General features: G+C 41.0%; 4 protein-coding genes across 4 annotated transcripts in view; 2 read left to right on the top strand and 2 right to left on the bottom strand.

Moving 5' to 3' along the window:
* The window catches only part of gnb2 (guanine nucleotide binding protein (G protein), beta polypeptide 2), a 9,001-nt gene extending 4,933 nt beyond the window's left edge, over nt 1-4,068 (bottom strand). Inside the window, exons 1-5 of the mRNA XM_033611406.2 lie at nt 3,663-4,068; nt 1,601-1,680; nt 1,457-1,495; nt 879-985; nt 176-239 (exon numbers count right to left, since the gene is read on the bottom strand). Coding sequence (XP_033467297.1) covers nt 176-239; nt 879-985; nt 1,457-1,495; nt 1,601-1,657 — 267 coding nt within the window. The 5' untranslated portion in view covers nt 1,658-1,680; nt 3,663-4,068. The remainder of the gene's footprint in view (nt 1-175; nt 240-878; nt 986-1,456; nt 1,496-1,600; nt 1,681-3,662) is intronic.
* Nucleotides 4,069-11,011: 6,943 nt separating this feature from the next.
* slc12a9 (solute carrier family 12 member 9) lies at nt 11,012-24,082 on the top strand. The gene is made up of 14 exons (XM_033651063.2): nt 11,012-11,296; nt 14,843-15,076; nt 15,215-15,349; nt 15,454-15,591; nt 16,472-16,774; nt 16,911-17,018; nt 17,249-17,360; nt 17,450-17,607; nt 17,686-17,768; nt 17,859-17,983; nt 19,657-19,849; nt 19,942-20,116; nt 21,413-21,559; nt 21,638-24,082. The coding sequence occupies exons 2-14, from the start codon at nt 14,872-14,874 to the stop codon at nt 22,477-22,479; spliced, it is 2,724 nt and encodes a 907-aa protein (XP_033506954.1). The 5' UTR covers nt 11,012-11,296; nt 14,843-14,871; the 3' UTR covers nt 22,480-24,082.
* On the bottom strand, nt 24,070-36,744 carry hsd20b2 (hydroxysteroid (20-beta) dehydrogenase 2). The gene is made up of 12 exons (XM_033651077.2): nt 36,682-36,744; nt 30,783-30,966; nt 29,236-29,282; nt 28,981-29,056; nt 28,760-28,870; nt 28,119-28,186; nt 27,950-27,994; nt 27,769-27,803; nt 27,593-27,674; nt 27,407-27,472; nt 24,649-24,798; nt 24,070-24,558 (listed from the first exon to the last, which is right to left on the bottom strand). The coding sequence occupies exons 2-12, from the start codon at nt 30,931-30,933 to the stop codon at nt 24,415-24,417; spliced, it is 975 nt and encodes a 324-aa protein (XP_033506968.1). The 5' UTR covers nt 30,934-30,966; nt 36,682-36,744; the 3' UTR covers nt 24,070-24,414.
* A 4,674-nt stretch (nt 36,745-41,418) lies between these two features.
* On the top strand, nt 41,419-56,776 carry gucy2d (guanylate cyclase 2D, retinal). Its single transcript, XM_033611198.2, has 19 exons — nt 41,419-42,066; nt 44,091-45,103; nt 45,225-45,526; nt 45,674-46,046; nt 46,157-46,241; nt 46,347-46,455; nt 46,586-46,705; nt 46,825-46,905; nt 47,044-47,220; nt 47,309-47,465; nt 47,550-47,699; nt 48,261-48,409; nt 48,525-48,688; nt 49,863-50,055; nt 50,516-50,690; nt 51,248-51,346; nt 53,866-53,960; nt 54,074-54,156; nt 54,288-56,776. The coding sequence occupies exons 2-19, from the start codon at nt 44,257-44,259 to the stop codon at nt 54,370-54,372; spliced, it is 3,444 nt and encodes a 1,147-aa protein (XP_033467089.2). The 5' UTR covers nt 41,419-42,066; nt 44,091-44,256; the 3' UTR covers nt 54,373-56,776.
* Nucleotides 56,777-57,149: the final 373 nt, after the last annotated feature.

Raw genomic sequence — 57,149 nt, 5'->3', positions numbered from 1 at the left:
TAATGTCACTGTAAATGTTACAATAAGTCATGGCAGTGGTTTCAGAGGAAGCTGTTATGAGTCAACCACACTCCTACAGGAGAAAGACTTTACTCCACTTTCACTTCCAGTTCGGACGCAGGCCAAGTGTGACTATTTTTCCAGCTGATGAGAAGAATTACTCAGCTGACCTTACCTTGTTAGTGGTGTAGCTGTCCCAGATGATCAGTTTTCCATCTTGAGAGGCACTAACCAGAAGCCTGCGGAATCAAACATTCAAACATTTCACACCTTTATCTATAGATGGACGTTAAGTTAGTGTTCATCAATTAATTCTGTCCACTCCAATTAGAAACAAACATCCAAGTCTTTCACACTAACTGGTCCACTACTACTAACAGGCAAAATGTTAAAAACTTTGCTTCAACCAAATATTTCAGAATTTTGAGTCTGTAGTTCTGAACCTAAACTGCTTCAAACATGTATGAAAGAGACGCATTTGAATGTTTTGGCTCTGGGTTTTTGAAAACTCAGAAATGCTCTCAGTTTTGTGAGGCTGTTTTAGGCACAGCACTGCTTTTAGCTAAATGCTAACATCAGCATGCTACCACAATGACAATGCTAACATGCTGAGGTGAAATAGGCTTACCATGTTCACCATCTTAGTGTAGCCTGTTAGCATGCTAACACCTGCTAATTAGCACTAGGGAGGGAAAATACAGCCGGGGAACATAGCTGACCCACCACTTTGGGAAGTTGATTACATATTATATTTGCTTGTTTTTTTCCATATTGAAATGTAATTTATTCAACTTGTAATGGTTAATTTAAGGGATGCACAGCACCAATATGCTTTAATCACAATCATATTTGGAACGTTTGCAACAGTATAGACTCACTTTGAGTCTGTGCCCCAGTGCATGGCGTAGATCTTAGCGAGGTGTCCCCGGAGGGTGCGTCTCGTCCTCATCTGAATCCTCCCCACAGGATCCAGACCAGCAGTTATCTAGGTTAGTGAGGAGAGGTTAATTAAAACATTAGTTCTGATCAAATTCAGTGTTTTCTTGTTATTAATATGTGTGTGTAATGGGCAGGTTTCACTCTACGACACTGAAGACAAAGCAGCTCAGAAATAGCCAATATTTCATAAATTTAGATGTAAAAATTAATTTGGAAATGATGACATCAGAGTAATGTATAAGGTGCAGTACAGGAAAATGGTAAACCTCCATGTTTATACTGGATTCAAGAAAAAAAAACATGATAATGAATAATCTATTTTTTCCAAACTCTGTTACAAAATAAGAAGTATAAGATAAGTAAGATAATAAGATTTAATTAAAAAAAGATTTTTGCTTTTTTTTTATGTGAACCAAAAACTCCAAATCGACGGTCACCAAACCAGAACCCCAAAAACATTTATAAATATTTATTATGGCTCTGTATCTTACCACCTGGGACATTCACTGGCACTTACCTGTGTCAGGGTTGAATCTCCACATGCTTTCCTAGCATCCTGACAGACATGGAATCATAAGATTAAAAAACAAGCCATTACACAACATGTAAATATATCAGCCTTATCATGATGAAAACTGAACTAAAAAAACACCTGACTCACTCTTATCTGGTTCCTAAGTTGCTCGGCCTCCTGACGAAGCTGCTCCAGCTCACTCATTTTGGATTTGTCTGAGCCGTCACCTGTTGGAAAGTTGAAATATCAGACTCTGATTTATAAAGTATCATCTCAACGTCCACCATCTCTGCTACTGGCAATATTAACTGCAAAGACCTTACATTAATACTCTTTTGTAATTGGGGATAGCCACGATAGCTACTAACGAAAACAAAAGTGCCATCCTCATCCTGTTTGGGTTGCGCAATGGTTGACGCACTTCCTTTGCGCCGTAAATTGAGCCTTAGTTTTCCCAAGAGATCGTACCCAGGTGGCAGAGTTACACAGTGACAGTGAGGCTTGTAGGGAACCAATCTAAAAGTCGATTATGTAAGGCATCGCATTATGCAGTCATTTACTTCATAATGCTAAGTTTGAGCAAAATCTTGTCTCTTTCCACTTTAATGAAAATGACTTCCACCACGTATCAGTGAGGCCCATTGGGATTATCAGAATTTTATGCTTTTATAATCCAGTAATCCAGGAATCTGCCCTCATCAAAAATGAATCAATTAAGTAAAATAACTTACTTAAAATACAGTGTGTCCCTGATTTGGGAAAGAATTAATAAAATAAAAACCACACATTTTAATCTCTAAGGTTTACTGAACCCACATAGTGAGAAAAAACCTTGTAATCTGTTTATGGCTGTGCAACCATGCCTGGTTTAACTGAGGAGAATAATCTGTAATGACTAAGATGCTATCGAGCAGCCAGGATCGCTACCAGGCAGCAGATACAGAGCGAACACTCCCTTAAAAGCCGAGAAGACTTGTTACACTGTGCACTTACAGGTGGTGTATCAAGTCAGAACTTGTGCCAATGCTGGACAAAGTCATCTTTTTGTCATCTGAGGCACTGCGGTTCATGTATCACTCAGCTCTGGGCCAACTGGGGTCACACACACTGTACATCACATCATGCTTTCAGCAGGAAGCAGCTTTTCCTGTTCTCTGACAGTTACACATTCAAATAGCTTCCCAAACAGGGAGCTTCTATTTGCATTTGCGGAGAAATTCAAATCCACAGCAAACAAGCGCACAATGCACACTGCAAAGGAAGAGCAATTAGCTACAGTAGGTCACTGTTCCCTGGAGGGACCTGCGACCAGATGGATCACACGGCACTAATGGAAGCCAAAAAGGGTGCATCATGGGTCTCAGTCTCCTGGCACAGCTGTTCATTTAGCCAATGAGGAGGAGAGAAACTAAGGGGGGGTGATGCATCAGAGATCAGGCCTGGATGGGTCCAGCCAGATGCTCGGATGCATGTTTTTGTCGCCCTGCGAGCATCTACTGGAGAGTGAGCAGATCTGTGCAGAAGTAATACCAATGGACAGAGAGAAAGACACATATCATACAGGCTCCACCTGCACTGATGCATGGCCTAGTAGCAGATATGAGGCAAATACCTCTTCATAATGATGCAGATGAGGAAGCTGAGCGTTAGAATAAAGCATCAAGGGAGTGTACTGGCCTTTGAGAGCAGATTTTCTAACACAAGAAGACAGACATTCAAAGAGCATGATGCCAAAGTGTGACTGGCCCCACCCCTTTGAATGTGATGTGGAACTACACCAACATGGCATGGCTACATCTGCAGCTGGAGGAGAGTGCAGAGCCTACAACCATACTGCATGTTTGGCAGAGGAAATGTTAATGTCAGAGAAACTGTGCTCACTCCCAGGCCTGGACTGGGAGCTCCGCACAGGAAAGAAAGAAGCCAGATTCAGATTTTCATTTCACCATCCGCAGCATCTAAAGACTCCTAGTGTACTGAAATAGGAAGGCAGGCCCCATGAATGCAGGCTACATCACATATTGATCAGAGTGAGCAGATGAAGGCCTTGGCCACATCTTGTTTCAGATGCTGAGCTCCCACAATGCGGATGTAGCTAAATTAATTTAGTCGAAATGATGCCACGAATAGGCACATCATCACCCAGCCATCTTACACTCAATACACTGACCTACAGCGGCTGTCACAGCGTTTGGTAATGGGTGGCTACCTGTTAATTCTCCCGATGATTTTGCTGCTTTTTATTCTGCCGTGCAAAAAAACACCCTGAAAGCAACGTATCCCCCAAGGCAAAAAAAAAATCTCGTGGAGGATTGAACTATCTGACTGAAATCCACTTTAAGCTGCGTGTGTCACGATGAGGCTGTTTCCAAATCCTTCAGCGAACAGGCAAACGGAGGAGGGCTACACACATTTCCATTTCTCTGCTTTAGTGGAGCCTCCTGAAAAAGATGAAATCTGCTGCTGCTGCTGTGTTGCTGTTTCCTCCTCGATATGTTGTCCCCTTCTTTTCACGCCAGACCAGTTAACAAAAACATCTTTGTCCAATGCGTCGTAAACAAACACAATTCAGCTCGGTCCCCCGGCCCCGCATCAAGCACTGTCCATTAAATACTATTCAGTCCTTTTTTACTCCGATTCTGCTTTTCGTGACGTTATCCTCGTTTCCTTCCTCTCTTTGGTTTCCTCCTCCCTCTGCCGACACTTCATCAGGACAACCGCCTCCAAGCCAGCGATGAATTACTGAGTAAAGATCTGCCTCATATAGGAAATAATGGCATCACAAAAAAGCTTCTGGCTGCAAGAAATCAGCCCATCAGTGGATCGACTGTGCGCATTTTCTGCCTGTATATAATGATCGGCGGCCCTCTCGGTCTGTTATCCTCACGGTTCCTGTTTTTTTTTTTTTTCTGAATATCATCATTCAGAAACAGGCAGCCAGATCACGCGGTGGGTGCTTGCAGAAGGATCCTCAAATCCGGGCATGAAGTATGTTTCAACCACACCCATCTCTTAAATACTACTAAATCCCATGACCCCCCTCTGATCAAACCACTCTGCAGGTTTAAGATCCTTGTCTCATAAAAGTTTTATCTGTTCACAGGGAGTGATCTTCTAAGTTGCTCAAGTCAGAGGTCCCTACATATTTTTATTTATGATCATATGTTTTGCAGGGAGCAGCACCATAAAGTACTATGAACATACATGTTAATCCTCTCCACTTCTGAATGGAACATTTACAGTATATGTATCATGCTGTTCCAGAGATTTTTGAGGTCTAATAAAGAGTTGAACTAATGGTTGGATCAGGTGATGAAGATAGGGGAGAGCGGGGTCAGTTGGAACACTTCTGTATCTACATGAAGTAACCTTCCATTGCTCACAGACGTCCTGGACTACCCTGGAAATCCAGTGTTCTCGCAACAGCACAATTTGAATTTGCTCAGCGAGTCACTCTGTCAATCAGTAATGATGCTCATTACCCATGCCGATGGAGCCGAGCTGCACCAATCACATCGGTGTATCTGATATAGGCGGGCCAGAGGCGAGCTAAACAGATGACGACAGCACTGCAACGACGAAGTCCGGAATCAGTCAGTAAACATTGCAAGATGGCTACGGACGAACACCAGTGGTTTGAAACGGCTTTGGCCGCTACAATGAACGAGTTAGACTTGGCTTTTTCTCTAAAAGAGGAACAGAAGACGGCGCTCGAATCTTTCCTTTGCAAGAAGGACGTTTTTGCTGTTTTGCCGACCAGATACGGCAAGAGTCTAATCTACCAGTTAGCTCCGCTGGTAGCTAAGCTCTGGATACGTAGCCTCGCATCACCGAGCCTGGTTTCTATTCACTCTGAATTTTGTCTGGATTCTGGTTCCGGTCTAGAGAGCGGATGCAGAATTCATCAAATTCACCAAAGTAAAACTTTAAATTCTGGCGCACCATCAATTTGGGGTGATGAGGGGTGTAAGAAAATCGATTAACTTAATGGCTTGGGGCTTTTCTTGTAAATTATATTCTTTAAATTATAGTTTCACCGCATTTTTATTAGCTTGGTGCTTTTATTTTGACGGAAAGGCGCATCCATCGAATTCTGGATCCTGTCTCACTCGCCCTGGTTCCGGTTCCTTACCAAAACGGCCACTAATGGCCCCAGACTATAGATACATCACCCCGTGTATTGTTCTGATTGGTCGTAGTGTTATCCAATTGCGTGCAGTGATATTTACAAATACATGTTTGGTGCCGCCCCTCGAGTTGGGCCATTTTCATTACTCATAGCCAGACCCTAAATCTTTCTAGATTTGGGTCTGGATTTCCAGGCTAGTCTTGGACAGTAATGAAAATAATTTGATCCCTGAACACACACAGGTGTCTTCTAACAGCTTCTTAATTTTCCTAGGGTCCAACCCGAATGTGAGAGGCACAGTTTTGTTAAATGTACCAGAAGTTCAGTATCCCAAATACCAAATGGAAGCAGGGAGATAGGGTCAGTAGGGACATCTTGTTCTGGGCTTAGAAAAAAAAAAGTATCGGGAAAAATTAGAAAAAAAGAAAAATTGAAAAATGTTCATTTTTCTTTGAAAAGAAAAAACATTTGTGAAGTCACTGTATTTTCATACATTACTTTGTCTTTCTTAAAGTCTTCATCTGAGCTTCACCCAACAGCTCATGGGCTACATGTAGCCTATAGGTTTATGTGGGCTTTTGAGTTTGTTTTATTCTGCAAAATAAAGTCAAGAACAACAACTTAGGAGTTAAAAACAGTTAAACTGTTGAACCATGGGGCGCCCATGGTTGTACAAAGGTGCGTGTGTCCTTATGTAGTGGCTGCAGGTTGGTCTCCTACCTGTGACCCTTTACTGCATATCACCCCCTCTCTCACTCCCTCTTCACACCAAAGCTGTCCTATTCAATAATAACAAAAAGCCCCCCAAAAACTCTTAAAAAACAAAAGTTAAACTGTGCAAAATCAAAATATGTTCATGGGTTGGAATGTAGACCTCTATGAAGTCCATGCATTTTGTGCATTGCCTGATTCATCTCAGCAGTCTAAAACTCTTAGTAGATTTAGCATTCACCTGGTGACCTCACAGTGGGCCTCTTTCAATATGTAAAAATGTTGTTTTTGTTGATTTGCATCAAGGTACGAACTATAACCACTACTGTCCCAACTGTCCCAGGGAGAGCAGACACACTTTGGACTACTGTGCTACCAACACAAATCCTGACAGCTAACGCTAATATCAACAGATACAGCTGGAAATCAGCTCTCCAATGGTGTGAGTTTTATATGTGTCATCACTAAAAACAGTATGGTAGAAGAAAAATAACAAAAGAGCCAAAAATGTACTTACATGCTATAGATTTCAAAACTGTAAATAAAATGTTAAGTAGAGTCGGACGATCTCCACCCTGACATTGAAAGTGAAGAGGGTGTGGCTGAGTATGAGCATGGTGAATGGCATCGGCATAAATCGTTTTCATACAGAGATCATGCTATTGCGAAGTCCATATGAAGTTCATCTTTATGCCTCCTTTGCATTTTTACACAGAACCAAACAACAGCAGCATCATTCCGCTCCAGCTTGTGATTACACACTGCATCGCAAAATCAAAAGAGGTGTGACAGCCATGACATGGAAGACAAAAGCGTCGACCTCTAGTGTTACATATAACATCAACAACAACAAGAACAATGGCAATAGCAATCATTTACCGCCCCTATTACATGGCAGCTCATGTGGTCCTCTGCTCGGAGCTAAGGAGCTCCTGGGCCTCATTGTTTTTCCAGTTTGCAGACATTCACGGCTGCTGTTCTTCTTCTTTGAGTTAGCCGCTAATTGCTAACGGCTATTTTTTAAATCTCCCACAGAAGGTTGCAGGCATAACATGTTGTCAAAACGTCATACCCACACAGACACCATTATGGTGTTGTTACTACCTCCTGTGGCGGATTAAAGACGAGACCACTCTGTCCCCACATTCTGAGATCGTATCGTATGTACAGCAAGGTGAGGCATCATGTTGGCATGATGTTCCCGCCTTGAGCAGGCAGAGTAAAAGGGGCTGCAGTTGCCTTCTAACTTGCTAAAAAGGCGCTATCCCAATTCACCCCCTGTCCTAGCTGACCCCATTCTCCCCTATGAGGTATATAAAATAACTTGGCTTGGGATGTGATTCACAAATTCTCCCAATATTCTACTGAAATCATTCGTCACTGCAATAGTGTTGTCACAACATCTATAGTCAAAAATCGGTTTTGCTCATTTTTACTTCACTTGGACTCACACAAACACACCCATTATAATTTAGATGACAGTGTTTTTATATGTCTCACAATATTACATTTATCATGTTTTTTTAATGGAAAATAATTTTGGAACATTTAACAAAGCAAAAGTCATGCTGCGGGGCTGTCTGTTTTAATGACTCAAGTAATTACACAATTAGTTATATTATCCGGGTTTTGGTCAGTGACGTTGTTAACACTGACCTTTTAGAATGAAGCAGTGCCTTACTATTAGCAGCAGGTTGCAGATTGTTCAGGCTGATGTCATTAACATGCATGCTGCTGCCCAAACCTCGAGCCCCTTGATGCTGTGTATCATAGTTCTCTACAGGTGACAGTTTTAGAACCCACTGTTGGTGGTGTGACCATCACTGACCACTCAGAGGGAACGACACTGTGTTTATATTGACAAAGCTATCCTTAATAAGTTGCCACTTTATGAATCTTTGGTTTTAAAACTTAATAATATGGGGCACCATACTCATCCACAAGTTTTGCATTTCCTTGGAAATCACATATATGAGCATTATGCACATATGTGTGCACCTATTTATGCTCCACATAGTGGAATAAGCTTCAGGGACCGGTTGCATGGACATCACATTTGGCTTTACTTCATTCTACCTGACTTTGACCTGTCCCTTGTTTGTGGACACTTTTATGCCATCTAGTGTAGTAAGAGCACAAGACACTAATCCATGTAAAAACAAGATGGCAGCCATCCCTGCCAAGTCAGTCTGCAGCCGATTCCAACACAACAGAGGACGAGGTTTGAAACCTGATCACATTTGATGGTTAAAGCTCGTTTATTTATGATTAATAAAGTTTGAAATTCGATATGGCAACAAATTTGACCAACCTTAGCAACAGTAACAAGCTAAGACATTGTTAATTAGTAAGTACTTATTTGAAGATGTTGGGACTTTATTGTTGGTTATTTGAGGACATTCGGTCTCTATTATGACTGACAGTTTCTATACTTATTGTGTCCTACTGATTCCAAATAGCTAGGAGAAATTAAAAATGCATACCAAACAAAAGTTTGGGTCTCAGGAGGTTAGTTATGACACTTAAGGCTTAATTTATCCTGAGCTGAGGGACTTACACAATTGCACAGAATCCCTTAAAAGGTTTCCTTTGATAAGGAAAAAGTAATTTACTGCATTGGGAGAGATTTTACAGTGGTTCAAGTTTCCATGGAGATAGTTTGTTTGCTTGGATTCAGGCTTGGGACTCCTGTTATCATCTCACAAAGCAGGCTTACAGTTACATAGTGGAAAAAATGAAAACTACATTGGTCAGAAGAGGAAAAGGTTTTACTTCTGGAGGAATACAATCATAGAAAGCACAAACTACAAAGTAAACTTAATCCCCAAACTAGAAAACAAAAAACGGTTGTAGGAAGAAGTTGCAATGAAAATCAGTTCAATCAAATCTAGAGCGTAAAATCCAAAGCGTATCCACTGTGTCCTCCTGGTCACAGAACACTGTTCTCAGGGTGTTTTTTTCACCATAAACTCAGTCATGTTGCAGTTAAGATAGAGTCAGATGAGGGTTTTTTTTACCTTTACTTTGGTCTTTTGTGGCCCACGGATTCCTTAAGTATAAGATCAAGACAGGGAGAAAACATAAATACTTAAAGTCCTAGTTAGGGCTTCCTCAAAATAAAATTGGTTGCACAAAACACCCTTAAATGTTTGCTTAAGTAAAATCTTAAGGTGTTTTTGTTCTGTGCCAGATTTGTCCCTGTGAAATGCATTTGTTTTACCGTTCCTTTTGTTTCATATTTGTCTTGCAGTCATGTTTTGTATAGGAGTGTTGATTACACACTTTTTAAAATAACTTATCATGATGGAGTGTCTGCAGGGCACTGTTGCAAAAGAGAGCTTTTCTCTCATTTGGTTTCCCCTGATTAAACAAATAAAGGTTATGATTTAACAGTCCAGCAGGGTTCATGAAAAAAAGGCATATCATGCACTAGACCCTCTGTGTTTCTCTATGGGTGGCTGTTTGTGGAGAGAACATTACAATTTTGCATATTTGTGTAGTGTTGTAAGTGTTGTAATAAGACATGGACAAAGTCTTGGAACCCACTGGTTGAGGAGCATGTTAAGAAAGATTGTGGAGATGCTGCATGTCCAACAATTAACCCTTTGAAACCTGAGCAATTGACTTGGTTTCTTAAAAACCATGGGGGAAAGGCAATGAGAGAGGAAAGAAGAAATGGCCCCAAAAAATTAGCAAGAAATTAGTAAAAAGAGAAAATTAAAAATAGGATAAAAAAGGAAATAAAGTTAAAAACAAACAAGGAAATGACCTGGGAAAAAAAGAGCTTTAAAATTATAATAATTATGTAACATAATTTTAAATAAATAGCACTGATAATTATAAAGCTTTTCCCCAAATTTTTTTAAAAATAATTTTCAAAATCTATTAATGTGTTTTTTGCAATTTGTGGAACATTTCTTACAAAGTTGCTCATTGCCTTTTCCCCCATGTTTTTGAAGAAATTGCACCAATTTTCTCAGGGTTCAAAGGTTTTAACATTCAGGTTAGTCCTTCCCATAGACTTTCTTTTTTTTATTTCAAAACTTTATTTAACACATAGGAATTTTACAGAATGCAAAACCTCAACATTACACATTTATGTCATATATGAGATATGCCACGGGGGGTAAGAGTTTACAAGAAAATATTAACATGATCACAAATATTAATGGTTTCGATTGCCTTTAAGGGAAAATTTAATGGAATCAATGCACTGCTTGACCTCACTGTAGAAAGCAACAAAAGAAGGTTTTCTATGTGTAAACTTACATTTGTGAATGTGAAATCTTGCTAAAAGTATTATGAGATTAATGATAAATGTTTCATTGGGATTCCTGTTAAAGTCAAAGAGTCCAAACAGCACATCCTTCCAGTTTAAATTTCCCATAGACTTCCGCATAAGATCCCCTCTGTGTGTATGGACGTCATCTCTGTCACAACAGTGACCCCTGGTGGTGAAGACTGGTATCACAGTCCAACTTTACATTCGCGCCTCGTGCCCATACAGTACAGTATGTTTATGTTTTCTTAGTGCACAGGCAACAGCAGATAAACAATTTAAAGCACCACCTCATGCACACTTAGTGTCAGCTCATACTTCATTGGGGATGATGTCACGTCTGTTCGCAAATAAGGGGCGTGGTTATTTGAGCCTGGCAGTACCTTTGCTCATATTTGAGTTATGTCTGCCCTCCCCTCCCTCCCAGCAGTCACATGGGCGGTTTCTGCTCTCCCGTGACACTTTTGAACAAATAATACGGGGCCGAGGCGTGCCATGGCTGCTGTGTTGTTATTGGGCAGCACATTTTACACAGCATCCAACTCTCGGGACAGCTCAGTGCCGTCCACCGGCTTGTGCCGTCATATCTCACTGTCCACTGCGCATCTGACCCGGGACACATCTAGCAGACACACACGGCTGAGACAAACAGAAGAGGACAGCCTCAGTGAGCATCTGGAAGAAGCAGGAAGTGTGTGAAACTGTCTCGGAGAGCTTCAGCGAGGTAAGAGTGTGTGTCCCCGGTGTTTCAGGGAGGGTAGTGAACACCACAGGGTGTGTATAGCCGTAAATATCCTGGATGTTGCTGTGTGAATGGAGCACTTTACACCGGGTGTGTTGCTTTGTGACAGCCGGACCCGGCGAGGACACTTCCTGAATGAGAGCCTCAAAACGTCAACAAATTTACCCAAGATGCAGCTGCAGATGTGGCGTATTGCTCAACCATGATGTTTTACCTTGTTTGCCCCCCAAAAAGACGTAAAGTTTCAATGCCGCAGTTGCTCCACCCTCATGCTACGTATATGTGACGGAAACGGTGATTTATTTTGGTAACCGGCTTGTTTCTGAAGTGAGGTCCGCGGACCCTGAGAGGGCCTCTGTACATAGGTTTAAGCGGTCTGCAGAAACATCAGATGTCAGCTGAGTGCGTCACTATCAGCATCCTGCAGAAGATGAACATGGGGCTTCATGCCACCTGCAACACAATAAAGGAACCAATAGAGTAAACCTAACCGATATTGATCAGTGCATGTAGGATGCATACAGTTCTCACTGAATATTATACTTGCCTGTTTAAACCGCTGACAAGTCATCCCCCCATGATGGGGCTGTCAGATGGATTTTACTCAACACTTACAAATGTTGTGCAACTAATTAAAAAATAAGTGTTTCAACAGACTTCCATTCAGCCAGTGGTGAAAAGAAATGCCCATAGTTACAGTAGCTCAAACAAATCTGTCAATTCTGGATCAATCGTCAGTCTAAAAGTCAAATATATTCAGCCAATCTTCAGACAGGACAAACAAAAGCAGCAAAGCCACATCCTTTCTGCAAGGATCAGTCAGTTTTTGAGATTTTGCTTGAAAAATGGCTTATACTGATCTATTATCAAAACACACTCACTGTTTAACAGCTAACTGATTAAAATATACTCATTATCTCAGCCCTATAATATGTTAAAGTCCTACTGTAGGTAGACAAGAGTCAGTAACTGGGTGTGACCCTGATGATAATTAGGACTTAATGTCTCGTCATGTCCCATCATGTTTTGTTGTGTAAGACATCTGTCCTAGAATAGTCATGTGATTCCTGCAGCTGATTTAATATCTTACAGAGAGGAGTATTGTTGAGGCAACAATGGCAATAGCTTCAGTGATGAAAGCCGCCTCCTCGAGAAAGAATGGGAAAGTTACGCTGGCGTCTGAGAGACAGAAAACACCCAAGGTCACCTGTGCACACGGAGACACGCTCAGGCTGCTCAGCTGAGGTTTGCACTCTTCTTTGAGCTGCGTGTAAAATCAGACAAGTAGCTGTGAATCAGCTGACTGCAAATACCAGGGTGAGGTGTGAAGCAGCAGCTGTCATTAAGAAAAGCGAAACATAAACTTCATGTAGGCTCTCTCTGATGGGATTTCCCTGCTTGATCTCTGTATTGTTTATTTAAGGGATGTTAGGAGGGGAAGTGACTGATTGGGGAAAAAGGAACAGAACAGGTACTACATTGTAGTATCAGGTGACTTTGTGGCACCTGGGTGCTGGCAAACTTGTTTGACTTCAACTGCATGCTGGTGTTGAGCCACTGAATCTGACTTGTGAATGTTGAGGTTTATCTTGTCAAATCCCAATTTCTTATCAGCTGCTCAAAAGCCTCAAAACTCAGTTCTTAGAGGAATATGTCACCCACAAAACGCCCCATTTGTACTTCAGTTAGCCATGTTGCCTTGGATTTGTGAAGAAAACAGCTTTTCTTGCAGGCCTCCACAGAAAACTGCAAAAATATTCTCTCAGATGACTCGTGCAGTAAAATTCAGGTCTCATTGATCTAGACATATGCTCAGTACTTCCTAAACACGTGCAGTTTCACTAAAACAATACTATTTATAACTGAACAGAAAATGAAACTCATCTATACTCTCTTCAAAGCCAGACTCAAATACTAACTTTTTGTAGTGAACATGCATGTGTTTGGGAAGTACTGAGCATACAACTGGATAAATGACACTTAGATTACACTGCATGAGTTGTTTTAGAGTTTGTGAACAGTCTTTTGTTAAAGACGGTCCCCAATCAATCAGTAAATCAATATGTTGGCCTTTTTCCATGGAGGGTTGTGAGAAAAACAGTTTTCTTTGTGAATGGCACGACTAAATGTTTCATAAATGGTCATTTTGTTTTTTAAAGTAAACACTGTTTGTATGAGACTGGAAGCATTCACGAGGCAGTGCGTGACATGTCACTGTTCAGTGCACATGACGACCTTCATTAATAGGAAGTGCTAGAAAGGGTAGAAACGTCGCTGTGTGTTTGTGGCTTGTTACAACACAATGTAAAACAGAGTTAACAAAAGCTGCTATGTACATCATGACATATTACTGACATAATATTCTGCATTACTAATAAATGCTCTCACTTTGTCCCTCACCATGATTTTTTTTAACAAGACCACATATTGGGTGTAAAAACACAGATAAATGTGGACCCTGTGCAGGACATGTTACATCCTTTACCTCGAAGGCTTTCTCGCAATATTTCAGGGGGAAAAGGAGAACTAGTCATGGGACATACTTAAAGATATCTGTTTGCCTGTGGGCCTAATGATGACAAAGCTGAAAGAAAAAAGAGACCGTGATCTTCATAGTCAATTGCATTCCTCTTTACTGTACTAGCACAGTGTTGTATAACCAGGCAATTAACAATATTTTAAAGGTCCAGTGTGTAGGATTTATGAGGATATATCGGCAAAAATGGAAAAAAAAAATTCATTACTATTTTAGTTTAAGTTAAAGTTTAAGTTAGTTTAGTTTATACTCATCTGAAACTGCTGCTGCCAGAGTTGAAAGATGTGCCAAATCAATTATAGCCAACAACATTGGGCATGACAGCCCTCCGAGATGGAGTCTGGGCTTTTCCGAGGTGCGTTCATAAGCTGTTTATTTCATTGCAGATATTTATAATGATTCCCTGAAAGAACAAAGCAGACACGCCTTATTGCAAGATCCAAATCTTTGTCAAAACGTGCTGTGATTTTTCAGTGTGTAAGTTGTTAGCTCAGAGGTTGGTGTTGTTGTTTGCTGTGGCAAAGGGGATGTAGACACGGCGCACACAGATAGCAGAAGGAAGGGATAATGCTGGCCTAAATCAGCAACCCAACGGCAGGTTTATAGCCACAGCGTGCATCCAGTTTCCCCAGAATGAGCCGTTCATATCCACATACGGAGCAGGTCCTCCTCCACGTAGTCCACCATGTTGTTTCTACAGTAGCCCAGCACGGACAAACAAACACTTGCTCAAACAGGGCTACTTGCGTTTTCACAATTTCACTCTTTTATATCAGCCACTACAAGTCTACTACATGCTTAGCACCCAGGAGAAGTTACAGAGGGTTGCAATCTGCAACCTCACCGCTAAATGCTGACAAATGCTACACACTAGACCGTTAAAGATGAGCGGTTAATAAGCATGTTAGATTTCCCTTTAGCAGCTGATTAAATTCTTCAGTTACGTTTATTTCCGTTTGAAACCTGTCCTCATTTATTTCTTTTTCTCACAGGGTGAGCAGACTAATCCCTCTCACCAACCATGTCAAACGAACGCACCCCTCTGATCACCTCGGGGGTATGTGGTCTGGCTGTGACTGCAGCAGCATGCGGCACAGAACCAGACGCCACCCCTGAATCCAGCTCCGAGACCCCAAGTAAAGACCCTCGACAACTGAACACTTTTTTCGGGGTGATGGTGCCGACCATCCTCTCCATGTTCAGCATCATACTGTTCCTGAGAACAGGTGAGCGATGTGTGTATGAAGAGATCAGAGAAGCTGTTTGGGGTTGTAGTCAGTGGGTGTTTGTATGAGTCACTTACAGTATAACTGAGTCATTGTGCTGTACAGTAGAGACTAACAGTGACGCGATCTCTCTTGCAGGGTTCGTGGTTGGTCACGCAGGACTGTTACAGGGTCTTCTAATGGTGATTGTAGCCTACACCATTATATCTCTCACAATACTGTCCATCTGTGCCATTTCAACCAACGGTGCTATACAAGGAGGTGGAGCCTACTGTATCCTTACAGACTAAACCGTTAGTTTCCTTGAGTGTTGTTTGATAATGCTTAAAGTTTCGCTCATTTCAGCTGAAACATCAACCTTAACAAAATGTAAACAGACATGATAAGCAGGTCTCTGGGTCCAGAGTTTGGAGGAAGCATTGGTTTGATGTTCTTCCTGGCCAAAGTCTTTGCGTGTGGAGAGTATGTTCTTGGTCTCGTGGAGGCGATACTTGACGTATTTGGTGCGGATCCTGGTAAGTTTTTGCTTATGTTCTGTTCCAAGTTCTGTCATCATCTTATTTAGCAAAGGACTCAAGTTACATGACTTCAGTTTAAGTCAGACTTAAGACACAAATTTGGTTACTTTAAACTCGACCTGACAAAATCTAAAAAGACTTGCCACTCAACTTGGAGTCGGCAATGAACTGATTAGGTGTTGGTCAAGGTCACTGTGACCTCATCTGTCTCATTCTTTTGAATGTGATATCTCAAGAAGGCCTTGAGGGCCTTCAAGTGTGGCACAAACATCCACTTAGACTCAACAATGAACTGATTTCAGTTTGGTGGTCAAAGGACAAGGTTACTGTGACCTTGCCTCTGTGTCGTTCTCAGAAAAGCTCACAATCTCAAGGATGCCTTAAAGACATGTCCTCCAGTTTGGCACAAACGGCCACTTGGACATTGATTACAGTTTGGTAGTAGAAGATCTAAAAAGGTCAAACATGTTTTTGCCATACCTCAAGAATTCACATGCTAATTATGACAACATTTCACACAAATGTCTGAAAGGATAAAAGGATAAAGGGATGACATTATATATATCCAAAAGGTCAAAGTTCACCCTCACCATGACATCATAATGTTCTGCAAAAGCACTTGATGTATGAAGATGTGTGCAGAGATGTGTGTGAAGCACCCATGTTTTCACAGACATGGATGTAAACTCTAAGTGCAACTTGACTGATTTGTGGATTTGACTTGTTTAGAACTTTAAACTCAAAGTTTAGGACTTGGAAAATGACTAGGGACTTGACTCAGGACTTGCAAAGCAATGACTTGTTCCCACCTCTGTCATTTAGTACACACTTATTCTTGAAAAGTCTCAGTTTTCTGTTTCCTCTTTCTCTGTTATAGAGTCATCTGTGTCCCAGGGGATACGGGTGCTTCCTCAGAGTTACTGGTACACAGTGCTGTACTCCACTGTCGTCCTTCTGCTGTGTCTGCTCGTGTGTCTGGTCGGCGCCCACATCTACTGCCGTACCGCCTTCGCCATCCTGCTGGTGGTCACCGTATCCTTGCTGTCCATCTTTGTCAGTTCTGTGGCGGTCAAGCCTCGTGATTTCGTCATCACCCACAAGGGATCTGGCAACGAGACCCTCCATTACAATGCCAGCTACACGGGCTTCAATGCCACCACGCTGAGGAACAACCTGGGCCGTGAGTGTTGGCGCAAGATGTTGGTGTTTGTGAGGATATGAAAGTACATCCACAAAAAACGCTACATGGCGCTTGTAAATTTAGGGTCATCTATTACAGGTCTCACTGTTGTTCCTCTTTTGTGTCCTCGTTGCAGCTGGTTACTCTTTGGACTACAGCACCAACTCTGTCATGTCTTTTGCCACCGTGTTTGCCGTCATGTTCACCAGCTGTACTGGCATCATGGCCGGAGCCAACATGTCAGGTTAAAGCTTGTTGTCTTACTTGTATAATCACATAGCAGTGAAGAGTGTCATTACAATGTAACCCATTGTGTCATTACTACTTTTACTTCTGAATTATGTTCATGCAATCACGCAGAGCAGTATCAAACAATAGATACGTTTATACACATATTGCAATTAACGGAAATCTGCATTATACACACACATATGCACATGCTTATGTTTGCTCTCACTCCACATCTCTCTGAAGGGGAGCTGAAGACTCCGAGTATTTCCATCCCTAAAGGCACCATTGTAGCCGTCTGTTACACTTTCACGGTCTACGTCCTCCTCTTTATCTTGATCAGCGCCACCTGCGACAGGTCTGAAATGCTTCATAATAGTGTTGTAATAAGCAAATAAGCAGTTGAGGTCATGACACAAATCATAAGTAATTTGCTTCTGTTTTTAGGACTCTGTTAATTCAGGATTATGGGTTCCTCCAAAGAATAAACATCTGGTCACCGTTCATCACCATCGGGATATACTGCGGTGCTCTGTCAGCTGCGATGTGCTCTCTGATCGGAGCGTCCCGTATCCTCCATGCTCTTGCTCTGGATCAGCTCTTTGGTAAGGCTTGATGTTTTTGTTCATCACATCAGTGTCTTCCTCAAAAGTTTTCTAAGAGACTTTTGTTTCCCACCACAGGTTTGCCGTTAGCCCCAGCTGCCATCACATCAAGCTCGGGGAATCCGTGGGTGGCAGTGCTCTACACCTGGGGTCTGGCACAGGTGAGCAGAGTTTCTGCAGTGTGCACTCACATATTTTTAGAAATACAACTGGTGGCCTGAGCTGTGCTTTGTGGTGTGTTTGTGTTTCAGTGTGTAGTGTTCGCAGGCCAGCTTAATGCCATAGCAAGTTTGGTGACTGTTTTCTACTTGCTTGCCTACGCTGCGGTCGACCTGGCCTGTTTGGCTCTTGAGTGGGCGTCAGCACCAAATTTCAGGTAATAAAAGATCAATTACTATTAAAGGAAAAATAAAAAAAATCAGTAGGCATTGCAGTCATATTTTTCAACAATCTGTAATTCAGTCCAACAGTGAAGTAAAATCAGAATTCAGAATAAAGGTAAAATATTACAATTTAAAGATACACCATGCAAGATTTTTCTTAAAAAGAATGAAATGAAATAAATAAAATGTATAGACTCATACAGAAGTAATCCCTCTCAGTCATCACTTCTGACTCCCTTGGAGTATGTGGCAGTGTATTTATCTGCAGGGACCTTGCCCTCTGCCTGTGTTTGTTTTTCTTATTTTGCTGCTGTCGTGACGTTTATGGACTGCAAATGGGAAGTTTTGCAAAAAGGTAGCGACTAGGTGCAGACAAAGAAATGTCAAATGTCACACTGCTAATAGGGTTGTAAATCAGTTTAAGAGTTTACGATATGATGCATCAATTCAGACAACACTATGTTATTTGGTATTACAAAGTCTGCCACAATTTGACTTCAGGTCAGTTCAGGGGCCTGTGATTGATATGAGATGACATTAGCAAATATCCTCGTCTTGTTTTTTTGGCTGGTAGGTGCTAGCACTTTTTGAATGTTTAGGAAGGAGGTGCACTTGGTCAGACATGCCATGTGAATGTTATGTGGAAGGCGATTCCTGAATCAAGCGGGTACAACTCAGAAACCCTTTTGCTCTGAGGCGACAGTGCTAACCGGTGCTGCTCCATGCTGCTCCTAAATATCCTAAATATGACAATATGTATTGATGTTTTCACTTTGCATCAATAAAATCTGCCCCCCTATTGCCCCCGAATTATAAGATGGAGATGCGTCTCACCTCAGATTCTTCAAGTTGAGCAGTATTTTTTGTGTGCTTTGTTTTTTGTATATATTTTTTGTCAGTCAGTGTGCAGTGTACTTCAGATGATGTTTCGATCCCCAGATGTAGCTGTAGAGTGAGCGCTCCTTGCTTTCACTCTGCTCTCCAATAACGTTACAGATAGCTGCAGACCCAGAGCCAGGGTGAGTCTGAGCGAGATGGAAGTAGCTACCAGGAGGAAGAGAGGCTTTTCATAACATTTAATCTGCCCTCTGCTTAGAAGTGGTGAATTTACAGCTCACAGCAACTTAATACGATACAGCTTCTAGCTTTTTTTGATATCTAGTTTCAGAGAAAAATATTGTTGCACATTCATGACCTGTGGTTAGCATCGTTAGCATGTATTAGCATGGAGGGCTAACTTGCTTTGAGCCTGTTTGTCCTGACAAACCCTGTTCAGACTCTCAAACTATTTGAAAAAAAAATAGCTGATAATATAATATAATATAATAAGGTTTGAATGTTTGAACCTGTTGCATCATAAGGCCATAAGTGTGGCCATAGATTATGGCCCATGATGTAGGAACAAAACTAAAACTGCTCAGGGGCACTAGTAAATAAATATAAAGTGGCTTTTTTTTAGAGAGAACAGGCTCATAAAGTGAGGTTTGAAAGCCAGAAGTTTTAGCCTCAGGCCTCAACATCACAAAGGTTAACAACCCAATCAGCCTCGCTTGGATTTATTACCATCATATATTTAATGGGACAATAAAATAATATTTATTGTCTCTCTCTGCTTCTGTTTTTCATGTGACCGTCAGCCACAGTTTTTTGTCTCTGTGTTTCACAGACCGACCTTCCAGCTCTTCTCCTGGCACACCTGCCTGCTGGGCATCCTGAGCTGTTTAGTGATGATGTTCGTCATTAACCCCGTGTACTCCTCAGGCAGCATCGTCCTCCTGTTACTGCTGCTGCTTTTCCTCCACTACAGATCGCCCACCAGCAGCTGGGGCTACATCAGCCAGGCTCTCATTTTCCATCAGGTATCTTGACTCATCCAGACACACACACACACACACACACAAACAGACATGTGCCACAGTTTGTCAACAGTGCTGTTTGTCTTTTGGTTTAGGTGCGCAAGTATCTGTTGATGCTTGATGTGAGGAAGGACCACGTGAAGTTCTGGAGGCCGCAGGTGTTGTTAATGGTGGCCAACCCTCGCTCTTCCTGTCAGCTCATCCTGTTTGTCAACCAGCTGAAGAAGGGAGGACTGTATGTGTTGGGCCACGTGCAGCTGGGAGATCTGGGTAATTCTCTGCGGATGGTCTGCGATGGCCATCTGCACCTAACAGTATTAAATTACTCTTATCTTTGGATCATTGTGGAGGTTAGGTAGCCAAGTGAAAGTAACCTTCTCATGTGCCTGGAAGCCTTTCACTGATGTGTCGAATCAACATGGCATCATGTGATGCTTTTTTTAGTTCACTCAAAAAGCACATGAACAGGCTGAGCAGGAATTATAACAGAAGGTTACATATCATTAAAGCTGTGTAACAGCTCTGACCGACCTACCTGAAGTCCACTGGCACCATCATGGAAGACTACCTCGTGGGCTTTCACTTTCCATCTGCTGCTTCTCTTGCATTATTAATAATAGAATAAATTTCCTCTGTATCACTGTTGTATCACACCTGAGAGCTGTCTTTGAATTCAGCCACATGTCTAGCTCTTTGTTTATTTTGCTAAACAGATATATCCTTTCAAACTGTAAGAAAATGTGTTGCGTGTGCAGCACAAGGGTTCAGAGAGCAATGTGCTGACACTTTCTCTCATTCACTCACTCACTCACTCACTCACTCACTCACTCACAGTTTGCTTGTCTGCCCCCTGGTGACCATTAGGATACACTGCAAAGTGTATAAACAAGACATAACTTGCGTGCAGTGATGTTAACAAGCAACTGAGCTCAAGTACTGAACTTAAGTGAAAATTTGAGCTACCTTTGTTCCATCCAGTATTTTTTTCCTTCTACTTTATACTCCACTACATTTTACTGGTTAATATTTCACCTTTTACTTCACCACATTTGTTTGACAGCTGGAGTTAGTAGTTAATTTTCAGACTTTGGGCTCTGGGCTGCTTACAAAGAAGTCAAATTATACAATATTTAGTATAAAAATTTGTTAAGAATAGTCAACCACTGGATCCACTCGACAAAACTTAGTATATATAAAGTCTGCCACAACCAGCCACCACAGTTAAATGCTATTTATGTATTGATGCATCACTGTTAACAATCTAATAATGTTATAAATAATAAATCAGGCCCAGGGGACATTTGACTGCAGAACAAGTACTTTTTCTTTCAGTACATTTAACTGATAGCACATATGTTCTTCTACTTAGGTAAGATTTTAGATTCAGGACTTTCACTTGTAATGGAATCACATTATCTTGTGATTGCTTAAGTTAAAAACCTGAGTACTTCTTTCACCCCTCCTCTGAAATTCTGCTGAGATCTACATCTGTTAAATAAAGCCCTGTATTATATTACATTATTCAGTTTTATGCAGTGAATTCATTTCTGTCTTTCCTGTGTTTAGACTCCCTGCCATCAGACCCAGTCCAGCAGCAGTACAACTTCTGGTTGAGCCTAGTTGATAAACTCGATGTGAAAGCCTTTGTAGACCTGACGTTGTCTCCCTCTGTCAGACAGGGAACACAGCATCTCCTGCGCATCACAGGTCTAGGTAAGTTCTGATTTCTCTTATCCCTCTACATTCAGTAGATTATGATGTTACTTTATCTGAACTTCTGTCTCCTACAAGGTGGCATGAAGCCCAACATGCTGGTTTTGGGTTTCTATGACAGCTGCACTCCCGAGGACTTCTTCCTACAAGATTCTGCGTTCTGTAATTCTTCTGTGGGACAAGGGAGTGACGGCGAATATAATTTTGGAGTTGATTTGCCTTCATTACAGGCCCATTTCCCCCCAGTGCGACATGTTGAGAGCCCACGCTGGCTATCACCAGAGGAGTACATAGGGATCATTTCTGACGCCATTAAAATGAACAAGAACGTGTGCCTCGCCCGCTATTTCTTCCAGTTAGAGGGAGAGGATAAAGACAGCAAGGTGGATGGGTCTGAGCGGACAATAGATGTGTGGCCTCTCAACCTGCTCCAGCCAGGCAGCCGTGATTATGAGGACGTTTGCAGCCTCTTTCTGCTGCAGATGGCCTGCGTGCTCAACATGTCCAACAAGTGGCGCCATGCAAGAATGAGAATCTTTCTGAATGTGGAGACTGAGTCCAGCGACCAGGGTTGGGTGGTAAATGAAGAGACGTTCAGAGAGCTGCTGAGGAAGCTGAGGATCAGGGCGTCAATAAAGATTGTGCCGTGGGACTCTGTGGTGCAGCACCACACTCAGCCAGACGGGGAGCCCCCTGCAGGGCCGACACAAGCTCTGTCCGAGGACTTCCTGTACGCTGTGAACAGTATGTTGATGGAGCACAGCTCGCAAGCTGCTGTTCGCTTCCTGTATTTACCTCGACCCACCGCCCAGCGCAGCCTGGCGCAGCAGTACTTGGCTCAGTTGGAAGCAGTGACCAATAACTTAGGGCCAACGCTGCTGATTCACGGTGTCACCCCAGTCACATACACTGACCTGTGAGCATGTGCAGTCGTGAGTTTTGTCCATTGATACTGTAGGTGCAGCAAAGTCTCATCTGTGTAAATATAAACTCTGGTTACATGTACAAAGTTACACCGTGGATGCTAAGGACAGTGTGCAGCACCACTTATTATATGTTTACCTAATACAGCTTTTGTCTTGTTTTACTCTTGCTTACATAAGGACTACAGTCAGTGTGAGTGCATTTTTAAAATACGCCACTTGAGGACATTCAAATAGGATATTTTCCTATTGACGTATACTTGAACTGTCTTGGTGAATGAGCCAAGAAATGGGGGAATACTAACTAACTTTGTGGGTATGAGTTACTTTGATATATAACCTCTTGTTTGCATTAGCTTTCGGCACATATGAGACAGAAATTAGGAATGCGTCATAGACTCTTCAGAACAAAAACACATATTGTTTGGAACAATACGGGTTGTTTGAGACAATAGAAATGTCTAGATACAGTTTCAGGGATAATATGATGAATTTGTGATACCAATTGACCATGGTAAAAACAAATTATGATAATATGTTAAAGGGATAGTTCAGTTTTTTTAAGTGGGTATTTATGGGGTACTTGTCTGGTGGCTAAAATACATTTTGTTGCTAACTCCTATCCACTGTAGTACATCGCTTAGCATCCATGTCGGACCCCAGCCTGCTTCTTCAAACTGGGGGCATGCTGCCTGACGTCTATTGTATGTAATAAACTAACTATGGATAAGTACCCTGTACAGCCTGACTTCAAAAAGTCTGAACTATCCCTTTAATGCATAGTAATTGTTTTTTTTAACTCCTGTTTTTTCTTCTGTCTTTATCCTACGTTGCCACATCTTTGATGGACCAAATGATCCAAAGACTTTATGTCTCTGAGCTGAATTGAACTCTGACTTCTGTTTTCCATGTTCCTCTGTTGCTGTTGTACATGGATCTCTAGTCTTCACAAAGGGAACTGTTTTATACATTTGACCTCAGAATGATGAACAGCATGTGTTGCTGTTGTATGTGCTAACTTGAAACGTATGTTGGAATCGTGTGCTTCATAATGGCGACTGTCAAAAATACACACCAAAAAAAAAGGGTTATACTGATGGTTACTCTGGAGCTCCATTCTTATCCAGTCTTCATTAGGCCCGGGACTAACGATTAATTGGACCAAATCAAGATTGAAACCATAGAAAGTTGTCACTTTTTTAACACAATTAATTTACCTTAATGTAAATGTAACTGTTTTCTTGTCGTGTTTTTTTTGTAGTGCCACAACACTCACACGAAACTTTTCACAAAACACAAATGGCAAGATGCTGAAAAAAGTCATATGCACATAGAGATGGTTATAAAATAACAGTGTCTTGTAATGGGCCAAAAATGGCATGGCACTTACATAAAAATGCATTTATGAATGAATGCACAACTTTTTGGCATCTTCCATCTTGAGTTGTAGTTAATGGACTGACGCTTGTGTACTAATATCTGTTACTGCGGATGTACTAAACTGCTCATAGGAGTAAATATATGCCAAATGTACTATGTATTTGTATCTTTGTAAATGTAATGCTGCAAGATATTAACAGTATAAAACAATATTTAAAAGATTACTTTAATGCAACACAAACACACTGTGTCTGTACATCCATTCAGATAGTATAAATATTAATGAAACAATGGAGACTTAGTTATACTTAGCTGCAGATTTGCTCCTTAAAGAAAAACTTCATGCAATAATAAAGGGTGAATAAATGTACAAAATGTAACAAAATATACATGTATATTGTAGCCTATTTATTACAGTAACCTTGCTATGATATTACACACATTGTCTGGGAAGCGGACCTAGAGTGGAGATATTAAAAAGCCTCTATACAGCAGTAAAAGTCAGTTCATGTCTGTAACAACTTCAGCTTCTGTGCAGATGCAGGAACATGACTACTCCTCCTTTTCACCAAGCCTCTCCTTCTCCCTGCACACTTTTAGATCATGTTTGCTGTCATTTCTGAGGTTTCGTAGCTTTCTTATGAAGAATGATGACATACGTAACCAGTTGGGCACGAGCATTGTTATAGCAGCGTTCTGTAGGATGATGGAAGAGAGAAGGAGAGACAGTAAGACATCATAGTAGGCGAGTGTTTTTAAGTGATCACAGTCTCTTAGCCGTCTGACCTGGAGTGCATGGGACAGGCAGCCGTTGGTGTAGCAGGTGTGACCCACAGTGTTCAAGGCCTCACGGGCGAAACTGGGAGCACTCTTCACAAAGCAGTTGGTTTTTAGGTTTTGTGTCATGTTGGTGGACACCATGAATGGGGCCACACACTGTGGAAAAATTGACATATTCAACTTTACATCATAGGCCAACATATTACTGACGGACTCTCAACAAAAACACCTCTGACACTGAACAATGCTTAATCCAGTGTAGGGTATTTCCTTCAGTGAGCAGCAGGGGGCGAAGGTTCATTTCTTAAACTGCATGCTTTCCCAACCAATAAAAGCACACTGATGATTGTAGAAACCTTAAATGTATATCTTTTATACAAGGACGCTGCCTTTGTATATGGGACGCCTGCTCTACCCACTAAGCCACAAACTGCCCAAATGTATTTACTTTTTTTTTTTTTTTTTTTTTTTGATAGCCAAATTTAAGGGATTGAAGCCCAGAGTGCTGAGGCAGAAAAAAATGTGTGGTTTCAGTGATGCTGACTCACCTAGACGTTAATCTCTATTATTGTCAGATGATAGCTGAGGGGCTCCAAGATTGCTTAAAAAATTGTTATTATTCTGGATTAATTCATGACATAAAATTTAAAACCTTAGGCATTTTTACAATTTAAGATCAGTGACTGGATACAACAGTTTTAAAACTGTGTTACAATTGCACATGGCTTGAAATGCCACTATGCTTACTATGTCAAGTGCTCAGAGTGTGGAAAGCTGTTTGCCTGCAGGGTTTCCTGCCTGAAAGGAATTCCTTGGTAAAAGCTGGTCAAAGAGTTGCGGTTTGGATTTGCCCTTCAGGCAAGCTTCTAATTTGTACTAAAAGCTTAATATGTTGGCATTTCATAGTAGGAAAAGCTCAGGTGAAATTGATAACATTAACAATGGCTGAGTAGAAATTAATACACTTGTGCTTTTCCTACTATGACAAGTCAAAATGTCTGCCTTTATAAAAAGTGTATGTATTTTAAAGCCACACACTTCATGGCATGTTTGGACTCATTACCTGTCTCTCTGCAATTTTATTAGCTGTTTGAAGTAGTAACATATTTCTTGTAAAGAAGATAGCTGACAAACTTTGGTCACTGAAAGTGGTTTTCCAGGACAACATGGCTAACTGCTAGCTTGTTGAAGAAGACGCTTTTTTTGTTTCCCTTGTGTGTTACTATCCGGAGGTGATGTACTTGGTCAAGAACAGGCTTTCAGGGTCGAAAGAATTTTTCTGAGAGGATTATGAAACATGAAAGCAGTCAGACAACGCGGTAAAAGTGAGCTTCTTTGAGTTAGCAGCTAACAGTTAGCAAACAGCTAACAGTTAGCCAACAGCTAACAGTTAACAAACAGCTAACAGTTAGCCAAACAGCTAACAGTTCGCAAACAGCTAACAGTTAGCCAACAGCTAACAGTTAGCCAAACTGACAGCGCACACAAACGGGAAATTGAGCAGTTTAAAGGCACATTAAAGAGACCAGGTATGTAACCACACCGATTATCACCTGTGTTAAACTGTGTGTGACTTATCACATTATGTTCAGTTGTAACAATGTGTTAGCTTATGGTTTTAAATCTCTCCAAAGTGTTTCCACACCATTTTCCACCTGATAACACTGACCCTGGCAAAAATCGCGCGATATCAGGCCACCTGAGTCTGTTACTGAGTCTTTCTTCCTGCATAACAAGCCAGTGCAGTTTGATAAATCCAACATCTTTCCAGTCATTTTCAGTCAAGAGTCAATTTGTCTTAATTCCAGAGTGCTCTGCATTGTTTTTATTAAATTGATATATGTAGACTTGTCTTGTAGTAAGTTTAGTTTTGGTTGAGATCATATCTTTTTGAAGAAAATAAGACTTTTGAGGCTAAATAATAGATGATTGTTGTATTAACTTAGTAATAAGTACATGTGAATGACCTAAGGGACTGTTCTTGACTTAAAAGTGGAGTTGTTTTTGAAGCAGTGTTAATTTTTTTAATGGAAAATATGACAAAAACATGTTTGTCAATTACCTGTGTTTTCATGACAAAGACAAGACGTCGACAGGCTGAAAATAGATCTTTCATGATAAAAACTATGAGGAACTGTATAATTTGGTTTCACTGACGAGATGAGATGGGACCAAAATGTTAGTGAAGAGCAATATGACATTCAAAATGAGAGGAGAGGAGCACAGAATGATAAATTATTCTATGAAATGTATGAGAAAAATGTCTTAAACTGGAAGCTGAGAATGGCTGTGCGCCTGATGACGTACAGTATGAGCAGTATGACATCTCAGCACCAGTTATAGGCGCCAGGGTGTTTTGCTTGACTTCAAAACAGTCACACCAGAGCATCAGTGTTTTGATTGTAATTATGTAGTTAATAAGCAGCAAAGGTATCTGACTGGGGACAGTGAAGTTGTTGAATGGATTTGTATAGTTTGTTAACTGTTGGAAATTTTAAAATCTGACGATAATTTCTGTTTTTACAGTTCCTGGCTGTGATAGGAGGTGTAGTTTTGGTGATTTTAGAAGAAAGCATGTCTTTTAAACCCACCTGCAGGTTTTGAGGTTCAGGTAGTATTTAGAATAAATACAAAATACAGCAGTTTAAAGTTGTATGTCCCTCCCTTAAGCCAAAATAAAAACATTAATTTCTCCCTGGTGCTCAAAAGATTGTTTAACATGCCTCCACTGTTTTGCACCACCCCTAAGTGTAACATACTTTACCTGAACAGTGATTCCCTTTGACTTGTACTCAGCATGCAGACACTGAGAGAAATACGTTACAAAGATCTGAAAAAGAAGAAAGGTAAAGTCAAGAAAAACAAGCTGAGCAGTGATTGTTATGAAATTGTGTGCTCATTAGTGAATATGTCAGTGTATAAGTATAAGAATATCTAGGCAAGATGCTACCTTAGAGGAAGAATAAAGGGTCAGTAAAGGCTGTGGACGGACAGCCACTTCAGAGGAGATGTTGATGATCAGCCCTGTCCCTCTGGGAAAGAGATGGAAGACAAAAATTCACAAATTGATCCTCTATTCGCATTACATTTTATTAACCATCAACTTCTAGATTTTTGTGACAATACCTTTCAACCATGGCCGGAAGAATCAGTCTGGTCATCTGAGTGAGGAAAATACAAATCACCATTATCTTTTTTTTATCCAGCGATGGGCATTAACAAAAACCAAAGCTGTGCGTAGATACAGTGGAGAAGTGACTGCATAAACATATAGCAAATACAGTAACTAATCAAATAGATGTCCTACCTGAGGGACTGACAGCATGTTGCAGTTGATAAGCTGAGTGATTTTCTAGTCAGAATAAACACAGAAGGGAAACATTGTAAGTTATAAAGTAGAGACAAACATGACTTCTAACAGCCTGAATTAATATTTGATTGTCTTTAAAAAGGGACACGCAGGGTGCAAAAGTTACCTGTTCAGCATTTGGTATTTCCAGGAAATAGGCAAAATTATCAGAGTAGATCATTCCTACATTATTAACTGTGTGGGTGACAGAAACACAAACAACCTTGGTTATTAAGCATTTGTCCTGTCAGTCTATAACTACTGAATCTGTTTCTTTCCCTTTGACTATTTGGCCTGACAGAATGAACACAGTTTGCATCACTCATTCTGGTCCAGCAATGCAGCTCTCAGGCAGCTAAATCAAACTTCGACAGGTAAGAAAAAAAATAATGGATGAGGTGGATCAGCCACAAAAGGAATAGTTGAAATTACACTCTTATTCACTTTCTTTAGTTGGCCAGATGAGAAGATTGATATCACTCTCATGTCTGTATGATAATTATGACAGACTGGAGTGGTTTTCCAAAGGTAACAAATCAACCTCCCAGCTCCTCTAATGCTCATGGGGGTATGCAGGTCTATTTCAGAGCCAGCAGCAAATATGTGAGCTCAACTTTATTGTCATTTCCACATACAGAGTACATGGGAATGAAATTGCGCTTTTTCAGGGGGTGGGGGTGAACCCATAGGATGTGTGTGTGTGCAATATTTATGAATTTATAAAGCATCTGAGAAACTGTCTTGTGCTGTAACTGGTTGTGCTATTACCCAGAATCCCAATCTCCAGTCCTTGTAGTTCTTTGGCTATAGCAGGGTAAATACTTGGGCCGTCTGTGAAGTCCACTTTGATGGTGCGAGTCTTTCGTCCATACCTATCCTCTATTGGAGACAGAATATTTTGGATTATTAGTAGCAGATGGACATACAAATGTGTTTAGTGTAGCAGGGAAAGAGTAGTCAAACCACAAGTTTGTTCTCATTTCACTCACCTATCTCCTTGGCAGTCATTCGTAGCTTATCATCAGATCTGCTTACCAAAATAACATCTAGGCCTCTTCTTGCAAGCTAGAAAGAGACATGCAAGACAGACAGGTTTGGTGGCTCTTTCAACCAGCAACACTATGCACAGGTGAGATCTGACACACATGATCTAAAACAGCTCAACCAACTGTTGCAAGCTCCTAACTTGACATTTGGATCCAAAAATAGTAAGACATTGTTGTAGAAAGGAGTTGGAGACTCACCTCGTTGGCATAAGCTTTACCAATGCCAGATGTGGCACCAGTGACAACTGCATAAAGGAAAAAGCACAGAGATGTCAGAGGAATTAATTTTACAGTCATTTCAGAATTATTAAAACCTTTGTCCATTTGTTTCACACTGTTACGAAGTCATGGCAGAAGATGTGGGTCTGACTACCAAGACAGTACAATCCACTTTACCCTGAGATTGTGAAAAATGAAGTTTGAAAACTGAATATTACACCAGTGTTGCAATGGTATGAGCTTTTCACCAGTCAGAATGACCCTTAAAGGAATGACAACAGAAGGTGTATTGTTGGTTGAACTAACATTTTATCATGGACCTGTATTTGTAAAGCGCCTTCGAGTCATCCGACCACTCAAAACACTTTTTATATTACAAGTCACATTCACACACTGGTGGCCGAGGCTACCATACAAGGTGCCACCTGCTACTCAGTGTTTAACACACTCACACACCGATGGAAGCATCATCGAAAGCAGTTTGGGGTTCAGTATCTTGCTCAAGGATATTTGACATGCAGACTGGAGGAGCTGGGGATCGAACCTCTGAAACCACTTGTAGTTGTTACTGGAAGTACGTGTATCAGAAAACAACTTTTGTTGCATTTTTAACATATCGTAGATAAGCAAATGTACCCAGTATGATAACTGACAACTTTTACATCACGGCATACCTTGAAACCGTTATATCGCTGCAACCCTATATGACACCTGCCACAAGTAGCTACCTCCCTGTCTGTCTGAAGTATGTTGTTCTTATATCAGGCAATAAAACATAACCATTTGAACTTTTGACACAGTTACCACAATCAAGTCAGCTTAGTTACTCTTAAACCAGCTCTGTAAAAATTCAAACATATTTTCTGGACCCTGAGATCAAAGCAGCTAAATGAAAACAATTAGTTTAATTATTTACACCAGTGCCTATCCAACCATGACAAGTCAAAATGTCTCTGTGAAAAAGGCTTGCTGTGGACTCCACATGTCAGTGGTAGGATTTTAGAGTGAGGCAATAGGGAGAGGAAGTGGTGGAAAGTGTCCTTAAATACCCCCTGTTGCTTTGCCAGAGAAAACGCTCCCTGCCACTGTTATGTGGGCAAGATTCAGGTCACACAGAAACCCAAGACGTAAAGCCCTGTTTCTTTTCATCCACTTGTGTGTATACTGTTTGGACCCCAGATTATTGTTCTTGTCACCAGAAAAGGTGTCATAAGTGAGAAAAAACTGCACAAACTTTAAAGAAAGATGGAAAACTGACTTGAAGTCATTGCAGGTCTGCAGAGGATTGAAATGTTTGCCCGCAGAAAGACAGAAATGAGTTGTTTACAGCATGTAATATGACCTACACCATTCACCTGTTTCACAACTGAACTGATTTAGTCAGTGAAAGGTACATTAGTAATAATTTCCTTTATACATGACCAAGAAAGGACAAATAAAATGAACCTTAAACCTGACTGTCAGCATTTTGTTCAGACATAAAAAAGATTAGTAGAGAACATAGAGTACATTTTCTTTGACCTTACCTGCCCATTGCCCGTATGTCCTTAAATCCACTTGCCAAAGCTCTGACAGAAAAAACTGTCTGAATCCACACCAACATCCCCAGGCTAGTTTGAGCATGTAGAAAATGACAGTAAATCCTCCAAAGATGGCCAGCACCTCAGTGAATGACATTTTGTCGCAGAGCTCTGGACTGAACAGGATTGCCTTGATGGATAGAGGTTTGAAAGGCGGTTAATCCAAATTTAATATTATAGGAAATGAGAACTTTTTTTTTATGTACTGTACTCCTCCCTGTTCCCACAGTGCTCCACCCCTCATTGTGTGCTGCTGGTAGACACTATGTGCTTGGCAGACAAATACCCTGGAGCCACACGATGCGTTCCAACTCCCCGCAAACTGAACTGAAGAACTGTTTCAATTTTTTTTAAATTGCCATTCAAAGATGCAACATAATTTTCTGTCCACAAATCTTGTAACAACAGCCACCTCAGCTGCTCCCAGCGTCTGAATATTATCCCCAGCATCCTGAAGATCATCAGGATCATCTAAGAACTTTGTACTTTATGTATTTAGTTTTCAAGCCTTTAGGTCAGCACAGGTACAGTGTTTGAGTACGTTAGTAGATTGGCTAATAATTGTGCTTTTCTGGTTGCAGGCTATTTCACAATTGGAAGAATATTGAATAATAAATCAAGTAAAACTTCCAGTCATAATTAGATGTAAATTTGGATGATACAAGAACAAGTGCGATTTCGCAACAATTGCAACAGCACACGCAAGCAACCGCATGTTCATGCATTCACACATACACAATCGCACACACTTGTCATTAGTCCAATGATGCCTCCCTATGATAACCGGTTCATGAGCTATGAAAGATGTGGCAACAATGGTGTGTGTATTTCTTTGTGTGTGAGAGTGCGTGTTTGTGTGTGTCTCTACAAAGTTTGGTCATCTTACATGAATCCATTTTGAGCCAATTGGCATGACCACAAACAAACATCCTCACACACACAAAAGAAAATCTAATAAGGGCATAAGTCTGTTAAAAACCTTTGTGTAGAGTTGGAGTTTGAGGGCTTTTTCTCAGGTGTTCTGAACAGTAGTTGTAACATTCACGACCTGCTTGTCTCCTTCAGCGTATCCTACAAACTTAAAGCAGTGTTATTGAAATTAAATGAGCAGATAAGAGCTTTTTATTGGCATGATGAGCTCCTCCAATATTCTTGAATGCAAACGAGACATTTACTAGGGATACTCCAGCAATTTATTTCACTTCAGTAAAGTTGGGCAACTCAAAAGATAAGTTTAAAACAAAAAAGAATGTTGCATTTCATGTTTTAGCTCCTACTCTGGGTTGAACCCCCAAATCACTAGATCCTCCTACACTCCCCATCATGCAACCTGACAGTATCTTTTGTTAAACCTGTCATGCCTGATAAATTCCCCCATCTGTCAAACTGTATGCCCTCACTTTGTCACACAGACCTCTTGTTATACTATACTAATCTCCAAGCCCAAGCTGATATAACTCGGATGACATCACCATGACATCAATATTATTTTCTCAGATTTTGGAGAGCTCCTTCAAGAACCATGGAAGACATTATAAAACTGTTTCCACATCCTGAGAGAGTGCCGTGGGGCCATTATTTTAGCAGAGCTATTTGCAAATGTGTGTGGAAGGTTGTAACTGCATCTCAGTCCGTGTGTGATTTGTATGTGTGTAAAAGAAAATCTCTAAATGCTACTGAGATCTGCATCGTCAAATCTGTAAATTTACATGGATATTAATCTCTGAAAATTGTGAGTGTTTTGCTCCAAGAGCTGGAAATACAAACAAGTCATCAGTTAAAACTCAGACAGGCCTTCCTACATGTGACTTTTGCTACCCGTGACAGAGATCCACAAATGACACTGCTGGGCTGGGTAGTGGTTATGGCCAGAGACATAAAGGAGGCATGTTCAAAGTCCAGCCCGGGGTCCAGTTTTATTGTTCAAAATATACTCTATGTGGGCCGCCCAACACACATTATTGGTTCATCACGCAAGATCACTTTGCATTTTTCTGTTCACCTCATGACAGTTACACAGTTTGTAGACATACACCAAGCAGGAACTACAAGGGCGGAACCAATGTGGTCTCATAAACAGAGCAAACAAGCAAACGCACGGCTACCTAACAGCAGACGTGTCCTGCTAGGTAGCAGACATGGCCGCAGCAGTGTGTTTGTAGTTTATCAGGCCTTTCTTATTGCAGTGACAAACAGATGGTGAGATGATGGTGAAGAAAAAGACTCCGCTGATACAGACTTGTTTCGGATCAAGAGAACTTTACAGTGGTGGAAAAAAGTTTTCGGACACCCCATGCATTTGTGAAATATTGCATTAAGAATCACTCTTAGGTCTTCAAGTGCAATTTCTTTTAGTACAGTCACAGCCAAAATACTAAATAAATCCTAAAAAGCCATTAAAAACTTAAAATTGATTGGTTCCATAAAAATACATAAGACATTTTGAGTATTGGGTCATTTTGGTACCAGTGATGAAGGTCGTTCTTTTTATTAAAAGACACAATTTTTGTTGCCAAGCTTCGTGTCTACATAAAGCCAGCACATTTGAAAGTTCTTCAGACACAAAAATGGCTAAAACAAGGAACCTAACGCAGGAAACACGCCTGAAGATAAAGATTCTCAGCCAGGAAGGATACAGCTGCTGCCAGATAGCCAGGAAGTGCAACTGCAGCAGCAGTTGGATACACTCTGCAGAAATACAGATGAACCACAGCTTGGAAGACAAACCAAGATCTGGGCGTCCAAGGGTTTCTTCAGCAAGAAATGGCCGCATCCTGATCCGCATGTGCAGGCAAAACTGCCGAATGACATCACAGGAGCTTCAGCAGCAGTGGTCAAACCAAACTGGTGTCCAGTGTTCCACCCGCACTGTACGTGGCCGACTTTTAGATCATGGCTTAAGGTCCTACAAGGCTATCAAGAAGCCCCTGATCAATGAGAGACAGAGGTTAGCCCGGCGTCGTTGGGCCCAGGCACACAAGAACTGGACAGCCAGGAACTGGAAGAAGATTTTGTGGTCAGATGAGTCCAGTTTCCAGCTTTATCTTCCTCCTACTAATGTGAGGGTACGCAGAAGGCCAGGCGAAGCATTATCTCCAGCATGTACAGTACCTACTGTCAAGCATGGTGGAGGCAGTATCATGGTTTGGGGATGCATGAGTGCTGCTGGTGTTGGTCATCTCACTGTCTGTGATGGCACATTGAACTCTACCAAGTATTGTACCATTCTCGAAACCCACATGCTCCCTTCTGCGCGTGCACTGTTCCGTCGAGGTAAAAACTGGATGTTTCAACAAGATAATGCCCCTTGCCACACATCCAAGGCCAGTAGAACTTGGCTGCAGGAGCACAGTATCCAGGTCTTAGAGTGGCCAGCTCAATCCCCGGACATGAGCCCCATTGAAAATCTGTGGTGGATTATCAAAAGGTCTGTTTCAAAGCATAAACCAGAGAAATAGTGAAGTAGTGAAGTAATTCAAGAAGAATGGGACAAGATTACCCCTCAACAGTGTGAAAGGCTCGTGGGGAACATGCCAGTCAGGATTAGAGCTCTACTACGTGCCAATGGCAGGACTACTAAATATTAATTTGATGATGTGATGGTTTATTTATTTTTTGTTCAGTTTTGAACACATTCTCTGTTATTTGTTGACTTTGATACTGACAATGTTGAGAACTGACATATTGAAACTGTCAAGAATTTAGTTTTGTTAGTTTTTCTTGTAAACAATAAACAAAAAAATATAATTTGTATTTGTTTATATCTGTCTAATGCAGCCACGCCTTTTGAAACACAAAAAAGATTTTTCCACAGATATTTCATGATAATATTTGAGATTGTGTAAAATTTTAAGGGTGTCCGAAAACTTTTTTCCACCACTGTATTAGCAAGCCAGTATCAGATCAGGCTTCTGCAGTAGCCTGGGAGAGATTCAGCCAATCATCGAAACTCTCCGCCGTTGTCCACGCATACTCCATGTTTTATAGCCTGCCAGACATCCTCATTCATATTCATAGGGCTGTGCAATATGACGATATATATCGTGTGACGAGAGAAAAATGTCTATCGTTTCATATTTTGCTCTATCGTTTATATTGTTGTGACACAAATTACACTTTTTACGGCAATATTTTTCATCATTTGGAGTCTGTCCATCTTTTGCACGGATCACATTGATAAATTACTCTTCTTGGCTTTTTAATTCGCGAAGCTTTTACTGCACTTACGGTCACATAATGAGTTTATATAACTCCGCTGTCTGTCTCTGCTGCACTGCACAGGGCAGCCCCGCAGCACTGAGAAAGAGCAGACAAGCAAGACAGCGACAATAAATGACAATTAAAATGTGCTATATCGTGATATGTATTGTTATCGGGATATGAAATGACCTATATCGTGATATGAGATTTTGGTCATATCGCCCAGCCCTACATATTCATAATATCAGCTCATTTCTGATAACATAATGAGATACATCCTCCTAACCAAAAGTGGTCATTCCTTTCTCCAGTTTCAGAAGGTTCTTTGTCCGTGCAAAACAGACTGATGTATACATTCCTTTAGTTTCTCCACGTAGCTTTCTAGACATAAATTCTACATGCATAAACACAACATGACAGTGGCGCCTTACTGCTTCTTGGCAAGCCACCCGTGAATCTATACAACATGAGGCACAAACCCCTCAAGATGTTCCTTACGAGAAGCAACGCAGTTAGCCTTCACGTATGTGCCATGCAGTTACCATATATTTATGTATCCTGCAGATGACCCCTTGTATCCTGACAGACTCATGGATTCCTGTTTGCATCTGTAGAACTGTAGGCTACAGCACAGCTAGAATGATGGATTCATCCTTACAGTAAAAAAACAACGGGAGTCTGGGTGGACAGCAGTCTCTAAAAGCATCCAAAAACAATCAGCGTTAATGTACATCTGATGAGCAGACACCTCATGTTTATTATCTGTGTAAAGTCAGCAGTGAGGGCTGCTGCTTTGTGGAAAGTTGAGTACTTTCTCACTCATGGATCAAACAGTTGAGGTTGTCTCATTTGTTTGTCTTTTTTTTAATCAGCCCACATGATGTGAGAAGCATCTGCACCCATATTCTGCATTATCTGATCTGGCTCCCATTCATAAAAGTTTGGACATCCCTGACATAGAGAACATAGTGTACATAGATGTCCCATTGATTGCTTCGGTTCATTGATGCGATACATCAGCGTCGCCACCATATCGGACCGGAAAAGCCTGGCCTGTGAACAAATACCAGCAAACAGGGTAGCTAGGGCTGTTCTGGATAAAAAGCACTATAAAGTTTGCTTTAATATATATGTTTGATTACAGGTTTGTCTACACATTCACAGATCATGTATGCCCTTAAAGATTTGTCCTCTTTTTTACAAATCTCAATACATTTACAAATCTGATTACACCTACACGGATCGAGATGCAGTTGCACAACTCTCCACATGCATTTGCAAATAGTTCTGCTACAATAATGGCCCCATAGAATACTTTCTATGCAAAGTACACTGAACTTGGTATGTAAAATAAGTGGAGAGTACATTTTTACACACTACTGGGATATTGCATGAGGTCACCAATCAAAATAATATGACGCAGCACTTGCATCTAATCACAGGAGCGCAAAACAAAGCTATGACTCCTCCTGTGACTGCAGCAGAGATAAAAACAATAATGTACAGCCTGTGACATCAGCAGAAACAGTCCTACCCATCCATGTAAAACCAGCGTCTGTACATAGATAAACTTCAAACACTCTTTGATTACATGTCTGAGTGATAATGTTTCTGGTGATAGTCCACGAATTCCAGTCGTACTTACATGTACAGCTCTGTTATCCAAACGATGAGAAATGAAAAACTGCTTATCAGTTAAGAGACAGATGCTTTATTATGTTTCTCTGACAATCATTGTGGGTCGGTGTTGGTGGAAGGTCAAAAAAAGCTGCACTCAAAAACTTGATTAAGTTAACCATTTAAGTTAAATATTTATTTTGTAGGTGACATTTTAATTTTTAGTTGTTAACCATGATCTGTGCACAGGGTGAATAAAACAAGAGACGCAAGACAATCATCACCTTAGTGAACCCTGTCCCACTTACACAATGACTCCATTAGACGGCACAATATGGTGTTTCAAACATTTTTTAAAAGGACTGGCGGAGAGTCCGTATGATTGAGTGACTCACAGGGCAAAGTCTACAACCTAGGTCTACGTAATATGTGTGATTCATCAAATTACCACAAAGTATTTAATCATTACCGACGTTTTGTTTGTTTGTTTTTTTTTCATTTTAGGCCCTGGGGCCTAGTAGAAGGTTAATCCAGTTCCCCAATGAGCCGCTGGCCTTTTTCTGATTCAGATACAACAGAAGAAAACTAAAGTATCTCATGAGTGTCACTTAAGGTCAGAAGTTAGATATTTAGATGTGCCATACCACAGCCAGCTCCACCCACAAGCTTAGTAGATGGATAAGTGAATATTAAAGACTGTAAAACTGACACAAACATCTTTCAACCATTTTACACAGCGATGCTCAACTTACGGTCGGCGGGTCTATTTTCTTATTCACAGTGAAAACAAATTGATTCATTTTTTTCCCACACATTTTTTTTTTACTTTGAATGTAAATAAGGTGCCAGAGTGCATAAAAAGAATACAAATTGATGTTTTTTATAAAACAGAAAGTGCCAGAGAAGGATCCCCTTAACACCCCCTTCTTTATATATTAATTTTAATGATTCTAATTATTTATGTTTGTCATTTTGCAGAAGTGGCCCCCAGTCAAAGCAAGGCGAGTATCCCTGGTGTAACGTCAAAGAGATCCACCAGAGGGTGCTGCAGCTCCCTAACAGGCCACAGCTGGACCAGGATTTGACAGAGAGATACCATAATCTAAAATGGGATACCTGAGTAGACTACCTGACCTCAGTTGAGTTAACGTGCACATATAATTCTTCATCGGTGAAATTCTGTTTGACATGTTCCTTTATCCATATTTTAATTCAAAGAAAAAATACAAAACATACAGTAAAAGGATGCGCATATAGTAGACAATAATAAGTGCAACTTAAGTTAAATTCACACGAGATACTATAGGTCACCCGCTGCAATAAATCAGAAGTTGCAGTTTATAATCTTCTTTATTCGATCAGTGTCTCTGATAGTAACATACTTCTGTAAAGGGGTGTGGACTTGAGTAACATGACCTGGACTTAAGCCAGACTCCAGTCACAAATTAAATTACTTTTAGACAAAATCCAAAAAAGACGCAGCGTGACTTGGACTTTAACACCAATGACTCTCAGCCCAAAAATTAGACAGTGTGTTGTTGAAAAAGTGCGCCACAAATCAATTCATTTCCTGAATCAACTAACATTAACGTTAATCTTTCTATTTCATTTAGACATAAAACATGCCACAACATGAAACATCACTTTAAGGTTACAACAGTCTTAGAATAAATGCCTTACAAATTTGGGAAGAGGAAGTTATAGACCTTTTTTTATATGAGACAAGTTAAATACAACAAAACACGACAGAAACATGCAGAAGTTAAAAGTGCAGTGTCAGCACTACTGTTTTGTAGATTTAATTCAGTCACATTTGTTTTAACAAATAAATACAAATTTTAGGAATTTATGATTTTTTAATATTTAACATATTATTACTCTGACTTTTTTGGGGACTTGAATGCAAAGACTTGAGCCTAAACAGTGACTTGGCCCCGATTCACCTCTCCTGTATGATGGCACTGCTGTTATTTCTCTGGTCAGGTTGGGCATTCATTATAATACGATGTATCAAACTGTTCTGGGTAATTACTTGGTTTAGAAATTGTACAGACATCACTGTCAGCTAATATCTATAATGCCCCAGTTTACAGTTGCATCTTTTAAAACATTTCAAAACTGTTATTCGTCTTTATTTTGCTCTTCATAGATCATTCTGGGGGAAACCATCCTTCATTCCCTGCATGCATTTCTCTGAACTCTACGGTGGCAGTGTGCAGCCACAGCTCTGCAGCGACCAACTCTAGTTCCAGTGATGGCAGTGTCCAAGAAGAGTGAAAGGTTTCTCGTTACCTAACGCACATTTTAAATAACATTTGATGTCTTTTCAAGGAAACTCCTGCTCTGAACCTGTGATCCTGCAAAGACTGAGTGATGTCACTGTGGGAGACGGCCAAATGAATTCACCTGATCAATTAAGTGAGGTCACAGAGGAGGCAAATGTCTAAGCTTCCCGATCGCTCCTCCCACAGGTTTTTTTTTAAGTATTTGACTAATGAACTTCGACGAAAAGCTTCTCTGGAGAAAAAAGAGTCTTCCAAGAGAGATGTACTCATAAATCGTCATTTCACACGACAGCTTTGAGAGTCATGTGGATAGATCATTTGACAGATCTAGATTTAAAACATAGACACGGGATACTAATTAACTTTTGATATTTTGCCAACATGACCGTGGTTGTTGTTCTGGTTTGAGCTACATGTTAATCATATTTATGGCTAAAATAAACGTCAGAAGTGCTGGTGTCCTGCTGTTGGCACTGTGCAGTGCTGCTGTCTCTGCAGTAGGCCAAGTTGGTTTTTTGCTCAACTGGGATGGCTGTGTGTCTGACCTTGCTTTGAAGTGATCTCTGTTGCTGCCGTTAGCCGTGTCACTAAGAGGCTTGCGGGCAGCAGATCAGTTTAGCACAGCCTCACCTAACTAATCTGATTACTTCAACAAGGCTGCTATCAATGTGCAAAACAGGACAAACAAGAACAAACACATGGTCACACTTTCATACGCAGGGGGACCAGCTTTATACACATAAAGCTCAGCAGAGGTCACTGAAGCAGTGCTGGATGTGTTTGCCTTATCATTTAGGAGAATCTATGTACCTAAATGGGTTTTTGCCCCCTCCCCCCAAAGGCCTACATTCCAGCTGTAGTGAACTGTACATGGTGCCAGGTCAAAAGAGCAACAGCAGGCTTTCAGTAGCTTACCACAAGATATTTTCAGCTCTCGGCTCCTGCTCACACAGATTTCTTATGCCTTTATTAGCATTGCTCCCCGTATGTAAGATACTCCCTTTGACCTTTGCTCTGTGGCTGTTATCTTGTCCAGAATGTAAAGCCAAACGTCAGGAAGCGAGGGAGGCTACGAAGATGCCAGCAGGAGCATGAAGGACATCCTGCTGAGGGAAGTCCCTATTGGTTGATTTTGCTTTTGATAGCCTGACACCCATTAACCGGTATCTAACTGGTGAATTTTTATGACAAAAAAAAAAAAAAAAAAGAAGCAAAATGACGCAAAATAGAAGAGGCACGTCTTTGTAATACGATGCTCCATTGAATCAGTGAAGTTTAGCGCCATATTTCAATGGTATTTTGTGATGTAATTGTCTCGGCTTTAATTTTTATTTTCTGTTGGCTTTGCTGACAAACAGCTTTGCTGCGTTGAAGGGGAACGGCACCTAAATTAAGAATTCCAATATGTTGTTTCCGAGGCTTAGTAAAGTTCAATCAGTATCTGTGAACATGAGCTTCTCTCTCAAAGGCAGAAACCAGAGAAGTAAACTTGGGATTATTTTGGTTTGCACAGTTTCTGGCCATGATAAATGGTGTAAGTTTGACAGTTTTTAAAGAAACATGCCTTCCACACCTGCAATTTTGTAACTGGTCAAAAATATCCTTGGTAGTTTATGGGTTGACGGTTAACTGTTGACATCCCTAACCCTGACTTAGGCTAATTGACCAATCTAATAAAATCGTTTTTTAAACATTCTCTGGTATTTTACCCGTGTTGACATCCACGTTATTGAGAAAAAACAATCCAAGCTTTAATTCCTAAATTATGAGATCCATCACTGGTGTCTGCGGAGAGATTGACCCGAGCACAATTTTCTGTCGTCCGTTAGCAACTTAAGCTACAGCAGTAAGACGAGGTGAGCAGCAGTGCATGAGCAGAGGTCTCAGAGGGATTTGAAATGGAGCAGCAGGGTTATGTGAGGCTACAGTTGCAGGTGCCTTAATCACTGCACCAATTTCAAGCCCAGGTGATTACATGCGATTCTGTAATTTAAGGTAGCCATCAGTGATACGTTTGCAATTATTATATTAACATTGCAAAGGTTTTCCTTTTTTTTTTGTTGCTTTTTTTATTTTCTTTGCTTTAAGAGTTAAAGTATGGAGTTCCTCGCAGTGCATTATACATGATGAACAGTGAGAGAACAACAGTAATAAGGGTTGAAAGTGAACATTTCTTTCCTTCAAGGTAAAGTTCATGGATTTTGGAGTGTCTCTATTCTGGCACAAAAAGTCCCATAAACTTCGACCCTCACAAAAGCAAGTGAACGACAAGTTCCTCTAGATCATATCCTTTTTTTATGGTTTTACCAACAAATAAGACAGCAGGTTTGTGATCTGAGGAACTTATTTTTTCGTTTAATAACAATGTGCCTCATCCCCTTGATTTCAGACAAGTGGAGGTAGAAGGTGGGACAATAAATCAGAACCACTAGCCGCCATTTTCAGCACAATTCTTCCAAGTTGTGACTGTAGCCATTAAATCCATCAATCAAATCAGTGATACGATGCCCAAGGTTTGAGGATATTTTAAAGCTACATCAGAACCTATGTTTACACATTGTGTAAATGATAGAGAGTGAATATACCTCTACTTTCACCTTCTTTCTCTTGTCCTCCATCCCTCCCCCCACACACACTCTTCCCACACTTCTGTGGATTAAAAGCTAAAGAGGGCTGAGAAGTCAAAGCTCGCCAGTCCTTCCCACTCTTCCCTTTCTTTTACCTGTTACCACTCCACATCTCTCTGCCAATCTATTTTTTACCAATCCAGACGCTGGATCAGGATTGCGTTTCTTCTCACGCACTGGCCTTTGCTATGTGGTTTGGGGTGGGTCCTAGTCCCAAACAGGGAGAGCAAGAGACAACGCTAACGACTGGAAATGAGGAGATTTTTCATTTTCAGTACCGTCTTTAAGGAACATGGATACAAGAGGAGATAATTAAGTTTATTTTGTATTTTTCACGCTATTTGGATTACATATGATATTTTTTCCCAATAAAAGGACAAAGATAACTGCTCCTGCTGTCTACTTCTGTGTACCTAATCCCCCTGGAGTCTGGATGGTGCCATTCAATGACAGCCACCAACACCGACATGGCTCCTACAGTATGTAGACGAACTGCTCCAGGTCAGAACTGTCTCTCATTTAAACTTTAATTTAATTGTCTTGTACTATCAAGGGTAATATAGGTGTAGTTTTTAATGTAAATAATTCATCCATCATACAGTGTCGTTGTAGCCTTGTTCAAATCTGTTTGCAGCAAAGCTCGTCCTGTAAAGGTGCGACTGTTGGAGAACCACAGCTCGTCCACTTTCTTAATAAATTTGTTTTAAAAGTTGCTTCATACAGCATTTTGAATTTTAGATTAACATAATTTGACCTAGTTTTTATTTAAAGCAGCACTTGAGAACAGGGCTAGCATATTAGTCAGTGCGCCTCTTAACCTATTAAGAACCGATAAGCCAATGTCAGCATTAGCCCCTTTAGAAGGCTTGCTGGTCACTGCTTGCTTGCTGCATTTCAGCTTGAAGGCAAAGAATCAAATGAGGCCATGTGGCATTTTGTGCTTTTTAAAAGGAGTTTGGGATCATTTAGAAAAAGTGTCGCCATTGGATTGATGGATGCAAGTTACAGTAAGGTGTACAAAATGATGTGAGTATGAGTTACATGAACAGTAGATGTACTGCACTTTCCCAGAATTACAAAGAGTGTAAATTGTGAATCCAGTTAGAGTAATTGAGTCCAGAGGGACTCAGCACACTCACAGTCATCTGATGTCCATACTGCGACAGAGTGGGGATGAATTGAAAAGTTTGATGCCCACTGTCAGATAATATCTCCTCTGCTGCTTGGTAAACCTTGGGGGTGCAAGTCTTTGGCTCAAGACATGGTTTGTCCACCAAAGAGCACTGACAAGTTCATCTTTACTGTTTGTTTTCACTACGTATGTGTTCATTAAAAAAATATCCCTTTCCTCAAATTCACAAATATTGATATCGGCCTATAAAATCCAGCATCAGTCAGGCCACGAAAGATTGTCAAAAAATTTTGTCCTCCTCTTTCGCTTCACTAGAGGTAATTCTTTCAGTATTTTAAAAGTACACATATATTTTTAATTGCCTCCATTAACCAGAATTATATAGGTGAAAGATTTTTATGTTGTTTTTTTTTAACTTAAACAGGAAGCTGTAGTAGGTGTAGCCATTAGTGGGTTGGTCAGGCCTTTGGCTCAGCTATAAATGTCAATGCTTTTGTCATGGGCAGCCATTTTTAGTTTCTGAGCACAGAGTACAGTATTGGCTGGGTTTCCTTATTAGTTATAAACAGTACTTAACAGTAGGATTTCAAAACATTATTGCCAGGGTTACAGTCGATCATGACGATGTCCAATCATGGAGTTGTGTGGTGACAGTACGCAAAGCAAATCCTCTGCTTTGCTTAGTTACAGCAGCCTGGTCTTAATCATTTTTAAAGTCAGTCCAGCTCAGAATACAGATTAGTTAGCATTTATTAGCATGCAATAAATACAATGTGAATTTACTCTCAGTAATAAAGTCTCTAAATTTAGTTAATGTTTGATAATTAATAATTAATGTAACCTGAAATGGCAGTGTAAGCTCCATCATACTGTCATTTTAATCCTGAGCTCCTGAGCAAGTACAGATTTAGACGCTGGTTTCAGGAATCTTAGGGGTGACTGGAGTTGAAGACAAACTGTCCTGAAATGGAAGGCAAACTCAGAAGATTGACTTTAAGGGGAAAGGAGATACCAAGACCAAATGGAGACATCAAGGCCAGATTTAGCGCCACGTTACCTGGCACTTGATTTTTTTAAACTCTGTGGCCCCCGCTGAGCTAATCAGCTTGCCACACACATGGCATTAATTCTTCGAAGAACAGTGCTGGCACTTCGGGCACCATGTCCTCGGTGAGACAGGTGGATGCTGATAAGATTCAACATCACATTCTGTTAAACAAAACAGCTCAACAAGATGCATGTTCAGGTCAGGGATCCTGTCCGTAACCTGGTGAGCCCTTAGGTATCCTTGCTTGTATCCTAGAACTTAGGAAGCAAAAACAGATCACACTGAACTATCAAGCTATACATTTACTAATTGCAGTTTGTTTTTCTTCTTATTCTTCGGAGGCAGTGATGGCTTGGGGTCTTCTCACCGCCTGTCCATTTTTGGACTAAAGGCCTGCTGAGTGCCAAGGGAGACGTCCTATCCACAGAGACACACTCACTGTCACACGACTCATCATAAACTCCCCACTCTCCTTCTGTGTCTAAAGCATCAGAATAGCTGTGTGAGGAAAATGGCAAGTCACAGAGACCCTCGCTTTCTGCACAACCTGTCCTACCACCCGCGATGGCAGCACGACTCAATAAAAGTGAAGAGGAAAGGACATGTGCGGACAGTGGCTGCAAATAGTTGCAGTGGATATAGTCTGTTTAAATCATTAGCAGCTTCATCATCAAAACCACAGTTGCCATCATTCCCTGTGCAACGCTTCAGGAGCTGTGGGAACTGGCTACTTCTGCCCTTTCTCATGCTCACAATTCTGCCCTGTCAAGCCTGGGCGACCACTTTTAAGGTGGCCCTGGTTGGACCCTGGACGTGTGACCTATTATACTCCAAAGCCCTCCCTGATTTGGCAGCCCGCCTGGCCACTGCTCGCATAAACAAGAACCCCTACCTCAACAAAGGCTACTGGTATGACTACACGCTGATCAATGAGGACTGCAAGTCATCCCGCGCCCTAGCTCGCTTTGCTGAGCTGGAAGGTTATGGTGCTGCTTTCCTGGGCCCCGCCAACCCAGGCTACTGTTCCTCAGCTGCTTTGTATGCAAAAGAGTGGGATGCTGGGATCCTTTCCTGGGGCTGCCTCAAACCCAACATGGATAAAGGAGGGATGTATTCCACCTTCCTGCGACCGCTGCCACTGTCCTCCCGTGTACTCTTCACCGTGTTGCAGTACTTTAGTTGGGCCCATGTGGCCATAATCTCAGAGGAGACAGATGTGTGGGAAGCCACAGGACAGGAACTGGCCTCATCACTGAGAGCCCTCGGCCTGCCTGTCAACCCTGTGGTCACTATGGAGTCGGACAAGGACGGACCTAACAGGGCACTGACAAAAGTGCGGGAAGCAGACCGGGTCAGAGGTGAGTTGTAGATGTAAAGATGACTGAAATAAGACCAATTCATGTATTATAACCTCCACACAGTTTTCTTTCACACGAATCATGTAAATAAACCCGTTTTTAATCCCTCCTCTCACCATAGTGGTCATCATGTGCATGCCCTCTGTCCTGATTGGTGGCGAAGCCCAGTACCGGCTTCTGACAACAGCCTTGGCCATGCGAATGATTGACCGTGGCTATGTATTCATCCCCTACGACGCCCTCCTCTATGCGCTGCCCTACAAAGATGCACCATACTATATGCTAGGCAATGACACCAAGCTGCGGAAAGCCTATGATGGGGTCCTCACCATCACTATGGACTCTGGAGAACGCAATTTCTATGAGGCCTTCAGAGACGCTCAAGACAGCTTTGAAATCCGCAGCAGCACCCCACCAGAGCAGGTGAGTGTCTTTATTGTATATTGTAATATTAGAAAATTATAACAGTCAACAGGAAGATGAGACACATCTAAAGGATGGGGAAACAAAAGCACTTAGACAAACATTTTAATTAAATCAAAATGATCACATCACTGTCTTCTCTGCTAGGTTTCCCCATTTTTTGGCTCCATCTACAACATGATATACTACATAGCTATGGCTGCTGAGCAGGCCCGTGCCAAAGGAGGCCGCTGGGTAACTGGTCAGATCCTGGGTAACAGCAAGGGCAGCTTTGAATTCGAAGGCTTCAATCAGCACCTGAGGTCTGGCAGGAACGGTGAAGGCATGCTAGCTCGCTATGTAGTGCTGGACTACAGTGGCATGGGCAGCTCTCTCTACTCCACCCATGTTCTGGAAGCTGCTCATATATATGGCGGAATCGGGGGTTTAAAATACCTCGGTCGTTCGATCCATTTCGCAGGCAGCACGCCCTACACCGACTCAGGCTGCTGGTTTAACCCAAACTTTGCCTGTAGTGGAGGTGAGTGCACCAGTAGTGTCATTACAAGAAATTAATACAAGCTGGTGCGTTGCTGAGTAATTCAGTGTATTCAAACTATCTGTCTTTGTGTTTTTCTTCTCTTCCCAAAGGCCTGGATACAGTCACTCTCTTCTTTCTCTTCCTTCTGTTCGTTGCAATCTTTGCATGTGGACTCTATCTTTTTGTCAATTTCAAGTATGTACAGCAGGATATCAAAGAAAGATTTCATATGCTGGGGTCTTGTGCGATCTTTTGAGAACATTTTTGTTGTTTTTTGGTTGTCTTCTTTGTTTCATAAAGGAGAACGGGCAGGGTTGGGTTCAGCCTTGGAGGTGGTAACGGTGGATCAACGAAGGTAATCCTGACCCTTGACGACCTGGTCTTCATCAACACTCAAATCAGCAAACGGGTCAGTTCTGTGCTCAGTCTCTGACAATACTGACCTACCTCACCTTTGCAAGTATGTGATGTATGAAAGCTGTTTACCTCTGAAAGACTCCAACTAACCTGTCCTCTTTGAACTGTGTGTGTGTGAGCAGAAGCTCAATGATGAAAGTATCCTGAAAAGCCAGCTGGATATGAAGACGCCTCACCACTCGGTATCTGGTCGCAGCTACTTGGCCTCCTCACCAGACAGCTCCAATGTTGCTGTGTTTGAGGTTAGCCTGGCACAATACCGCAATACTCCTGTTATATAGTCCTGTTTATCATTTTGCTGCTCACGCCTCTGGGTGTTTTTGGTTTCAGAAAGACTGTCGTTTTTTCTATACATTCGCAGGGTGACTGGGTGTGGTTGAAGAAATCCCCCACTGGATCTGTGTCAGGTATCAGCAGCAATGCTGAGTATATCTTTATCAGGGTAAGTGAATCTGTGAGTCATTAAATTGATTGATATTCCAGTGTTGCCAAAAAACACAAAATACAGAATGCATCAAATGGAATGACGTTCCTCTTGCAGCATGAAGTTACCTGATGTCTCCATTGTCTTCCCAATCAGCTCAGAGACATGAGGCACGAGAACGTCAATCTATTCCTGGGGCTTTTTTACGACTCTGGGATCTTTGGTGTTGTGACCGAGCACTGCTCCCGTGGCAGCTTGGAGGACCTGCTCAACAATGAGGACGTGCGTCTTGACTGGATGTTCAAGTCTTCCCTTTTAATGGATCTGATTCGGGTAAGAGAGACAAAATGACCAACATGTTTCATTTCCCATCTTGCCACGTTTCCTCATCGCTCACAAGTTTTCGTCAAACTGTTCTCAGGGAATGAAGTACCTGCACAATCGCGACATCGTCCACGGACGGCTGAAATCCCGTAACTGTGTGGTAGACGGGCGCTTTGTGTTGAAGGTGACAGATTATGGATTCAATGAAATTTTGATTGCCCAGAGCATTGACTCCGACGGGGAAAAACCAGAGGGTGAGTTATATGCATTAGTGAGTTTTCTCTCACATATCAATACTCACTGTTTATTTATCATCGTGCATCTTCTTTTTATTGAAGATCTACTTTGGACAGCACCTGAGCTGCTGAGAAGCACCAGTCTGAGAAGGAGGGGAACTTTCGCCGGAGATGTCTACAGTTTCTCCATCATCGGGCAGGAAGTCATCGCTCGCTCTGCACCTTTCTGCATGCTGGACATGCCTCCCAAGGGTGAGTGATATGGAATTAGTGACCCCAAAGGATGGTCACATGAAAAAAAAACGTAAAGTAGTAGGAGGTGATGGGGCAATGTGCAAAAGATTTACTTGTATTTTAAATATTTTTGGCAAATTTGTGAAGGTGCTACGTAAAATGTCCGTCCTGTCCTTTGTGCTCTCACCCTGTGGAGATAACTTATCGTTGCCCTCTGCTCTCGTTATACATAATCGTGCCCACTGAGCTAAAAAGAAAATGACAAGTGTTAGAATTGTTGTTGAAAATGCTGCCCAATCCCAAAAAAGATTTTTTGGGGGCATTTTGCCTTTAACTGAAAGGACAGTTAAGTGTGAAGGAGGAGAGTAAGAGGGAACGACATGCAGCAAAGGGCTGCAGGCTGGAGTCGAGTCGAGTCGACGCCCCTGCTTTGTTTAATCACCAACGACATTAATATTTCTTTGACAAAATTGTTTGTGCAAAAACCACATTGGAGGCAATTGCACTGCATTTACGTTGTCTGTTTTTGTTCATATCTGTGTGTGCCTAACATCTGTGTGTTCTTCACTGTGTTGACAGAGATTATCAGCAAGGTCAGAGAGCCTCCTCCCTTGTGTCGGCCTGTCATGTCAGTTGATGAGGCCCCGCTGGAGGTGATACAGGTGTTGAAACAGGCCTGGAGCGAAGAGCCAGAGAAGAGGCCGACCTTTGAGGAGGTCTTCAAACAAGTAAATACACTGAAAACACACGTTGATTCACATCTACTCCACCTAAAATGTTGTTGTTTTAGTGAAAGTAGCAAGTTGGAGATGACATTCCTTTTCCCTCCTTTTCATGTGACAGTTCAAGAGCATCACTAAGGGGAAGAAGACCAACATCATCGACTCTATGCTTCGCATGTTGGAACAGTACTCCTCCAACTTGGAGGATCTGATCAGAGAGAGGACGGAGGAGCTGGAGGTGGAGAGACAGAAGACTGACAGGCTGGTGGCTCAGATGTTGCCCAAGTGAGTGTCCAGAAACTGCGATGTCATGCTCTAAGTCATAGCCACTGGAGGCCTGTAGAGCATCAGCACAGTCTGAGTATTATACTTGAATGATGCTCCTTTTACTTCCTTAGTGAGGTCAAAGGTCAGAGACAGCCTCGCTGAAGCTGGCAGGGATTCAGTGCTCATCCAGCAGGATAGCTGCTCATTGACACACTGGTATGAGATCATCTGCAGAGATTGAAGTTGATATTTCTCACGAACTTTGGAGACCAAAAATGCAGCTGAATCAAGATAAAACAGAAAACATTGTGAGATTCTAATCATTTGTTGTTGTTGTCTCATTAGCTGGAAAACAAAGTTAAAAAGTCGAATTATTATAAAAAATGACACGCATTTGTTTATTTTTCATTAACATCTTTCTTTTGTTTGTCATGTCTCAAAAATTTCTGCCAAAATATGGCTTTAGTTTTGATGCATTTAACTGTGGGAATATTTGGTGCGACAACCAGTGATGTGGATGTGATCAGACAATCAATCTTCATCACTGAAATCTGCTTTTGGGTTTTTCTTGTAACCATGTTCTATCACTGAAATTAGTCACGGTCTGTTTCCATCAGAGGGTGTTTAAAAACAAGATATCAGTAATGGGTCAATTTGTCACCCGGCGTCCAAAGAATATAAATGTACAGTGTTGCATGATATGTCTCAGTATGTGCAACACGACAGCCGCCTCAGTTTTGTTTCTTTTTATGATTTATAGTGCATCTGATCACCAAAAATGCTTCTGTCTCAGAGCTTTTCATAGTGTTGGCATCACTTTAATCATATCTTTCTGAATCAAATTTGATCAAATAGAAATAAATGCATTTTAAATCACTGATCTGCCAAGTAGAGGGAGTTTTCCTTTATCAACCACCTGTCTAGTGAGAGGAGAGAGTCACACCATGCTGCCATTGTGTTTCTTCAGTTGTGATTTTAGACGTGTCCCTGTGCCTGTTTGCAATGATCAATAATAATTTGGGAGGAAATCCTGAAATCATCTAATTCATGGGATTAGAAATTGACTGTGGTTGAATGTCTGTAAAAGTTAAAAAGTTGAATCTAAGAAACATGTAAGACAGCAGTCTCTGGTGAGAAGACTTGTTGTTGCCTCAGCACCTCAGATTGTCCTCTCATCATCTTCCCCCTTCAGGTCTGTGGCCCAGGCGCTGAAGACGGGCAAGCCTGTCAAACCCGAGCATTTCAGCGAGGCCACGCTGTACTTCAGTGACATCGTGGGCTTCACCACCATCTCAGCTCTCAGCGAGCCCATCGAGGTGGTCGATTTACTCAACGACCTCTACACACTCTTTGATGCTATCATTGGACTGCATGATGTCTACAAGGTGAGCGTTGCAGGCGCACACAGTGATGAGCACCTGGTTTTTGTATTATTTATTAGTTTTCAGTATTTAAAGTAAAGCAACAGACACTCAATCTTTTGTAGGCTTTATAAATCAGCTTTGGTAGTAATACACCAAGGAGATTTTTCAAATATTATAAATAACTTTTTGTTTTATTCTTAACGAAACTTCATTAAGATTTTGTCTGTTTTTGTTTTCTGTATTTTCTGTGAACGTTTTTTACAAGAATTTGAATTTTCTGTATTGTTAATGTTGCTAAAACATTTCCACTGATTCTAGGAAAGCATTTCCCGCCTCATTTTAACATGTTAAATCTGCTGTTTATCAAGAGAACTTTTTATTTTGGTGGTGGCCAGTTCTTTCAAACTTAGCAGTGTTGAACTAGTGAGAGAAACACTGTGTATGTGCGTGTGTGCCGAACTCCTATTTTTATGTAATTTAGGTGGAAACTATCGGAGATGCCTACATGGTAGCCTCGGGAGTCCCCTCTAGGAACGGCAACCGCCATGCAGCTGAGATGGCCAACATGTCTCTTGACATCCTCCACTGCATTGGTACCTTCAAGATGAGGCACATGCCTGAACTGAAGGTCAGGATCCGTATCGGCCTGCACTCTGGTGAGCAATATGTTCGTGCTTTCTGTGCTGTGCTGCTCTAATCATTATAATGTCCAGTAGTAACGTTGCATGTGGAAAGTTCTTTACCGTGAGAGATTACCTTAAGAGTCACATACATGTGTAATGAGTAATATGGCATGAAATGAACCCAAATTCCAGAGTGAGTAATAGTCAATGTGTTGCAGTGGAATACAGGAGCCCAAGCTGCTAAGGCAAGGAGGTATTTTTACCTCCTTTATCCTCGTCTGGAACTTATCCCTGGAACAGTGAAACGCTATCCACTTAGAGCACTGTCATCCAATTAACACACTGCATACTTTGAATTTCTATTCTATTAATTTCTTTATATACACAGAAGTGCTTTGATGTCATAGTTTTGGGAGACAAAAATCATTTTGAAAACTTCTTCAAAGTCACATCCCACAATGTTTCATTTGACACATGATGTAAGAGATTGCTTGTGAAGGAGAAGCGTCATTGTCAACCCGACTTGTGTGTGTGTGTGTGTGTGTGTGTGTGTGTGTGTGTGTGTGTGTTCTTTCATGCTATGTTTGCAGGCCCAGTGGTAGCGGGAGTAGTGGGTCTCACAATGCCTCGGTACTGTCTGTTTGGAGACACTGTCAACACAGCATCTCGAATGGAGTCCACGGGGTTGCGTGAGTGTCTCATACATCATTGAATAGGCCAGACAGATCTCCTCTTTCTTAGCTTTTAAAATATTTTTTTTTAAATGGACATGGTGGACGAGAGAACAGGTGTAGCTAGTGTGCCTGCTGCCTGAGGCTAAATGGGGCTTTAAGTGAGCAGTCCTTACTAATCCTTTAAGACTATCAACAGATTTAGAGGCCAATTTGAAGTTTCAGTTTAAATGTCAACATCAATGATAAGTTTGCCTCAGCTGCCCTCTGCATGCGTATAAATGAAGTATGAAATATGAAATGCTAAGTCCACTTTACTGATGTTTTGAAATAAAACAGGAGCTCCCAGAGGATCACATTATCATAAATGAAACTATTAACACTTAAACTGTTTAGAGGAAGTACAGTGAAATACAGTGGTGGAATATAACTAAATACATTTACTCAAGTACTGTATTTAAGTACACATTTGAGATACTCGTACTTTACTGAAGTATTTCCATTTTATGCAGCTCTATACTTCTGCTCCACTTCATCTAACATACAAATGACAGCTTTAGTTACTTTTTAGATTACAGTTTTACATGTTTTCATACTCTCCCTGTGAAAACACATCACATTTTGTGATTTTAAAAGTGATTTTTGTTCTGATAAATTGAAGGATGAAGTGTTCCTTTATTAATTGAGAAATTTCCCCTCCTTCTTAAGCTGAATAAAATCTTGGATCTCTCTTGGATCAGCTGGAAAATGCTTCATCACAAAGCTGAAATCAGGACTGTTTTTCTGACATCACGAAAAGTGGACTTTTTTAGATAAATGGTTCTTACAAGACAGCAATGCTGAAAACTTGTGATGATCTTAAAGGATATCTTCATTGCTGCAGTTTAAACCACCCAACAATGATAATAAAAATCTTTGTTTATAGAGCGCTTTTCAGAAAACAGCATTTCAAAGTGCTTCACAGGCATCAAAATAAAACATACAGGTCATAAAATCATCAGGTTTAGAAAGAAATTCAGTGTGTATAAAATGAGTAAATAGACAGTTCAAAGTAAAGTAGAGCTCAAGAAGAATCAGGAAAGGCTCTCCAATAAAAGTATGTTTTAAGAAGAGACTTAAAAGAGATCACTGACGCGGCTGACCTGATTTCCTCGGGCAGATTGTTCCAGAGCCTTCAGGCCCTAACGTCAAACGCTCTGTCCCCTTATAGGTAGCATTTAAAGGGTTTAAAATTAGTACAGCCTACATATCTGCAGCAGTAAAGTGCAACGTACATATTGATGCAGCAGCAATGTTAATCCAAAAACATCATATATGATAATAAAACACATTTTACTGCACAGGGAATACTTTTAGTACAATGTGCTGATAATACTCACTTTTGTTCAAATTTTGAATGTAAGACTTAAAACTTAAATGTTTTAAGTAGAGGAGCTGAATGTTTCTTCTTCTTGACTATATTGTGTTTTTGCAATGAGCAGCAAAGCATAAATGTGTAGTCTACTGTCACCAAGTGGCTTAATAACAAAACAACAGTCTGACTTTCTGAGATGCAATCCGAGGGCATAGGTTCAATTTCAACATTGATTTATGGTGGAAATGTCTTTTTACATGTGAAGTAAATCGCAAAGTCAGAGCAATAAGTGATAATTCCAAATATAAATATAATATAAATAGGGTATAATATCTAATATAAATAAAAATCACGTTTGTTCTCGTGTAGATCAGCTTTTGTCATTTAATGTTAACCCTGCTGAGTCGGCACACATGTAGGCATAGTTTACCTTTCAATCCTCCTTTGTGTCTATTGTTTGGAGAAGTAGCATCTTTAGGTGTGCATCTAATCACATCAATGACGCATAAATTCATTTTGATCAATTTATAAACCCCTGGACTTTAGCTCATGCGTGTTTCAGCAATATTTCTGTTCATGTTCAAAACTTTACGCACATTCAGTACATATCCTACATATCTGTGGTCTCTGAGAGGTCCAGAATAAAGTTTTAATATTTTGAGAAAAGTGTTGTGATGATAATTAAGAATTAAGAAAGTAAACTGGTAATTTAACGGGAATAAAGTCCTGAATGTTTAAAAAAAAAATCGACCCTCTCCTGAAGTCTGCTGTGCGTTAAGATGTTGCTCTGCTGATATGGTCGTTTCCCCTTCAGACCATCGGACAGACACTGAATCCCGTGTGACTCTCTCTGGATGAGGCAGATGTGTCCTGCTCGTCATCGAAAGTAGAAAACCAATCTAACTGAAAACACTTCTCATCAAGCATCATATGTGATCGGCCTGTATTGGAAATAAAAGCACTGTCCCTTACTGAATCAATACGGGACACAGTTTGTCCTGTGTTTTCGTGCACAGAACTTATAGAATAAAGATAATTCAAACAAGTTTGCTTAAATATTTGTAAGGAAAATTCTGTACTCTTAAAAAGTTCCAGGGGGACTGGAGATTTTACATGTAGCTACTGACATTAAAGAAGTTGCAGTGTGCAAATATTTTAGATTTTTCTGTGTTTTCTATCACAGCTTACAGAATCCATGTCAACCAAAGCACAGTTGATGTCCTGAACAGCTTGAAGCTGGGATACAAAATTGATGTCCGAGGCATGACAGAGTTAAAGGTAAAATAAATTAAAAACACGTTCATAATATACACAGAAGATATGCAGTGTAGCCACTGCAGCACTGATCTGGTGGTGATAGCTAATGAACGCTGATGATGATTTATTTTTAGGGAAAAGGGATTGAGAACACATACTGGTTGGTAGGAAGAGAGGATTTCAACAAGGCACTGCCTATTCCTCCAGACCTTCAAGGGTAAGAGAACATTTTGGTTACTCCACATACGTGTGATTTAATCTTTGCACTACTTTTTAACCGTAGCACAGCACGGTATGAATGTGATGTGTCCGAGTCACACTGCATAATAACTGTATTTCCTATTACAGGGGGAGCAATCATGGTATCTCTTTAGAGGAGATTCCTCCTGATAGAAGACAAAAATTCCTGGATCGTCAGAAGAAGATGGGCTAGGCTGATTTTTCTTTCTTTTTTTTTTTTTTTTTACTGATGTCCCAGAATGGAAAGTGATATTTTCTCGCTCAACGTTTTTCAGAGAATACCCTACACATACAGAGATGTGTAGGGGAAAAGCTGAACATGCAACGTCCAACCACCATCATTCGTGCCACGCTCAGTATGAAATCCAGCACCAGCGACAAGGGGATTCACACTTTCTGGAAATCATTTCTATACTAAAATAATCTTTACTGTAGATGAGGCAACTGTCCGTATTGTATTTGTTCAGCAGAAAGCAAAACATGCATACCGAGGTTTAGAGGACAGCAATCGCCTGACAAGAGGGACTATGGATGTGTGTACAGAAACGATCACAGTATCATGTGTGATACCGCTGTACTTCATGTACTGTATGTATTTGTACTGATCTTTGTGCTTTGTAGAAACATGGGAGAGATTCTGTCATGAGCATCCCAAGGGTGGAAGCTATTACCGCTCGACTATTCATCTCGGGTATAATGGAGCACTCACTTTAGGAGCAGTAGCCTTTTACAACAATTTAGAATTAATACATTAAAACGTTTTCACAGTAATTTAAGCTTGAAAGCAGCGCAGAGGTCAGTCAGGGTTGAGAGCTCAGGTCATGGAGGGTTCTGATTTTGCTTTTGTGGCAGCGTTACTGTGATTAGTCATTTGATGAATGAAGCCATACAATCCAACAATGGTCCAAATACATCAAACAAAGCGTCCAGTTTGTTTGTTTAGTATTAGAGTTATAGAAATGTAAAAAGCACAATATCCTTTTGAGTACTGGCTCTCCCAACATTTTATCCCATTACTGCGATAGGCCTGTTTGAGGTGATTTAACTGATATTCCTGTTTTCATTCCAACTTATCACTTCCTTTAAGTATATCTAAAGACAATAATGTGCTTTAAGTTTTATTTTAGATGATTTGTTCCAATGGTAATGACAAAGGTACACACTGGGAATGATCTTGGGGCCAAAACATCTGCAGAGCTAGAAATAATGAATAAATTCCAACATGTAATGACACACAATTTTCAGAAACATGCGACAGGACCCACATGATATTGTTCTTTGAAAGATTGACTTATGATGTGCATCTACAGTACGTTTCTCTCCCTAATAACCTCATGATACTACACACAGTTTGTACTGCTTTTTAATGATGTGTGTATTGCTTTTAACATTATGTCGACATTTTCCACCAAATCATAGAAGACGTACGCAACATGCAAACAAGACCCAAACTATCGCTCACTCTGGGTTTCACTGTAGCTTTACCTACAGTACATGTAGCCCATTACTGAAACATGCTGGCTGAATGTATTGTATAACTGTGTGTTTAATAGGACAGCAATAGGAAGACCTGATTTCTGTGACATACAGTATATCTGCTCCGCACTGATATGCACAATGTCTGAGTCAATTGACTGAAATTATTCTCTCTTATAATGTGCTTCAGCAGATTGAGCCTTTTCATGTGTATCGCAGTCTTCTAGAGGAAGCCATTATTTTCTTTTTGGGCTCTCCAGGACCCCAAACTGTGGCTGTATCTGAAGGTCCTCTGAGAACAAATGTTCGCTAAGTCGCTCCCGTACCCAACCCCAGGGGGTTTAACAGAACATATGGGGGAAGCATGCATGGGAAAAAAGGGGAAGACAAAATCCTCTGAGTCATTTCTCCATGTATATACTGTAAATTTGTACATAGATAGTTTGTCTTTGTGTCCTACAGGGTTAGGGGCTTTTTAGTGGAGTGTTTCTTTCTGTTTGGGTTCCCTAAACCTCTGATACAAAAGGAGATATCAAAAAAACATAAGGGTTTAATCACAGTGCATTCAAGAAGCAAGTAACCGCATTGTTCGCTCACTCTCTGTTGGGCTGCTAATTGTCTGCCGCAGCACTGATACTGAAGCAACAATAGGCAGGCAATGTCAGGATGTGATTTTTCCTCCAACAGCTGTTTCAGTCTGCGGACATTTCTTCCTTCAGAGCTCCCTGGCTGACCACTTCCAACATGCTGTCACAGTGGCTCAGCATATGGACCAAAAAATGGACATCTGACGACTTGATTATCAGGTTGCTCGTGATGTGGTTCTTTGACACCAGTGTTTAGCACTGGCTCTTCAGGCACGATTAAACCCTGGACAAAGAGGAAACGCAGAATTCTGAATCAAGACGAAGATCGCAAAAAAGAAAGCTGTCTGAATGTTTCTTTGATGGATGTCTAAAGAACAAAATGAAGTTATTCTGTTGAGTAGGTAGGACCTACTTTTGCTAGATTTTTAATCAATTTGCCAAATAGATTGATCTCATCAAAACTGAATGGACTGTGTTGTTCATTCTGAAAGTGTTCTCAATGTGTTTCTGTAAATAAATTATGGTTTTAGTGAAGACTGTGTCGTCATATGTGTGCTTCATTGCCAACTCTTGGGTCAAGTCTTTATGTGTTGACATGGATGGATTACTGAACGGGCCTACCAGGCATAGGCCCCTGAGTGTCACCTGCAAAATGCCACTCAATTTAACACACACCAGCCAGGAAGAGACTCAAAAAGACCACAAAGAGACACGAAGGAACTACTAAGACACACAAAATTGCTTTAAAGAGACACAAAATGACTGCAAAAAGGAGGGAAACACCCACAGAGAGGAGCAAAGCTGTCAAAAAGGACACAAAATTACACAAAATAACTATAAATGAGGCCAAACGATCACAAAGACACAAAAAAATGACAAACAAATCCCTCAAAATGACTTTAAATAG

This window comes from Epinephelus lanceolatus, chromosome 11, assembly GCF_041903045.1.
Source record: "Epinephelus lanceolatus isolate andai-2023 chromosome 11, ASM4190304v1, whole genome shotgun sequence".
Taxonomy (NCBI): domain Eukaryota; kingdom Metazoa; phylum Chordata; class Actinopteri; order Perciformes; family Serranidae; genus Epinephelus; species Epinephelus lanceolatus.
Note: the sequence above shows the minus strand (reverse complement) of the source record. Positions and strands in the feature narration are given on the sequence as shown.

Coding starts and splice junctions, on each gene's coding strand:
- slc12a9 (XM_033651063.2), top strand. CDS start 14,872: ATGTCAAACGAACGCACCCCTCTGATCACCTCGGGGGTATGTGGTCTG. Junction 15,077..15,214: donor CATACTGTTCCTGAGAACAG/GTGAGCGATGTG, acceptor TCTCTCTTGCAG/GGTTCGTGGTTGGTCACGCA. Junction 15,592..16,471: donor CGTATTTGGTGCGGATCCTG/GTAAGTTTTTGC, acceptor TCTCTGTTATAG/AGTCATCTGTGTCCCAGGGG.
- hsd20b2 (XM_033651077.2), bottom strand. CDS start 30,933: ATGTCATTCACTGAGGTGCTGGCCATCTTTGGAGGATTTACTGTCATT. Junction 28,871..28,980: donor AATGACTGCCAAGGAGATAG/GTGAGTGAAATG, acceptor TGTCTCCAATAG/AGGATAGGTATGGACGAAAG. Junction 27,675..27,768: donor CTTCCGGCCATGGTTGAAAG/GTATTGTCACAA, acceptor TCTCTTTCCCAG/AGGGACAGGGCTGATCATCA.
- gucy2d (XM_033611198.2), top strand. CDS start 44,257: ATGGCAAGTCACAGAGACCCTCGCTTTCTGCACAACCTGTCCTACCAC. Junction 46,456..46,585: donor ACACTCAAATCAGCAAACGG/GTCAGTTCTGTG, acceptor GTGTGTGAGCAG/AAGCTCAATGATGAAAGTAT. Junction 46,906..47,043: donor CTGAGTATATCTTTATCAGG/GTAAGTGAATCT, acceptor CTTCCCAATCAG/CTCAGAGACATGAGGCACGA.